At 42.2% G+C, this 72,089-nt stretch overlaps 2 protein-coding genes and 2 pseudogenes across 2 annotated transcripts; all 4 read right to left on the bottom strand.

Moving 5' to 3' along the window:
- Positions 1–30,695: 30,695 nt before the first annotated feature.
- Positions 30,696–31,576, bottom strand: LOC119921639 (annotated as a pseudogene).
- A 9,944-nt stretch (positions 31,577–41,520) lies between these two features.
- On the bottom strand, positions 41,521–45,721 carry LOC119921634 (annotated as a pseudogene).
- Positions 45,722–48,187: 2,466 nt separating this feature from the next.
- Positions 48,188–54,587, bottom strand: LOC119921638 (olfactory receptor 5AS1-like). Its single transcript, XM_038741735.1, is given in 8 exon segments — positions 48,188–48,226; positions 48,394–48,480; positions 48,942–49,088; positions 49,530–49,699; positions 51,236–51,462; positions 53,130–53,511; positions 53,514–53,909; positions 54,458–54,587. Coding segments are annotated over 8 exon segments (1,578 nt in total).
- Positions 54,588–58,218: 3,631 nt separating this feature from the next.
- LOC119921637 (olfactory receptor 1030-like) lies at positions 58,219–69,956 on the bottom strand. The gene is given in 10 exon segments (XM_038741733.1): positions 58,219–58,541; positions 64,757–64,846; positions 65,804–65,881; positions 67,706–67,844; positions 68,175–68,211; positions 68,389–68,491; positions 68,588–68,667; positions 69,070–69,267; positions 69,269–69,422; positions 69,425–69,956. Coding segments are annotated over 10 exon segments (1,734 nt in total).
- Between the last annotated feature and the right edge of the window lie 2,133 nt (positions 69,957–72,089).

Here is a 72,089-nt window from a genome sequence, read left to right as displayed (position 1 = left end):
AGACAGGCATCAATAGCATCAAAATAGATAAATAGAATTATAGATCTATGCACATCATTAATAAAATAAATAGAATGATAAGTATGTACAAATATACACACGTGCTGTCGGATGGGGATGGGGGTAGAGCAGAGAGAGGAAATCGGTGCGATGGAGAGGGGAGGAGGAGCAGAGGAAAAAGCGGGACTCAGTCTGGGAAGGCCTCCTGGAGGAGGTGAGCTCTCAGTAGGGATTTGAAGAGGGGAAGAGAGCTAGTTTGGCAGATGTGAGGAGGGAGAGCATTCCAGGAATGCCATGCCAGGCCGGTAATAATAATTATGGTATTTATTAAGCACTTACTATGTGCGTATGAGAAGCAGTATGGTCTAGTGGATAGAGAATGCGCCTGGGAGTCAGAATAATCCCAGTTCCTCCACTTGTCTGCTGTATGACCTTGGGCTTTGTGCTTTGGCAGAAGGAATCCTTAGGAGGGTGGAGAGAATACACACATAGGAGCTGATTACCATCCGAAAGGTGATCACTGTAATGGACCCAGAGAAAGTCAAAGAGCAAGACCTTATTGCTGTAGGCTTTGGAACAGGAGAATTTGAACAATAATGGTATGTCACAGAAGTAATGATTAAGGACATTAGATCCGCGGAAACACAAACTCAGTAAACCACTTTAGGATCCAGTCACCAGATATATACAGGCCTTTAGGGTCATAATGCCTCTCTAGTGAAGTTTTTTAAATAGTTCCCCATATGTTTGCTAGAAGTTCTCAGTTCAGATGTACCTAGGCATTTCTAAGCCAAGACGGGGCTGTCTTTTTTTTACTTCACCACTCCCATTTCTATTAAAAGTCTCCTACTTAACTGTAATCACTGGACCTTAATTCTGTTGCACATAAAATCAGACTCCCGCTTGGAACAGCCCTATTCTCTCTGCACGAAAATACTTTTATTAATGTCAACAATCCACTCAGTGCTAACAATATACATCTCTTTGGAGAATAAGCATTTGCTTTATCTTGTAATTTAATTTCAAGGAAATGCATTTTTCCTACCTAATTCTGCCAGAAAGATCATGTTCTGCGATTGTGAAAGAAATTTGATATATTTCTGCAGTTCATACCTAGATGAACCTCATTTGAGGTTTTATGGGCCCCAAATGAACAGTGCCTACCTGGTGCTGTCCAAGATTTCATTCTCGCTTCCTTATGTACAGAGAAGCAGCATGGCTTGGTGGAAAGAGCACGGGCTTGGGAGTCAGAGGTCGTGGGTTCTATTCCCAGCTCCTCCAGTTGTCAGCTGTGTGACTTTGGGCAAGTCACTTCAGTTCTCTGTGCCCCAGTTACCTCATCTGTAAAATGGGGATTAAGACTGTGAGCCCCAAGTGGGACAACCTGATTACCTTGTAACCACCCCAGCACTTAGAACAGAGCTTGACACATAGTAAGTGTTCAACAAATACCATTATTATTATTTTGGCTCCGCATTTATATGTAGTTTAGGGACTATTGGGGTTTGATTCTCTAGTGATTTCTCACACTTTGATTTTACACTAAACATGTTCCTAAATATAAACAGTTAGAGCTAAGTCTGAGAATAAGAAGTCACAAATACACTGCCACTTCCAGATGTGGTGCTTATTTGCGTGTTTTATTCTTTCCTCAGCTTTCAAGAAAATTGCTCCATATTTTCTTGGCATAGAAATCAAAGAGAAGAGACCTAGGTTTTAGTTCAGATGAAAGCCAAGTTGTCCCTGAAATTTTGCCAGTCATTCTACTGGTAGTGATAACAGATTAATGGGAGTAAGATTGTTGGTGCTATTATTTATTGGATAGTAGAAATTTCAGGGGAAGGAGAACAATTAAAAAGAGAGACCTCCTCTAGCTTAAATCCTGACAGGTTGGTATATGCATATATATACGCAATCAATCAATGTTACTATTTATTAAGTGCTTATTATCTGCAAAGCACTCTACTAAGTGCAAAAACACATACTCTCTCTCACACACACACCTTTTGGAATAAAGGATGGTTTTACTGACTTTGATTTTTTTTGTTAAAGTACACTAGTGTGCCTGGTAAGAGACATATGATGGACAATCCCTGTTTATCCCATCATGTATCTACCCCAGGATTTAGCACAGTATTGGCACAGAGTAAATTCCTAACAATTATATCACAGCTTTATTATTATTTGCAAATAATAACAATAATATTAATGATAATGATCCCTTCCACCTCATATGCACGTAAATATTGTAAACGGTTTGGGGGAGAATATTTTTCCTGGAAGAGATCATGCTGAACACTGCTGTCCCCTTAGGGCAGAGTTAAGCAGAAATGCTTCCCTCATTGTTCTCCCCTGAATCTAATATAGGTAACCTGTCCTTTTGAATTTGAGTCTTCTTCCAAAATCCTACCATTTAGCACCTCATTATCACCAGGGCTGGTACAGAAGCGTTCCAGTTTAGTAATCATTTCGCAAATGAAGTAGATTCTGCTAGATTTATTTTATGTTATTAAACAAAATCTCCAGAGACTTATTAAAATTGTCCGGATCCTATACCCTTTCTCCTGGTTTATTGCAAGCTCACTCACCCAGTGATGTGAGATTATTAGACTTGAAGCTTAGGCTTTAGGAGATTGGCATTGCTTAAGTCAATCAATCAATCCAGCAATAGAATTTACTGAGCACTTACCATATGCAGAAAACTGAACTACAATACAACAGAATTACCAGACATTTTCACTTTCTATAACGAGTTTATAATCTACAGGAACTGAACGATGAACTAGGGATAAAATAAATACTAAAAATAGGGTCCATACTATATTCAGAGAAATCCATGGAAAAAGAGTGGTTAGAAATCAATCAATTGTATTCACTGAGCACTTATTGCATGTAGGCCATTGGGGGACAAGTTCTGTGTTCAACCTGATTTTCATGTATATATCCCAGGTCTTAGTGCAGTGAGGAAGGCGAATGTGAGGACAGGGGATGGAAGAGGACAGGAAGAGGACAGGCAGAGGACAGAGGACAGGCAGATGGAAGCAGGGGAATTGATAGGTCATGGTGAGGTCAGCGAGGTAAATGACAGCACAGAGAGCGGTTAACAATTAGCATGCAATAGCAACAATAAAAGAAGCGGGTTATGCCCAGAGGAGAAGGTTGAATTGTCCAAGGTTCAATTAAATCAAAATGACTAGCAGGAAGGAGTGTCCAGGGGCTCTTGGCTGAAGCGTCTCTGAGGCAGTGGAGGAGGGAGTCCTGCAGATGGCAGTTCTGGAGAAGGGTGAAACTATTATGGGGACAAGGGAGAGGAAACGCCTAGGGAGAAGAGTAAACAACCAAATAATATGGGTGGGCTGAGTAGGTGCAAATGCAGTTAATTGCTAAAGGTAACACAATGAGAACAAGGGCCTTGTTACCTGGGGAGGGGGTCGGGGGAAATCAGTCACATCCGGTCCTAACATAGGGAAGGAGCAAGTGGAGGTTATGGTGGTTGTAAAATGTCAGGAGATGTCACGATTAGATTAAAGAGGTTTCGAATTACGGTTTTCCTGGATTATGATCTTTTCTTTTACTGGTATAAGGATTGGCATATGACCAAGAATCTGACCATCTGACCATACCTTTATCCACGAATGTGAAAAGGTATGGCTTGTCAAATCTTTAAAAATAATATTAAAAGGATGCCATGGGTCAAAGGGTCTAATATGGTCACTATCCACAGGGAGAGGTCAAAGGATTAGGTGACCTACCACATTTATTGAGATAGAATCCTGTAAGAAATGTGTTAACTTCCAACATAGTCAGAATGAAAGCCTCCCAGGGGGGTGATTCAGTTTCCTCATCTGTAAAATGAGGATTCGATACCTTTTCTCCCTCATACTTATACTGTAAACCCTAGTTTGGGCAGGGGTTGTGTCTGACACAAATACCTTTTTTTACCCCAACTGTTAGTGCAGTGTTTGGCACCTAATCAGAGCTTACCAAATACCATTGTTATTATCATTGTTGTATTATTATTACTATTACGGCTGTTATTATTATTGATTTTGAAGTGAAAGAGGGGAATGATGAGGGAAAAGCTAAAGCAAAACCAAATTCCAGTTACAATGGTCCAAATACTCAAGTGCCTCTCATATTAAAATTCCTTTGGCAAACAAACAAGGGAATTCTGATCAACAGGTTTCTGAAGATGTGTATTCCCAGCTCATAGTCTTGCCCAAGACAGTGACTCAGTGGAAGCAACCAGGCCCCGCCTTCAGTGGCAGGAGTAAAAAGAGCAAATGTCTTCTCCTGTTAACATTTAAAGGTCTCCACCTCAGGATTTCTGGGATGGCAGGACTTTTGCTTTCTGAAAAATATAGCTTCCTAAGGGAGGAGGTTCCCAGTTTCTTTTCCTGTTTCCCCTCAGTCTGTTAATTCCACCTTCACCGTTTCAACAACCAGCCTTGCTAATAATTGGTATTACCTTTAATTTTATCCGCAGCACCAGGAAAAAGAAACCTCCAACATAATGTCCCCGATTGGCCACAGTTCCTCAATCATGGGCTTAGAGGGACACATTACCTCTTTCTGGACCAGTAGGGGATCGTGTGGAACTCTTCCCACCTCACCATAGTTGTATTCAGGAAATAATTCTGTCTTTATTCAAACAGTGATTACTTTGCTTCTGGAGCATTGAACTCGGTTTATGGTTAGGGTAACGGTTCACTCTAACATCGAATCCTAAAGCTAGGGCTCAGTCTTCCTGTAGATTATGAAGAGCAGGTTCAGTCTGGCCAGAAAATAGGCAAAGGGTTTAAGTCCCTAAGAGAGTGAAGAGATGGTGTCCAAATTCAACTCCCTGACCCAGGCCGTCAGCATCTCAGCTGTGAAACCTATTAATTCATTAAGTTGTAGTATTAACTGAGAACTTCTTATGGGCAGAGCAATGTATTAAGGAGGATGGGAGAATAGAAAAGAAGAATTAAAAGACATTATAACACTTTTTAAATATTTCTTTCCTCCTATACATTAAGCCTCATTTAAGGATAGTACTACTAGTTGTAGAAGTAGTAGTGACAGTGGTAGTAGTAGTAGTAGTAGTAGTAGTAGTAATGAGAGTAGTAGTAGTAGTAATGAGAGTAGTAATAGTATTTAGTAAGTGCTTACTGTGTTTAAAACACTGTACTTAGCTCTGGTAAAGAGTACACACTAGGAATTAGGCACAGAGAACAGTGGGAGAAGAGCATTTCCTTGAAAATAAGCATGAACGGGGAGAGAAATCCACTCATTCTAAATGTTTATTTTGAGTTTAAATATGCCTTAGGACGTGAATCCTTGGAGAGCAACTGGATTAAGAACCTATTACATCAAGACTCTGCTGCGGGCTTCATGGCTTTCCGTCACCTTGCCCCCTCCTACCTCACTTCCCTTCTCTCCTTCTACAGCCCACCCCGCACCCTCTGCTCCTCTGCCGCTAATCTCATCACCGTGCCTCATTCTCACCTGTCCCGCCATCGACCCCCGGCCCACGTCATCCCCCGGGCCTGGAATGCCCTCCCTCTGCCCATCCGACAAGCTAGCTCTCTTCCTCCCTTCAAGGCCCTACTGAGAGTCACCTCCTCCAGGAGGCCTTCCCAGACTGAGCCCCTTCCTTCCTCTCTCCCACGTCCCCCCTCCGTCCCCCCATCTTACCTCCTTCCCTTCCCCACAGCACCTGTATATTTGTATATATTTTTGTACATATTTATGACTCTATTTATTTATTTATTTATTTATTTTACTTGTACATACTTATTCTATTTATTTTATTTTGTTAGTATGTTTGGTTTTGTTCTCTGTCTCCCCCTTTTAGACTGTGAGACCACTGTTGGGTAGGGACTGTCTCTATATGTTGCCAACTTGTACTTCCCAAGCGCTTAGTACAGGGCTCTGCACACAGTAAGTGCTCAATAAATATGATTGATTGATTGATTGATTGATTCTCACCCACACTCACTTAAGCAACAAACTAATATTCCATTGTTCTTCCCGCCTCCCTAGATACCGACGACAGCATTGATGTCAGAAGGAAATCTCACCATATGGAATGAGTTTATCCTTTCAGAACTGAGCAACCGAGTGGATCTGCAAATGGCCCTCTTTCTGTTTTTTTCTCATGGCCTATATTGCCACCGTGGTAGGCAACCATGGGATGACGATGCTAATCAAGACCGAGCCCCAACTTCATACTTTTTCCTTAGCAATTTATCTTTTGTCGATTTCTGTTACTCATCATGTGTCACTCCCGGGATGCTAATGACTTTCTTGTCATTCATTCATTCATTCAATCGTATTTATTGAGTGCTTACTGTGTGCAGAGCACTGTACTAAGCGCTTGGGAAGTACAAGTTGGCAACATATAGAGACGGCCCCTACCCAACAGTGGGCTCCCAGTTTAGACGGGGGTTTCTTGTCAGAAACCAAAGCCATTAATTTCACTGGGTGTGCATCCCGATCTTATTTCTTTGGGGCATTTGGAACCACTTAGATATTCCTTCTGGCTGTGATGGTATATGATCGATATGTGGTCATCTGTCCCACCACTGCTCTCTCTAAACAGTCATGGTATCCCCCAGAGTCGGTGTTGCTCTGGCCTCAATTACTTACTTTGGTGGGTTTGCAAATTCACTTATTCATATGTATCTTACATTTAGATTGTCATTCTGCCAATCCAATGTGATCAATCATTTCCTCTGTGAAATTCCACTAGTGTTACAACTCTCTTATTCAGATACAAGCATCAATTTCCTAGTGATGTTTATCAGTGTTAGCTGTAATATCTTGAAGCACACTCTGGACTATCCTAATCTCTTATATGTGCATTCTTGCTGCCATCCTGAGTACCCACTCTAAAGAGGGGAAACGGAAAGCCTTCTCCACTTGTACTTCCCCCCTGACTGCTGTTTTCATTTTCTATGGGACCCTCATCATCATGATCCCTGATTCAAAATGGATTGGTCTTGGTGTTTTATATTTATACTGTGTTTATCCGCACGCTGAATCCTCTGAGAAACAAAGTGAAAAGTGCCTTTAGGAAAGTAATGGAGGCAAAGATGCTTTCTCTGTTTTTTTGATGATTAAAAGAAGTATTCAGAGTGAATCCCTTTTCCTTTTAGAATGTTTCATAAATATTGACACTTCTTCTTTTAACCCACAGATATCTCTATGCCTTGGGAATGATTTCTTACTCTTCCAAAATGCATGATAGTTAAAATTGTATGATCAGTTTCTTCCTACCTCTATACCTCTCTTATGCTCTCTCTCTCTCTCTCTCTCTCTCTCTCTCTCTCTCTCTCTCTCTCTCTCCCTAATAGGCTATGCCTCCCTTCTTGAGGGAAGAGAAACAAAAATCACTATTGTCTGAGTCTGCATATGTCATATCCAATGCGATTTTAAATTTCTGAGTGCCCTTAATGAAACCTGTTTTATTAACCAGTTATCAATGGGTTCTACTCAGAAGTTGACTTAAAAAGTGAAAGGTTGAGGGAACATAGAGTATTTTTCTCTCTCTCAATTAATTGAACCTACTTTTATCTACCTCCTGGTGTATCTAGAAGGATTTGCTGTTCATGACATGTGGTGAAATGTTATTTAGTTCTACTCAGAAGTTAACTTAAAAGGTGAAAGATTAAGGGAACATAGAATATTTTTTCTCTCTCAATTAATAGAACCTACTTTTATCTACCTCCTGATGTATCTAGAAGGATGTACTGTTCATGCCATGTGGTGAAATGTTATTTAGTTGTCCTTTGGGTTCAAAGATGGAATTTGTATGGATATAAAATTTGTATGGATTGGCTAGATTGTCCAGTATCACAGTGACTCCTCTGAGGTTATGCTTCACTATGGTTTAAAACAGTTATTCTGTTTCCTCTTCTTGCAGTTGCCCTATTTTAGCATCCAAGAAAACAGCCACTTAGGTATCTTCCTGATAATCATTCTTCTTTCATATTCTCCCTAGAAAAGTTGAAATTCAATAAATGTCTTCAATACTGAAACACCAACTGTATTCCACGAACTTGTGTTTTGTAATCTTGGAAGGCTATTTGTTATGAAGTAGAACCGCTTGATAAGAAAAGTGATGTATACGTGAATTTGATTAAACTGCTTGAGGAGCTGGATATGTTCTCCTTGGGAATCCCGGGTTTGCCGTCCCCCTGGTCTCATGAGCAAATTCAGGCCTGGATGTTCACAGTTCTAAGTATCATCTATTGCTTTACAGTGTAAGCCCCTTGTGGGCTCGAAACATATCACTTCCTTACTTTGTACTTTCCAAGGATTTAGAAAATTGGTCAGCATCCAGTGGACTCAATAAATGCTATTACCACTACTAAAAGAAATAATATTGATTATTGTCTTTGTTCCCTTACAAAGAGCAAAAGAATGTTTTGGGTTCAGTCTTCTTTCAATTCTCCTGTGCAGGTGCGTTTTTGCACACAGTATGTTCTCAGTAAGTACCATTGATTGATTAAGTGGGGATTGGATGAAGAGCCATGTATTTCACAGGAAGAATGGTTCATGGATTGAAATTTTCTCATGGTAAGAGTAGGTACTCAATGACTAATACTGATTCATTCATTCATTCAATCATATGTATTGAGCGCTTACTGTGTTCAGAGCACTGTACTAAGCACTTGGGAAATACAAGTTGGCAACATATAGAGACGGTCCCTGCCCAAAAACGGGCTCAAAGTCTAAAAGGGGGAGACAGATAACAAAACAAAACACGTGGACAGGTATCAAGTCGTCAGAACAAATAGAAATAAAGCTAGATCGACATCATTAACAAAATAAATAGAATAGTAAATATGTACAAGAATAATGAATAGAGTAATAAATCTATACAAATATATATACAGGTGCTGTGGAGAGGGAAAGGAGGTAGGGCGGAGGGGATGGGGAGGAGGAGAGGGAAGAGAACATGAGGTGGTTCTCCATCGAGCAAATGTCTCCTTCTTCTGCTCCTACATCTTCTCTGCAGGCCCTGAAGACTTTTGTCAGAAAATGAGCAGCACAGTGTTTGCCATGAATCCACTGCGTCCATTTTTAACCACATATATCCTCTCGTCAGGCCTTGAAGACCTTATACATAGAAACAATAGTGGGAAACAGCATCCAGAAAACTCCTTTTTCAACATAAATGGTTCTCTTATCAGGCCTAGAAGACCTTAGGTAGAGAAACCAAGGGAGAAGATTGTTTGCATGATGCCAATTTCTCCTTTTTTCACCTCAAATATTCTCTATGACAAGGCCTTGAGTTCCTCAGGTGGAGTAATGAACAGGAGATGTTTCTGAAGGAGGCAAACCCCTCCTTCCTCTCCTCAAATATACTCTTTTTCAGGCCCTGAAGATCTTAGGGAGGAGAAATGAAAGCAGATTTGAGGGCATGAAACACATGTCTCCTTCCCACCCCCAGTATACTCTATTCAGTCTCATTTAAGAAGCCTTGTAAGCCTCATACACAGGAGGTGTTTCGGCATCAAGCCAATTTCTCCTGTTCCAGCTCTTGTATTTTCCCCTCGGGTCTTGAAGACCTTAGGTAGAAAAAGGATGAGGTGAGCTTTTCTATGAAGCAAAATTTGCCTTTTTCACCTCATATATTCTCTTTTCAGGCCTTGAAGACCTTAGGTAGAGAAATAAGAGTGGGAGGTTGTTTGCATGAAACAAATATCTCCTTTTTCACCTCCGATTTTTCACCTCCTTTTTCTGGCCTTGAAGACCTTAGGTAGAGAAATAATAATAGGAGACTGCACCCAGAAAACTCCTTTCTCAACATAAACGGTTCTCTTGTCAGGCTTGAAGACCTTAGGTAGAGATACCAAGGGACAGGATTGTTTGCGTGAAGCCAATTTCTCCTTTATTCACCTCCAATATTCTCTATTTCAAGGCTTTGAATTCCTCAAGTGGACTAACCAACAGGAGATGTTTCTGCAGGAAGCAAACTTCTCCTTTCTCCCCTAAAATGTTTAAATACTCTCAGTTTGGGCCCTGAAGACCTTAGGTGGGAGAAATGAAAGCATGAAACACATTTCTCCTTTTCATCACTAGTATAATCTGTTCATTCTCATTTAAGAAGCCATGTAGGCCTGAGGGGAACTCATACACGAGAGGTGTTTCTGCATGAAGCCAATTTCTCGTTTCCCAGTTCCTATATTTTCCCCTCAGATCTTGAAGACCTTAGGTAGAAAAAGGATGAGGTGAGCTTTTCTATGAAGAAAAATTCTCCTTTTTCACCTCCAATATTCTCTTTTGTGGCCTTGAAGACCTTAGTCAGGAGAAGTAAGAGCTGGAGATGGTTTTCATAAAGCAAAGGTCTCCTTTTTCACCTCCAATATTCCCTTTTATGGCCTTGAAGGCCATCAGTAGAGAAATGAAAGCTGGATATGGTTTGCATGAAGCAAATTCCTCCTTTTCCACCTCCAATATTTTCCTTTCTGGACTTGAAGACCCTAGTTAAAGAAATAAAAGCTGGGGCTTGGTTGCATGAAGCACATTTCTCCTGTTTCCCCTCAAACATTCTCTTTCATGGCCTTGAAGACCAAAGACAGAGAAGTCAAAGCTAGAGATTCTTTGCAAGAAGCAAATATCTCCTTTTTCAGCTCAACTATTCTCTTTTCTAGCTGTGAAGACCTTAGACAGAGAAGGAAAAGCTTGAGGTTGTTTGCATGAAGCGGGTGTCTCCTTTATTACCTCAAACATTTTATTTCCTGGCCTTGAAGACCTTAGGTCAAGAAATAAAACCTGGAGGATGTTTACATGAAGCAAATTTCTCCTTTTTCTTTTCTGGCCTTGAAGACCCTAGGTAGAGCAATAGAAGCCTGTTTGACAGAGAGTCAATAATATAAATGAATAAATACAATACGGATATTTACATTACTGGCATGGGGATGAAGGTGGGGTGAATAAAGGTTAAAAATCCATTTGCAGTAGCCTCAGAGAAGGGAGGAAATGAGGGCTTAGTCTGGAAAGTCCTCTGGGAGGAGATGTGATTTTAATAAAGCTAAGAGGATGGGGAGAATAATGATCCATCAATTATGAATGGGGAGGGAATTCCAGGCAAGAGGCAGGATGTGGGTGAAGTGTTGGTGGTGAGATAGATGAGAACGAGGTACAATAAGTAGCTAAGGGACTGAAGGAGCAAAGTGAGCATGCAGAGTTATAACAGGAATTCGGTGAGGTGAGATAGGAGGGGGCAAGGTGATTGATTCATTCAATTGTATTTATTGAGCGTTTACTATGTGCAGAACACTTGGAAAGTACAATACGGCAACAGATAGAGACAGTCCTGCTTTAAAGTTAATGGTAAGGAGTAAGATCATTCGCGTTGACAAAGTGCTCATTCTAAATCATAAAGTAGAAAGGTAGTTGAAAGAAAGGTGAGTGAGGGGAAAGTTGCGTCACTCATGGCAGTTCTCAAAATGCTGGTGCACAGTGGTATCATTCCAGGCAAGTGATGGAGTAAGCTAGATGGGTGCATAAATTTTATGGGCAGTTCATTCATTCATTCAATCATATTTATTGAGAGCTTACTGTGTGCAGAGTACTGTACTAAGCGCTTGGGAAGTACAAGTTGTCAGGATATAGAGACGGTCTTTACCCAACAATGGGCTCACAGTCTAGAAGGATAATAATGGCATTTATTAAGAGAGTTCTATTGGTAAAGCACTGTTCTAAGTGCTGGGGAGGTTACAAGATGATCAGGTTGTCCCTCGGGGGCTTACAGTATTAATCCCCATTTTACAGATGAGGTAACTGAGGCACGGAGAACTTAAGTGACTTGCCCAAAGTCACACAGCTGACAAGTGGCAGAGTGGGATTTGAACCGATGACCTCTGACTCTAAAGCCCATGCTCTTTCCACTGAGTCACGTGAGAGTACTTTTGGGTTTATATGGTGAGGAAGTTTTTAAGTAGGAAGCAGTGAGGCATAGTGGAAAAAGCCCAGGCCTGGGAATCAGAGGACCTGGATTCTAATCCTGATTCTGCCAATTGTCTGGTGTATTACCTTGGACAAGAAACGCAATGGTAATTGTGGCATTTCTGAAGTGCTTAGTGTATGTCAAGCACTGTTCTAAGCACCAGGGTAGATACGAGTTAATCAGGTTGGACACAATCTGTATTCAACAAGGGACTCCACAGTTTAAGTAGGATGGAAAACAGGTATTGAATACCCTCTAGACTGTAAGCTTCTTGTTAGAAAGGAATGTGTCTACCGCCTCTGTTATATTGAACTCTCCCAAGAACTTTCTACGTTTTGGCACACAGTAAGCTTTCAATAAATACAAGTTGAATGATTGATTTTACAGACGAGGTAACTGAGGCACAGATAAGTCAAGTGACTCGCTCAAAGTCATATATTGGGCACATAGCAGAGCCAAGATTCATTCATTCATTCATTCATTCATTCAGTAGTATTTATTGAGCGCTTACTGTACTAAGCGCTTGGGAAGTACAAGTTGGCAACATATAGAGATGGTCCCTACCCAACAACGGGCTCACAGTCTAGAAGGGGGAGACAAACAACAAAATAAAACAAGTAGACAGGTGTCAATACCATCAGAATAAATATATTAATAGCTATATACACATCATTAATAAAATAAATAGAATAGTAAATATGTACAAGTAAAATTAATAGAGCAATAAAACTGTACAAACCTATATACAGATGCTATGGGGAGGGGAAGGAGGTAGGGTGGGGGGGATGGGAGGAGGAGAGGAAAAAGGGGGCTCAGTTTGGGAAGGCGTCTTGGAAGAGGTGAGCTCTCAGTAAGGCTTTGAAGGGAGGAAGAGCTTGGTGGATGTGTGGAGGGAGGTCATTCCAGGCCAGGGGGAGAATATGAGCTGGGGGTCGATAGTGGGACAGGCGAGAACGAGGTACAGTTGGGAGGTTAGCGGCAGAGGAGCGGAGGGTGTGGGCAGGGCTGTAGAAGGAGAGAAGGGAGGTGAGGTAGGAGGGGGCGAGGGGTTGGAGAGCCTTGAAGCCGAGAGTGAGGAGTTTTTCCTTGATGCATAGGTTGACTGGTAGCCACTCGAGATTTTTGAGGAGGGGAATAACATGCACAGAACGGTTCTGCACAAAGATGATCCGGGCAGCAGCATGAAGTATAGACTGAAATGGGGAGAGACAGGAGGATGGGAGATCAGAGTTGAGGCTGATGCAATAATCCAGTCGGGATAGGAAGAGACATTGAACCAGCAAGGTAGCGGTTTGGATGGAGAGGAAAGGGCTGATCTTGACGATGTTGTGGAGGAGAGAGCGGCAGATTTTGGTGATGTATTGGATGTGAGGGGTGAACGAGAGAGGAGAGTCGAGGATGACACCAATGTTGCGGGCTTGTGAGACGGGAAGGATGGTAGTGCTGTCAACAGTGATGGGAAAGTCAGGGAGAGGGCAGGGTTTAGGAGGGAAGATAAGGAGTTCAGTCCTGGACATATTGAGTTTTAGATGGGGGACAGACATCCAGATGGAGATGTCCTGAAGGCAGGAGGAGACACGAGCCTGAAGGGAGGGAGAGAGGGCAGGGGCAGAGATGTAGATTTGGGTGTCATCAGCTTAGAGATGATAGCTGAAGTCGCGGGAGCGAATGAGGTCACCAAGGGAGTGCGCGTAGATAGAGAACAGAAGGGGACCAAGAAAAGACCATTGAGGAACAATTACAGTGCGGGGATGGGACGGGATGGGAGTAGGAGCCCGCAAAGGAGACTGAGAATGAATGGCCGGAGAGATGAGAGGAGAACCAGGAGAGGATGGAGTCTGTGAAGCCAAGGTTGGATAGCGTGTTGAGGAGAAGGGGGTGGTCCCCATTGTGGAAGGCAGCAGAGTGGTCGAGAAGGATTAGGATAGAGTCGGAGCAATTGGATTTGGCAAGATAAGAACTCAGGTCCTCAGACTTCCAGGCCCATGCTCTTTCCATTAGGCCATGCAGTTCTTCTCTTCACCTAAGTTACCTCCTCTATAACATGGGTATTGAATCCTCCTCTCTCCAATTTAAACTGTGAGCCTCGTGTGGGACAGGAACTACAATGCTTGACGTAGAGTAACCTTTCAACAAATACCATTTAAAAAGTGATAATAGAGGGGATATTCCAGTTTTGATGTTAATTAGTACCCCAGCAAACACATCCACATGCTTTTTGGCTCAGAAAAACGAAGACTTAGTCAACTATAGAAATTCCCTAGGTATTTGAAAAGCAACCATCCCCTCTGCCTTACCTCCTTCCTCTCCCCACAACACCTGTATATATGTATACATGTTTGTACGTATTTATCACTCTATTTATTTGATTTGTACGTATTTATTCTATTAATTTTATTATGTTAATATGTTTTGTTTTGTTGTCTGTCTCCCCCTTCTAGACTGTGAGCCCACTGTTGGGTTGGGACCATCTCTATATGTTGCCAACTTTTACTTCCCAAGCGCTTAGTACAGTGCTCTACACACAGTAAGCGCTCAATAAATACGATTGAATTAATGAATTGAATTAAGGAAAGTCGTGAAGAAACCAAACTGAATATAAATTCAGTTTGAAATTCCATAAAAATTGCAACTGTTGAAGGGAAAGGTTTAAGAGGAGCCGCATTACCATTCTTTCCCAAAGGGAGTGCCTCTTTGTTCTTTGTACATGGGCAATTGGGGGATTAGGAGGAGAATTTGAAATCCAAGGAACTTCAGAGTAACCATAAACACAGCCACCAAAGTTGGAATTACAGATAATCAGAAAGCAAATGGTATAAATGTTTATTCAGTCACTTGAAAGAACTAGGAAATTTGGTTTCTAGTCATAAGGCTATACAGAATTTAATAAAGAATATGAATTTTAGACCATCATAGAGAGACCCAGGACCCAGGAATGGTATGTTCCTTGTGAGTAGGGAATGTGTCAGTTATATTGGTGTATTGTATACTCTTCCAAGAGTTTAGTAGAGTGCTTTAAACACAGCAAACTCTTCATAAATGTTGACTGATTGACTGACTATAGAATGTTGTCCCTGAGCCATTTAGGATCAGTACTGATAAAACATTAATAATTGAGGTAAAACAATCAAAATAATCCAAAGCTTCTGCAGAGACTTTTCTTAAGGTTTATTCAGGGAAAGCAATTAAAATTAATACATTAGGTACAATGGTAATAGAAGGGATTTCTATGAGGGCTGAGAAAGTAGATTAAGATTTGGGAAAAAGGAAAGAGAAAGCAGAGAAAGGGCGAGGGACACAGGCATCATGGCAGGCAGAAGGGAGATACACAGAGACAAAAAAAGGAAGAGAAAATAGAGCGCAAAGGCGAAGAGAACACATACTTTCATAATTACACATAAACTTTCAACTCCTTTTCTAGACACACACACACACATACACGCGTGCACGCACGCACACACACACACACACACACACATACAGAAGAATCTTCCAGAATGCCTTCTCCTTGGGCAGCCTGCAGGACACAGGAGTAGTAGAGGTGAGCTGAGAATGTCCCACCTCTGTCTGTCACGATGTTTCCTGCCGTGGGTTCATGAGGTTACTGTTAGTGCTCCTGAAGCAAAGCTTCCTCCAGCTGGGGGAACTGCATGCATGGTTCCTAAGAAACTCTGGAGAACAGCAGGGAACCTCTCTGTCCTCCTCTGAGATAGTGAAATGAGCCTGGGGCTGGAAGAAGGGCAACATGAGAAGCACTGAGGCCTAGTGGGTAAAGCACGGAACTGTTCTCTTTAAACTAAAAGATAGTTGAAGAAAATGGTAGATGAATAGAAAAACGATCTACTCAACTCTGTCCTCTTAATAATGATCCACAATGGCATCATTCCATGCAAGCAATGGGGTAAGTAAGAAGAGCACATCAATTTTATGGGAGGTTGAGAGTACTTCAGGGCTTATATGGTGCATAAAGCTTTAATTCTATTTGTTCCGACGATTTTGACACCTGTCTACATATTCTGTTTTGTTGTCTCTCTCCCCCTTCTAGTCTATAAGCCCGTTGTTGGTTAGGGACCGACTCTATATGATGATGACTTGTACTTCCCAGGCACTTACTACAGTGTTCTGCACACAGTAAGCACTCAAAAAATATGATTGAATGAATGAATGAATGAATGGTGAGGTAGTGTTGAAGTGGGAAGCAGCACAGCCTAATGGAAAGAGCATGGACCTGGAAGTCAGAGGATTGGGGTTCTAATCCTGACTCTGCCATGCGTCTGCTCTGTGACCTTGGGCCTCTCTGCCACATTTCCTCAACTCCAAATAGGGATTCAATAGCTGTTATCCATATTACTTTGACTGTGAGATTCATGTGGGACAACAACTGTATCTGACCTGATTAACTTGTATCTACCCTAGTGCTTAGATCAGTACTTAGCATATAGTAAGAACTCAACAGATACCATTAAAAAATGGAGGGATAGCCTAGCCCCAAGAATGGAGGTAGAGAAGATGGAAGGGCCATGGAGGGAATGGTGATGTGACCACTCTGACTCCAGCAGACCCCCAGAAATGAACCTCTAACCATATTCTAGAAACTCCGATTTCCTTTCTGCAGGAAACATAAGCAGGATGGAAACTGGCACCACCTACTCTAGAGCGTGCTCTAAACACTGACCTAGAAGCAGAGGGGCAGGTGCCAGAATTCTCTTTGCCCCGCAGGCACCCAGATATAAGGGAAATTAAGAAAACTAGCATTCCCAACCCCGGCATCCCGATGCTGAGTCAGAATTTGGAGAAGTGGGAGCTTAGGGTGAAAAAGCTAAGTGCAGTTCAGAAATCAATTATGTTATTTATGGAGCTTTTACTGTGCACAGGGCACTGTAGTAAGCGCTTGGGGAAGTACAGTACCGTAGGGTTGGTAACCTTGTCCCTGCCCTCAAGGAGTTTGCAGTCTAGTAGATTGCCCACGGCACACAGTGTCACCTGTGTTCCAGTGCCCACAAGGGCTGAGTGACCACCTGCAAACCAGCTTTGGACCAAAGGAAATAGACCCTTGGTGTAACGCTACACACTCAAGAAAGGCAACATTTCCTTTTGATTTTAGTGTTTTTCTCTTAAGAAAATTTCTCTCTAAAATTCAGAGCAAAAACTATCCATTAGCCGTTTAGTTCCTGATGCTCTAAATCAGTCCTCAGTTCTTCTTCTACTGTGGGAATATGGGAGACACAGGCTTTATGCTTCCTCATCTGATATTGATTCAGAAAACTTTCAGTGCCTGTAGGTTTAATACTGAGTTAACCTAGAAATATTTCCAAGACAGGATTCAAATACAGGACATCATTACACAGTTAGTAACATCAATTTCTGAGGACCCGAGAGAGACTCAGTGAGTGAATGATAGATCTTCCTCCAGGAGGGTAAAAAGGAATCTGCTCGTTGTTTACACCAGCTATTCAATTGAGTGATTTTCAGGGGGCAAATTATCAGAGAACCTCATATTATTGCTTTTATTTCTTTGACCAGAGTCTACCACACCCCAGTAGAGGAAAGACACATATTTTGGAGATCTGACTGCAGCAAACACCACAGTGACCGAATTTATTCTTGTTGGTCTGATTTACAATCCAGATATGAAGGTCGTTGGCTTCCTAACGTTCTTCATGATTTATTTGGTCACCTTGATTGGAAATCTTGGGTTGGTCACAGTTATTAAGGCCGATGCTCACCTGCACACCCTCATGTACTATTTTATCGGTCATTTGGCTTTCTTAGATGACTTTTATTCCTCCACCATTCTTTCCAAGATCTTGTACAATCTCTTAGCGCCGAATGAAACCATTTTCTTTAACAGATGTGCTGTCCAAATATATTTTCAATCGTTCCAGCCAGCAGCGAGTGTTATCTCCTGGCTGCAATGGCCTGCGATCATTGCGTGGCAATCTGTAACCCCCTGCTTTATTCATTCATTGTGTTCCAGAGAGTCTGTTACCCTTAGTGGCCGGCTCCTATCTGGTTGGCTTTATAAATGCCACCACGCAGACCTTTATCACCTTCAGATTATCCTTCTGTAGCTCTGTTTTCAATAATCATTTTGTCTGTGACGTTCCATCAATTGATTGATTGATTGATTGATTGATTGATTCCCCCACAGTTATCTCTGTCTTGTTTGGCAACCTAAGTCAATGAGTTTGTGCTATTTGTCTTTGCCATTCATTCATTCAATCGTATTTATTGAGCACTTACTGTGTGCAGAGCACTGTACTAAGCGCTTGGGAAGTGCGAGTTGGTAACATATAGAGACGGTCCCTACCCAACAATGGGCTCACAGTCTAGAATCTTTCTTGGAGTATTCATCTCCGCAGAAATCTTGCTCTCTTATATATGCATATTAGGTGCCAACCTGAGAATGCAATCTGCAGAAGGAGGCAGAAAGCTTTCTCCACCTGTGCCACCCACCTGTGTTCGGTGGTACTTTTCTAGAGACATCAACATTTATTTACATGCGGTCAACATCTCAGTACTCTCTGGGGTGGGATAAAGTGATTTCGGTATTTTATACAGTGGTGAGCCCCATGTTGAAGCCCATGATCCTGAAGAACCAGGAGGTCAAGAGGGCTCTGAAAATAATAACTAGCATAAAAAGGCTTATTCATGCTGAATTTAAATGCAGCAAAATAATAGCATTGTAAATGGAGTGATTACTTCCTTGTCAATCAACCATATTTATTGAGTGCCTACTGTGTGCAGAACATTGTACAAACACTTAGGAAAGTACAGTATATCAACATAACAAACACATTCACTGTCCACAAGGAGTTCACTGTCTAGAGGTGGAAACAGACATTAATATAAATGAATAAATTATAGATATGTATATAAGAGCTGTGGGGTTCAAAGGGGAGGATGAAAAAAGGGAGCAAGTCAGGGTGATTGAGAAGGGAGTTGAAGAAAAGGAAAAGGGAGCTTAGTCAGGGCTTTGTCTACTTAGTTAATCTTTAAAATAAGGATGTTTACAAATGTTAACTAAATTCTGAAATTTGATATAAAAATGAAATTGAAAAATCCAAATATTTACTATGCATTTGTATGAACAGATGTGCCTCATGATTTGTTTTTCTGACTTTCAAGAATACCTGAAAAGAATGATTCATACTTTCTTAACTGTCCTATACCAGGTGTGTTTTAAAAATAATAACAACAATGATGGTATTTGTTAAGCACTTACTATGTGCCAAGCACTGTACTAAGTGCTGGGGGAGATACAATGTTATCAGGTTGTCCCAGGTGGGGCTCACATTCTTAATCCCCATTTTTACAGATGAGGTAACTGAGGCACAGAGAAGTTAAGTGACTTGCCCAAAGTCACACATCTGCCAAGGATCCAGGATTAGAACCCCAACTTCCAAGACGGTACTCTTTCCACTAAGCCATGCTGCAAGCCTGCCTCTTAAAATCTTAATCTTTGTGAAGACTTCACTCAAACAACAGCAACCCCTACCACTCTTACTGATGGGCCACGTCTACAGTGGTCTTCCAACATTCCACTATTATGTCCTATTGGTAGAGATTGTGCTTCACCAGGTCTTTTCAAGGTTCATTCTGCCCTTCTGAATTGGGTGCGTGTCCCCTCTCAGTTCACCAATCCACAATTAGTCAACTGTTTGCCAAAGATTTCCTACCCAAGAAAGCTGTGTTGCTGTGACCACCACCATTCGGTTATGCTGACTGAGTTTCAGTTTCCCATCGTTGGTAATCTCTTCCTGCCATTTGATATTGAATGTGGTTCATAGATCTTAGTGACTTTAGAAGCTGGATGCAGATCTTGAAAATTATCTTGCTCCTTTCAAGGCCCTACTGAGAGCTCACCTCCTCCAGGAGGCCTTCCTAGACTGAGCCCCCTCCTTCCTCTCCCCCTCCTCTCCCTCTCCATACCCCCGCCTTACCTTCTTCCCTTCCCCACAGCACCTGTATATATGTATATATGTTTGTATGTATTTATTACTCAATTTTTTTATTTTACTTGTACATATTTATTCTACTTATTTTATTTTGTTAATATGATTTCTTTTGTTCTCTGTCTCCCCCTTCTAGACTGTGAGCCCACTGTTGGGTAGGGACCGTCTCTATATGTTGCCAACATCTACTTCCCAAGTGCTTAGTACAGTGCTGTGCACACAGTAACCTATCAATAAATACAATTGAATGAATGAAATAGCAGCCTGGCCTAGTGGGTAGAGCACCAGCCTGAGAGTCAGAAGCACTTGATTTCTAATCCTGGCTATGACATTTCATTCATTCATTCATTCAATCGTATTTATTGAGTGCTTACTGTGTGCAGAGCACTGTACTAAGCGCTTGGGAAGTACAGGTTGGTGACATATAGAGACGGTCCCTACCCAAAAACGGACTCACAGTCTAGAAGAGGGAGACAGACAACAAAACAAAACATGTGGACAGGTGTCAAGTCGTCAGAACAAATAGAATTAAAGCTAAATGCACATCATTAACAAAATAAATCAAATAATAAATATGTACAAGTAAAATAAATAGAGCAATAAATCTGTATAAACATATATATATATAGGTGCTGTGAGGAGCGGAGGGAGGTAGTGTGGGGGTGATGGGGAGGAGGAGAGGAAAAAGGGGGCTCAGTCTAGGAAGGCCTCTTGGAGGAGGTGAGCTCTCAGTAGGGCTTTGAAGGAAGGAAGAGAGCTATCTTGGCAGATGTGTGGAGGGAGTTCATACCAGGTCAGTAGGAGGACGTGGGCTGGGGGTCGACGGCAGGACAGGCGAGAACGAGGTACCCTGAGGAGGTTAGCTGCAAAGGAGCAGAGGGTGCGGGATGGGCTGTAGAAAGAAAGAAGGGAGGTGAGGTAGGAGGGGGTGAGGGGATGGAGAGCTCTGAAGCTGAGTGAGGAGTTTTGGCTTGATGCATAGGTTGACAGGAGATTTTTGAGGAGGGGAGTAACATCCCCAGAACGTTTCTGTACAAAGATGATCCGGGCAGCAGTGTGAAGTATTGATTGAAGTGGGGAGAGACAGGATGATGGGAGATCAGAGAGGACGCTGAAGCAGTAATCCAGTCGGGTTAAGATGAGACATTGAACCAGCAACATAGCGGTTAGGATGAAGAAGAAAGGGCGGATCTTGGCGATGTTGTGGAGGTGAGACCGGCAGATTTTGGTGACGGATTGGATGTGAGGGGTGAACGAGAGAGCAGAATCGAGGATGACACCAGGGTTGTGGGCTTGTGAGATGGGAAGGATGGTAGTGCCGTCTACAGTGGCGGAAAAGTCAGGGAGAGGGCAGGATTTGGGAGGGAAGATAAGGAGTTCCGTCTTGGACATATTGAGTTTTAGATGGTGGGCACACATCCAGATGGAGTTGTCCTGAAGGTAGGAGGAGACCCGAGCCTGAAGGGAGGGAGAGAGAGCAGGGGCAGAGATGTAGATTTGGGTGTCATCATCCTAGAGATGATAGTTGAAGCTGTGGGAGCGAATGAGTTCACTAAGGGAGTGAGTGTAGATAGAGAACAGAAGGGGACCAAGAACTGACCCTTGAGGAACCCTTACAGTAAGGGGTTGGGACGGGGAAGAGTAGCCCGCAAAGGAGACTGAGAATGAACAGCCGGAGAGATAAGAGGAGAACCAGGATAGGATGGAGTCTGTGAAGCCAAGGTTGGATAGCGTGTTGAGGGGATGGGGATGGTCCACAGTGTCGAAGGCAGCTGAGTGGTCGAGGAGGATTAGGATAGAGTAGTAGCCGTTGCATTTGGCACGAAGGAGGTCATTGGTGACCTTTGAGAGGACAGTTTCAGTGGAGTGTAGGGGTTGGAGACCAGAGTGGAGGGGGTCGAGGAAAGAGTTGGCTTTGAGGAATTCGAGGCAGAGGCTGTAGTCGACTCATTCTAGGAGTTTGGAAAGGAATAGTAGGAGGGAGATAGTGTGATAACTAGAAGGGGAGGCGGGGTCAAGAGAGGGTTTTTTTAGGATGGGGAAGACGTGGGTTCAAATCCCGACTCTGCCACTTGTCAGCTGTGTGACTTTGGGCAAGTCACTTCACTTCTGTGGGCCTCAGTTCCCCCATCTGTAAATTGGGGATAAGGACTGTGAGCCCCACGAGGGACAATCTGATACCTTGTAACCTCCCCAGCGCTTAGAACAGTGCTTTGCACATAGTAAGCTCTTAATGAATGCCATCATTATTGTTATCATTACGTGGACATGTTTGAGGGCAGAGGGGAAGGAAACAGTGGAGAGTGAGCAGTTGAAGATGGAATTTAAGGAAGGGAGTAGGGAGGGGTGAGAGATCAATCAATCAATCAATCAATCGTATTTATTGAGCGCTTACTATGTGCAGAGCACTGTACAAAGCGCTTGGGAAGTACAAATTGGCAACATATAGAGACAGTCCCTACCCAACAGTGGGCTCACAGTCTAAAAGGGGGAGACAGAGAACAAAACCAAATATACTAACAAAATAAAATAAATAGAATAGATATGTACAAGTAAAATAAATAAATAAATAAATAAATAGAGTAATAAATATGTACAAACATATATACATATATACAGGTGCTGTGGGGAAGGGAAGGAGGTAAGATGGGGGGATGGAAAAGGGGACGAGGGGGAGAGGAAGGAAGGGGCTTAGTCTGGGAAGGCCTCTTGGAGGAGGTGAGCTCTCAGCAGGGCCTTGAAGGGAGGAAGAGAGCTAGCTTGGCGGAGGGGCAGAGGGAGGGCATTCCAGGCCCTGGGGATGACGTGGGCCGGGGGTCGATGGCGGGACAGGCGAGAACGAGGTACGGTGAGGAGATTAGCGGCGGAGGAGCGGAGGGTGCGGGGTGGGCTGTAGAAGGAGAGAAGGGAGGTGAGGTAGGAGGGGGCGAGGTGATGGAGAGCCTTGAAGCCCAGGGTGAGGAGTTTCTGCCTGATGGGCAGATTGATTGGTAGCCACTGGAGATTTTTGAGGAGGGAAGTAATATGCCCAGAGCGTTTCTGGACAAAGATAATCCGGGCAGCAGCATGAAGTATGGATTGAAATGGAGAGAGACACGAGGATGGGAGATCAGAGAGAAGGCTGGTGCAGTAGTCCAGACGGGATAGGATGAGAGCTTGAATGAGCAGGGTAGCGGTATGGATGGAGAGGAAAGGGCGGATCTTGGCAATGTTGCAGAGCTGAGACCGGCAGGTTTTGGTGACGGCTTGGATGTGAGGGGTGAATGAGAGAGCGGAGTCGAGGATGCCACCAAGGTTGCGGGCTTGTGAGACGGGAAGGATGGTAGTGCTGTCAACAGAGATGGGAAAATCAGGGAGAGGGCAAGGTTTGGGAAGGAAGACAAGGAGTTCAGTCTTCGACATGTTGAGCTTTAGGTGGCAGGCAGACATCCAGATGGAGATGTCCTGAAGGCAGGAGGAGATGCGAGCCTGGAGAGAGGGAGAGAGAGCAGGGGCAGAGACGTAGATCTGGGTGTCATCAGCATAGAGAGAGATATGATAAGATGGGAGGGAATGGGGTCTGAAGCACAGGTGGATGGAGTAGCACTTGAGAGGAAGGAGGAGATATCATTTGAAGATACTGTTGGGAAGGATGGGACAGTAGCAGAGAGGGTTGAGAGCAGGGAGGTTGGAGAAGGGGGAGACTTTGGGGAGCTCAGACTTGATGGAGTTAATTTTACTAATGAAGTAGGAGGCCAGATCGTTGGGGGTGAGGGATGGAGGAGGGGGAGGAACAGCGGGTCTGAGAAGGGAGTTAAATGTATGGAAGAGCTGATGGGGATGATGGGCATGGATGTAAATAAGGGAGGAGAAGTAGTTTTGCCTGGCAGAGGAGACAGCACACGTGTCTGCTGTGTGACCTTAGGCAAGTCACTTTACTTCTCTGGGCCTCAGTTACCTCATCTGTAAAATGGGAATTAAGACTGTAAGTCCTATGTGGGACAGAGATGGTTTCCAACCCGATTAACCCCATCGCTTAGTACAGTCTGGCATATAGTAAGTGCTTAACAAATACGATTTTTTAAAAAGTACAAACATCACAGTCATGTTCAAGTTTACACACCACAACAACCCCATCATGGACTCCAACTAGGTTTGGCATCAGTTAACTTGTCATCCCATATTATTAATCTGCCAAATATCTTTCTGGATGTCTGGATTCTGTGTTCTACTGAACTCTGTTGCACAGTCAACTCTTCACTATGGTCAATTTCATCACTGCACATTACCCCATGGCAGTGATTTCCTTTCTTGTTTCCAGGCCCTCCAGTATTCTTCACCTTACTATGATAGTCTTGGCAGTTCTCTGACTGTACCTCCCTGCTCAGCTCAGGTACTTCCTTGGCTTTTTGTATTATCAGCATCAACAGCATTTCGTGAGCATCTACTGTGTGTGATGTTCAGTATTTGATGCTTGAGAAATCAATCGATGGTATATACTGAGCACTTACTATATACAGACCACTGTCCTAAGCATTTAGGAGATATAAATATCACAGAATTAGCAGACATGTTACAAATTATTATACAAATTATTTTCCTTGAGGAGCTACACTATTCTCCTTTTCCTGGTTTTGATCAGGGGCGAAGGGAGAAATCAGAGCACATAGGAAAATTTGGTGTCTAATTCCAAGGTCAGGGATGGAGAAGTCTGGTGAATTTAGATGGGGAGGAAAGAAGGGAAAATCCAGGATAGGTGCTGTCACCCGTCATCCGGGGACAGGTTTTTTCAGTAATCGGCGAGGCAAGAGAGAGGCTGGCAATGGAGAACCTGAGTTTTATATAAAATTAATCCCACGAGGTGAATTGAATTTATGTAATTGTTTAGGCACAATGGATTGAACTTCCCTTTCGAGAGGAATATTATCAATTAGCAATTGATTATAATCAATTATTATTATAGTAACTGTGGCATTTAAGCTATTATTCATTCATTCATTCAATCATATTTATTGAGCGCTTACTGTGTGCACAGCACTGTATAAAGCGCTTGGGAAGTACAAGTCAGCAACAAACCTACGATTATGCCTATTATGCATCAAGCACTGTTATAAATGCTGGGGTAGACACATGATCATCAGGTCATACATGGGGATCACATTCTAATCAATCAGTGGCATATATTGAACACTGACTTCGTACAGAGCACTGTACTAAGTGTACAATACAACAGAGTAGATATATGGTCCCTGCCCACAGTGAGTTAGCAGGAAGTCTAAGTAGGAAGGAGAACAGGTAGTGAATCCATATTTTTCAGGAGAGGGAACCGAGGCCCATAGAAATTTAGTGGCTTGCCCAAGGTCACTGCAGACAAGTGGCAGGCCCGATATTAGAACCGATGCCCTCTCACGCCCAGGCCTGTGTTCTTTCCAGTAGGCCACACTGCATTTACGCAAAAGGATGAGACAGTCTTCAGAAGTACCAACTTTTAAGTTTGAATGGTGCTAAATTACCAGCACTATACTCAATTCTTTTCTAAAGTCTGAGGAATGAAGCTCTTTATCATTCCTGATGGAAGACCCCATCATCATCGCCTTAAAGAACAAAATTAGTAAAATGAAGTGTTCATCACATCTCAATATTTATGTGATTTCAAGGTCTTTAAAGAGACTCATGTCCTCTTTTACATTCATCTCCTATAACTCAATGACGAGCCCTCACCCGCAAACTGCCTACTCCTTCCCCCCAACTCCCTCCTTGCTTCAAATCTGACAGACCATCACTCTCCCCACCTTCAAAGCCTCATTAAGATCATATGTCCTCCAATAGGCCTCCCTAACTAAGGCTTCATTTTCCCTACTCCCTCTCCCTTCTGCATCACCCTTGCATTTTTATTTGAGCCCTTAGAGCACTTGAAATTCACCCCACCCCCAGCCCCACAGCACATATCCATATCCGTAATTTATTTTCATGTCTGTCTCCCTCTGTGGACCATAAGCTCCTTGTGGGAAGAGACTATGACTTACCAGCTCTGCGATATTAATGATAGCATTTATTAGGCGCTTACTATGTGCAAAGCACTGTTCTAAGCGCTGGGGAGGTTACAAGGTGATCAAGTTGTCCCACAGGGGGCTCACAGTCTTAATCCCCATTTTACAGATGAGGTAACTGAGGCCCAGGGAAGTGAAGTGACTTGCCCAAAGTCACACAGCTGGCAATTGGCGGAGCCGGGATTTGAACCCATGACCTCTGACTCCAAAGCCCGTGCTCTTTCCACTGAGCCACGCTGCTTCTCTACCAAGCAGAGGACAGGTAGATATTGGTAGATATTGTTCTCTACCAAGAGCTTAGTACGGTGCTGTGCAAACAGTAAGCACTCAATACATACCATTGATCATGGCCTAGTGAGTAGAGCATGGGCCTGAGAGTCAGAAGGACATGGGTTCTAATACCAACTCTACTACTTGTCTGCTGTGTGACCTTGGACGAGTCATTTAAATTTCCTGTGCTTTGGTCACCTCATCTGAAATATGGGGATTGAGACTGTGAGCCTCACATGGGATAGGGACTGTGTCCAACCAGTGCCTGGCACATAGTAAGAACTTTAAAAATATCATTATTATTATTATTATTATTATTGTTATTGTTTATGACATGGGTTTATTGCATTGTCCCAGATCAAGTTTAGAAATCACGAAGCTGCAAATACCATACACTGAGCATCAGTGAAACCTGTTGTAACAGGGCTGCAGGTGAAGCAACCAGAGTAAAATTCTAAGTACCTATGTACATTCATCACTCAGCCCTCACAGCACAGATGTTTGGTTTAATCCTCAGGAGAAGATAAAAGGGGAAAAGTTAAACTAAATCAGTATGCTTACACTGCACTCGATATATAAGATTCACTATTTATGTAGACTATCATTAATATGAAAATAAATTTGGCTATCCAGGCAGTGTGTGTACTTACAGGTCAGCACATGAAGTAGGTCACCTGGTGAATCTGCCAGAGTATGACCCAGGAGGCAGAAATTTAGAGAGCAAGAGTTCCCTTTCGCAAATTCTATAACTGCCTGACTTGCTGATTGGGTCTCATTACAAGACGATTCTGGGAAATGGAGGCTTCTGATGTGGAAAATGCAGTTTCAAGGCAGCAGATCTTGCAAGAATGTTACCTACATTACCTTGCCCTTAATTCCACCTCCAGTAGAGAGCAGAGCATTTTCAGACCTCTGTAGACCCTCATAGAAATATATCAGAATGCCTCAATTTTAAATGGTAATAAATGTTGAAATGCTTGCTATTTGGTGAACTAAAATATCGCAACTGTTTTCCCATTTAAGTTAAAGGCTAAAATAAGCACACATTCTGCATAGAGTTGAAAAAGAAATCTTAATCTTAACTTATTTTAAATTAAGCTATTCTGCTTTTGAATAGCAGAGCTGCATTTATATTTTCTTCAGTTTCACTTGTGGACAGTGTCCCAGGAGTGTCTTCAAAAAACTTAGCAATAATTTAAATAGGAAGATCAATAAATCTGCAAATTCTCTAGGTCTCTTGAGGATAGATTGTTATTATGTTGGTTTGGTTCACAAAGGTATACTATAATATTTTCCCAGGATACATACCTTTTGAAAATTTTTACAGATCTTTCCTCATTCCCATCTCCCTACTTTCCTCCTATTTAAATATTTAACTTTTATATTTCTTATCAGATAGTTAGTCTTTATCTCATATCATATTTCTTTCACTATTTCATCACCGAGAGGAGTCCCAGTTTCTGGGAAGGTGAACTGCACCCTCCAGACAAGTAATGGAGACTGTCTCTTGACTCTCTTCCCCACTTAATTTAGTCAGGTTGTAGTCTACCCCTTCTGGGCCTCTCTTTCTCTTAATATTTTTTTCTGATCTTACCCCCAATTTTTATCTAATTCACTCTCTGCCTTCCTTCCAGCCTCAGACTGGCTCCCCTAAAATCTGCCTTCCAATTCAACCCCATTCCCTCATAAAATTTTTCTTGCATACAATAAAAGTTTTAGAATTCTATTATTTCAAAACTTTTATTATTAGTATTTTTGTTATTATTATCATTATTATGTGCTGTCGAATCATTTCCAATTCAGAGTGACTCCATGGATACATTTTCTCCAGAACGTCCTGTCCTCTGCCATAACCCATATATCCATCTAGCTGCTGGTCTGCCTCTTCCACGTTTTCCCTGGACTCTTCCTAGCATTAGTGTATTCTCCTTAGTCCTCCTATGTGTCAAAACTATGCTAATCTAAATCAAGTCATTTGGCCTTCAAAACCTAGAAAGGCTAATAATGATTTTTTTCCTACATGACACCAGTAAGCACAGGCTAACTGCCTCTCACTTTCCCACTTTGGGCTTCTAATACTCCACTGACACTATTTCAGTTTCTCACCACCCTTATAACCACCACTACTACCATCACCACCCTGGTTCTATGCCACTGTAGCCCCAGGAACTACTGAAACAGCCATCCTACTGGTCTTCCTGGTTCCAGTAGTTATTTCTTTCAGTCCATACTCCAAATAGCATTTTGTATCATCATTTCAAAATGATAATTGGAAAACAATTTCCTTTCTCAAAAATCTTCCATAACCACCTGTTTGTTCTTGCAAAAAACAAAATCTTCTATTCAATGTTTCAAGGCTCTCACATACCTGACTCCTTCTAGCTTTCTGCTCCCTTCTCTTGCTACACTCCAGCTTACTTGCTTTATACCTACACAGTCCAAGTAATCTTCTAACTGCATGTCAGCCACTACTTTCCCAGCTCCAACCCATTGCTCGTGCCACTTCCTCCTGTTTGAAACACTGCTCCTAAAAGACTGCACCAAACCATGGCCTTCCCCTTCTCCATCGTCTTTCTAAAAAGCCAGTCCCTCCAAAAGACTACTGAATTCTTTCTCAGTTATTTCACGTTCTCCTAACTACCACCCTCAGTGCTTTTTCACTATTTCACAGCACTTATATATCCAGAACCACCCATAGCATGTCTGTTCCTATTAATTTAGTTTATTTAACCAAATTCTTTTCAAAATATATCTTTCCAGTTTCTTCTTCCTCATGTTTTTGAAGATATTTGTGTATTTCTACCCTCATTAGAGTGCAAGCTGCTAAACTATACCACTTAGTACAGTGTTCTGCACACAGTAAGCACTCGATAAATATGAATGAATGAATATAGGGAATGTGTGCTTGCTTCTGTTGAACTCTTTAGTAAAATGAATTACACACAGTAGGCATTCAATTAATTCTATTGGTGGATTGGAATCATTTTATCGACCACTTCAGCACCTAACTATTGTTTATTGATTTGTTCATATCTAAGTGAGGAAACTGTAAAATAAAAAATGCAATCCCATTTCTTGAGTTGCTTCCAAACTAGAGGGACGTAGTAAATGTACATTGATGACTATACCATAGATGGTAGTTAAATAATAGAAATCAAGAATGACACAAGTGAATTAGTGAATTTTGTTAAGGATGTTTTGGGATAATAGGAGGCAGGTTGTTCTTTGAAGATCAATATGACTTCATTATCCCAAATTTAAAGACTTTGGTGAATAACTTTGGCTATTAACAAATACAAAATAACAAGGTACTTAGTGTAATAATATTTAATAGCATTATAACCTTTGTGCCCATTTTTCTGAGTTTTCCTTCTACTTCTTAATGTATTCAATTTATAGTCCCTGCACACATTGATGTCTCAGTACAAATGGATGATATGATGATGATAATAACAATCATGGCATTTATTAAGCGCTTACTATGTGCAAAGCACTGTTCTAAGCACTGATGGCACAGTAGCTGTGATTCTAATTCTATTAAGAACATTCACCATCTAGTTCAATATTCTGCTGTCTTCCAATCTCCTCACATGGGGAAAGCTAAACTTTGAAAAGGCAACTGTTTCTTCCCTACCTCTCAGTAAAAAAACTTGTCATCTAGCAAATGTGTTTATAATGCAATGAGATAAAATAAATCTTTAATCCCCAAAATCTTTATTTATTCATTTATTGTCAAGCCATAAAAAACATTTGGAACATCATTATTATTATTATTATTATAAATCATATTTATTGAAAACTTACTGTGTGCAAAGCACTGTATTAGCACTTGGGAGAGTACAGTATAGCATCAAACAATTCTCTGTCCCCAACTAACTAACAATCTAGACTGGATGTAGCTTAGTGGAAGAGCATGCTCTTGGGAGTCAGAGTACAGGGATTCTAATACCAGCTCTGCCACTTGTCTGCTGTATGACCCTTGGCAAGTCACTTAACCTCTATGTGCCTCAGTTACTTCATCTGTAAACTGGGTTTTAAAAGTGTGAGCCCCACATGGGACAACCTGATGAAACTGTATCTATCCCAGCACTTAGAACAGTGATTGGCACATAGTAAGAGCTTAATAAACACAATAATTATAGATTATTATTTATTATTATTATTTTATATAGTATCCCATGATAAAGGACTCATGTCTTATGTTTTTATATTAGTCATTAGTCACCAATTAGTCATTGCCACAGCAATATATTGAATATCTAATAGCTGTAAAGGTTATATTTATATATACCTATACCATATATACATATTCTTTTTGCTGCCCGTTTTCACCCCATTTAAGTACTGGGTGTGAGCATTACTACGCAGAAACCTATAAAAATTTTAAAGAAAGCACTTTGCCAAACATTACACCATTGTGCCATGTTTCATTTTTAGTCCTATCATAAGAAGTTATTTTCTCCCTCTCACTTGTCAAAATCACCCATAGAAATAATTTTTTTAAGTCATGGCTGTCTTCAAGGCCTCCTTCACATATTTGTTCCTCAAGCTGCATATCAGCGGATTCAACATGGGAATTTCCAAGATATAAAAGGTGGACACAACTTTCTCCTGATCCAGAGAATGCAGAGATGCTGGCTGGACATAGCTAAAGCTAACTGAGCTATAAAACAAGGTCACGGCTGTCAGATGGGAGGAACAAGTGGAAAAAGCTTTCTGTCTCCCCTCATTAGAGGGGACCTTAATATGGCAGCCATGATGAAGATGTGGGAGATGAAGATGAACAGGAAGATGATAATAGCTAGAATCCCAGAGAGGGTGAAAAGGAGGAGCTCATTAATACGGGTATCAGTACATGGGAGCTTCAGCAGCAGAGGAACATCACAAAAGTAATGGTTCACAACACTGGGGCCACAGAAACGCAAGCTCAGCGAGCTCCCTGTGTGTGACAGTGAGTTTATAATTCCTCCGAGATAGGACTCAACCACAAGATTGACACAGAGCTTCTTGGTCACAGTGATGTTGTAAAGCAGTGGGCTGCAGATTGCCACGTATTGATCAAGCGCCATGACAGCCAGGGGGATGCCTTCAGAGGTTACATACATGATGAAGAGGAAACACTGAGAAACGCATCCAGTAAAAGAAATGGCTTTAGTCTCTGACAAGTAGTTTGCCAACATTTTTGGAGCAACGACTGAGGTATAACAAATCTAATCTAAGAAGGACAAGTTACTGAGGAAAAGGTACATAGGGGTTTGAAGTCAGAAATCAACCTGGATTAAAATAATCATTCCAATATTCCCTACCAATGTAACAAAATAGATTCCTAGAAAAAGCACAAAAAGAAGTTCTTGAAGCTCTGGACGATCTGTCAATCCCACAAGAATGGATTCAGTAACTGTAGTGTGATTTCCTACAGCCATTTAATGAATTAATCAATTAGAAAATCCCTTATCAAGTCTATACAATAGAGAGATGTACCATTAACATTTATAGGCAGTGACAAACAAATTTATTGTGAAATACATACCTATTATATATATGTATATATATATATATATATATATATATATATATATATATATATATATATATATATATATATATATACATAATGTATACCATTGAGGGAGTCTTTTAAAGATATTCACATTAAAAAATCCTTCGTTTTATTTTCCTTTCATCCATCTCTTGATCTTTATTCATTCGATCTCACTATTCTTTCATGCAGTTATACTAGATTTTAACTATTCTTATCCAACAATTTGGAGAAGTCTACTACTTCATTCTTCCAACGCTTAGAACATAGTAAAAAGATTCTAAGTGTTGATCGGTTTGTCTCAGACTACTCCAATTTTGAAACTTATACATCTTTCTAACAAAATATGGGGGACTCTACCACTTAAAACAAAAGTTTGTTCAAAAGCTTATAGAAGATTTCAAAGTGTCCTAGTAAAGCCAAAAAATTCATGGGCAAAATTGGATCACACGAGTAGAGGATTAAAAAAAACTCAGATGAGTTTTACTACATCAAAAACTGGTAAATGAAAGGTGATAATGATCAGGACTCTTGTGATTTCTCTTGTCCACTGACCCATAATGATCAGGACTCTAGTGATTTGTCTTGTCCACTGAATCATGGTAATAAGTTTATTTCTAAAGCTTATTTAAGGCTGCTTTTAAGTAAGAAAATATGACGGCTTAAAACAAAATTGGCAACAACTATTGTTCTGAGAAAAACTGGAAATCTGTTCTTGAGGAAATTTCCCAGAAACATTTGCTTAGAAAGAAATCTGAGTCAGTGACCCTTTCCCCACTTCAGATGTCTGAAAAGATGGAAGTTCTACATCTGTTGTAACCAATCCCGGGCACACATTCACCTTACTAGAAAACAAATATTTCAAAATATTTTTAAAAATATTCACCTGACTTTATAGATATAAAACAGATGTTTCTTAGTAAGAACAGAGAACTAGAACAGGAATTTACCTTTAATATCCATGGCTTTCATAATAATAATAGTATTGTTAAGGAATTTGTATGTCACAAGCATTATACTAAGTAATCAAGTTGGTACAGTATCTATCCCAAGTGGGGCTCACAGTCTAAGGAGAGACATCCACTAAAATTAAGTTCAGGTAGGACTGAGTAATAGTAACAATAATGGTGGTATTTGTTAAACACTTACTATGTGCCAAGCACTGTTCTAAGTACTGGGGTAGATACACAAGGTAATCCAGTTGACCCACATTGGGTTTACAATCTTAATCCTCATTTTACAGATGAGGTAACTGAGGCACAGAGAAGTGAAGTGACTTGCCTAAAGTCACACAGCTGACAAGTGGGGGAGACAGGATTAGAACCCATGACTCACATGACTCCCAAGGTCATGTTCTTTCCACTAAGCCATGTATATGAAATATGGTATATAAATACTGTGATGAGTACTTAAGGGCCTGGATGGCAGAAGGACTGACGTGACAGAGAAGTATAAAATGGGGTGATTAGCAATTAGCTGGTGAAGGCCTCTAAAACAATGAGTGAATTAACCATACAGATCAGATGATCTTTTCATTTTCTAAAGATCTCCGGGGATGGAAAATACATAATTTTCTGGGTTTGCCTGCTTTGGAGGTATATCCTGACAATCAAAAAGCCTTAGAGGTTAGGATACTTTTCTCAACATTGACTCAACGGTGCCAAGCATTGGGTTATTCCATTTTGGAGCATCATAAGCAAATGGCTCTGATTAATTGTGACCTTTACACATTTATTTCTTGCACCTTTGTTCTAAAATGCTAATCCCTAATGATTGCTAATTTTTGCTCAAATTCATATCTCCATCTCTAAATTATAAAATAAATTTTATTTCTAAAATTGTTTGTGTTTCTTCCTTCTCCATTTAGAATCAGACATACACCATTTCTCAAGTTTCTGATCTGAGCACTCTAAAGCTTAAATGAAATACGATTTTTTTAGCAGCTTCACAAGCAAGTGAAAGAGTATTGTTGATAAATTGACAGGGGTCTTCAAAGCTTTAGAACTTGATGGAACTATGGAGGTCTAGAATCAATCAGTCAACAGTATTTTTTAAGCATTTACTATGTGCAAAGTACTGTACTAAGCACAATACAAGAGTTGGGAGACACACTGGCCACAAGAAGCTTACAGTCTAGAGGGAGAGACGGACATTAAAATACATTATGAATATGAAATCAATATGAACATGTGATAAGGGCCTGAGGATGAAGTGGATATCAAGAGCTCAAAAACTATGACCTGTAGGCCTCTAAGAAAATTTCTGTTCAATAAGACTGTATTTCTAGAAAAATGAAGGCAATTGATTTTAAAGCAACCCCCACAATCTTCCGTTCCCCGTTAGCAAAAAGATATTTGGCTTGAAGGAAAATTGAACCCCCCCCCCAAAAAAAATGATGAGTGTTGACGTAGCAAATCACAGAGCTCTCATAAAGGCCCAAAGTAAGTGAAGTTTTAGCATAGAGCCATGTTTTTTTCCAAATAGCATTTAAAATAGCCATTAATGGCCATTTTAATAGCCATTAAAATATTAAAATAATTTTTGAAAAATGCCATCTTTTGATGTAACAACTGGCAAGATAAAATCAGAAATCTCTCAGTTGAGCTTATCTTCAATCAGTAGTTATTGTCCTGTGGTCAACTACAGTAAAGCAATAATGATTATGAAAAATGTAAGTGGTTCTTTTGTATGCATAGGGCTAAATATTTTTCTTGCTCTATGGTTATAATTTTTTTGAAAGAACCTACAAATATATAAACTCATTAAGCATATAGTTGGTTTCTTACAATGTCTCAGGCACTTGCTGCTAAAGATTGCTGAATATCAATAATAGCACAAATTTCAGTAACTTGTAGAATAACAGCAAATTTGTCTAACTCATTTTTTTTAAAGTTGCATAAGTGTCTGAATATTAGAATAACTCATATAATAAAATCACTTTCTTATGTAAAGTAACTATAGGGCATATCTGTAAGATGGTCCTTGAGTACCCATGCCTGTATTGAGTGTTATAGCCAGTGAGCATTACAACGTCTTTCACTGCACTTTAGTCTGTTATTTAGACTGGAGAAAAGTTGGAAAATTAAATTCCAAACAGTTCATTTCACACTTAAATAGCCCAAATAGGGCGGTAAATATGAAATTGTATGAATACCACCAAAAGTAGACAGTAATTTCCAAAATGCATAAATCCTTATATTCTGAGCCTTGCATGGATAACCCCTTCATGGGGCAGACAGTTCTGCCATGAGTTGACTCCGTGGGTTCTGTTAGTATTGGATGTAGTGGCATTTGGGGACACAGTCCCTAAATCTCTTCGGCGCTCTGAATCCTAGCTCAGAACCTGAATCTGGTTGATTAAAATATCCTGTGGGTCTTCTGATGGCATGTATCCTCTCTGAAGTGTGGAAATGTTCTGGTGGTTTGTCATTTTCCTTTTAGTATATTTAGTATATTTAGTATTTTAGTGCATTTTAGTATATTTAGTATTTCAGTGATTCGTTTCCTCTTCCCGAAAAGAGCTTTTTCATCAGTCCCAGTCTAGCACACCTTCAAGAGGCCTATTCCATCAATGATAAACTCTGACATAAATCTTAACATGGAGAGCCAATTAAAATGGATTTTATCTCAAACGGAGCTGAAAGCTATAGCTAATTCTGTTAGCAACCCTGATTGTACTCTGTTCATCAGTCAGTGGCATTTATTGAGCTCTTGGGGGAGTAGAATATGATAGAGTTGGTAGACATGATTCCTGCCCTCCAGGAGCTTACAGTATAGGGGTAGAGGCAGACATTAAAATAAATTATAGAAAGGTGTAGTAGCAGAATATAAGGATATGGACGTGCATGTTGCGGGGCTGAAGATAGGGTGCATATAAAAATGTTTAAGGTGTACAGACCCAAGTGCATAGCCAGGTAAGATGTTTGGGTGACGAGGATGGGGAAATGAGGGGTTAGTCAGGGAAGGCTTCTTGGAGGAGATAAGATTATAAGAGGGTTTTGAATGTGGGGAGAGTGGTGATCTGTCAAATAGCAAGAGGAAGGGAATTCCAAGCCAGTGGGAGGAGAAGGGCAAGGGGTCTGTGGTGAAAGAGATGAGATCAGGAACAGCAAGTAGGTTGACATTAGAGGAGTGGAGTGTCCGAATTGGGTTGCAACAGGAATTGAGTTAGGTTAGATAGGGAAGGGTAGAGCTGATTGAGTACTAAGGAGATTCTGTTTAATAAGGAAACGAAAGGGCAACCACAGGAAGTTTTCAAAGAGTGGCAAGAACATGATTCTGGGAGCCAGAACACACAGGAATTAGTCCCACCTCTGTCACTAGCCTGTTGGGTGACCTTGGGAAAGTCACTACCTCTCTATGCCTCCGTTTCTTCATCTCTAAAATGTTGTTAATGATAATAGCTTCCTCTCCCTACCTCAGTGATCTTTCATAGGCAAAATGAAATGCTTGTTGTGAAAGCACTTTGGAAAAATGAAAGAACTATGCAAGTACAAGATGATATTCTTTTAATAATTATTACAATAAAATGCTCAGCCTTTCCTGCCTGTTGTGGGCAGGGGTTGTCTCTTTTCATTGTTGTATTGTACTTTCCAAGTTCTTAGTACAGTGCTCTGTACACGGTAAGCACTCAGTAAATATGATTGAATGAATGAATGAACCCTGTCTGATCCATCTGACCCTGTGCTTCAGGAGAGCTGAGTGTCGTCCAAACCTGCCAGAACCACCCCGAGCCATCCTTGGAAAGCTTCAGGAGACTCCCCTGGAAGTTTGCCATGGTAACTTTGTGGGAAGTCGCACATGACCTTTTGATCTAATAATAATGATTATGGTATTTGTTAAGCAATTACTATGTGCCAGACACCGTACTAAGTGCTGGGGTGGTATACAAAGAAAATTGGTTTGGACATTGTCCTTATCCCATATGGGGCTCATTGTCTCAATTACCATTTTACAGTTGAGGTAACTAAGACCCAGAGAAGTGAAGTGTCTTACCCAAAGACACACAGCAGACAAGTGGCAAAACCAGGATTAGAACCCATGACATTCTGACTCCCAGGCCTATGTTCTATCCACTATGCCATGCTTTTCCGTTGTCCCTGGTTGGGTCAGGAAGTGGGTTTCTGTAACTTTGAGGTTCACCTTGCCCCTTCCTTCCTCAGGTCCCTTCTCTCCTTCTACAGACGAGCCCAAACACTCTGCTCCACTGGTGTTAACCTTCTAATTGTGCCTTGTTCTTGCCTGTCCCGCTGTTGACCCCTGGCCCACATCCTACCACTGGCCCAGAATAACCTCCCGTCTCAAATCCACCAAAGTAGCACAATTTCCCTCTTCAAAGTCTTACTGACAGCTCACCTCCTCCAGGAGGCCTTTCCAGACTAAGTCCCTTTGCCTCTGCTCCTGCTCCCCTCCCCATCGTCACGACTCCCTCCCTTTACTCTACCCCACTTCTCTTCCCACAACACTTGTGTATATATGTACTACGATCCTTCTACCATTCTTCCCGTCTCACAAGCTCGCAACCTTGGTGTCATCCTCGACTCTGCTCTCTTGTTCACCCCTCATATCCAATCTATCACCGAAACCTGCCGGCCTCACCTCTGCAACATTGCCAAGATCCTCCCTTTCCTCTCCGTCCAAACCGCTACCTTGCTGGTTCAATCTCTCATCCTATCCCGATTGGATTACTGCATCAGCCTCTTCTCTGATCTCCCATCCTCCTTTCTCTCCCCACTTCAGTCTATACTTCACACTGCTGCCCGGATCATCTTTGTGCAGAAACGCTCTGGGCATGTTACTCGCCTCCTCAAAAATCTCAAGTGGCTACCAGTCAACCTACCATCAAGCAGAAACTTCTCACTACCGGCTTCAAGGCTCTCCATCACCTCGCCTACCTCACCTCCCTTCTCTCCTTCTACAGCCCAGCCCACACCCTCCGCTCCTCTGCCGTTAACCTCCTCACTGTACCTCGTTCTCGCCTGTCCTGCCATAGACCCCCGGCCCACGTCCTCCACCTGTCCTGGAATTCCCTCCCTCCACACATCCACCAAACCTGCTCTCTTCCTCCCTTCAGAGCCCTACTGAGAGCTCACCTCCTCCAAGAGGGCTTCCCAGACTGAGCCCCTTTTTTCCTCTCCCCCTCCCCATTCACCCCATCCTACCTCCTTCCCCTCCCCACAGCACCTGTATATATGTTTGTATAGATTTATTACTATATTTATTTTACTTGTACATATTTACTATTCTATTTATTTTGTTAATGATGTGCATCTAGCTTTACTTCTATTTATTCTGATGACTTGTCACCTGTCCACATGTTTGATTTGTTGTCTGTCTCCCCCTTCTAGACTGTGAGCCTGTTGTTGGGTAGGGACCCTCTCTATATGTTGCCAACTTGTACTTTCCAAGCGCTTAGTACAGTGCTCTGCACACAGTAAGCGCTCAATAAATACGATTAAATGAGTGAATGAATGTACATATTCATCATTCTATTTATTTTATTAATGATGCACATATATCTATAATTCTATTTATTTCTGTTCATGCTATTGATGCCTGTTTACTTGTTCTGATGTCTGTCTCCCCCCTTCTAGACTGTGAGCCCATTGTTGTGTAAGGATTGTTTCTATTTGTTGATGAATTGTACTTTCCAAGAGCTTAGTATAATGCTCTGCACACAGTAAGCACTCAATAAATGCGATTGAATGAATGAATGAATTTGGTTGTCTCCCTCCTCCACTCTTACTCCTATTCCTGCTCCCCTTCTGCCTTCTGCTTCACTCTCCCAGGGGTGGGAACAGTGTGGAAGCAGTAGGTTGGACCAGAAGGAAGAGAAGCCTGCCTATTCCATGCCCAGAACAGACTCCTTCCCTCCCTTCTTTCCCTGCTCTGACCATGCCCCTTCCTTCTACGAATGTGCTCCCTCATTTGACTCTAAGAACCCTGAGGGTAGGGATCTTGTCTTCAAATTCCTCTGTTCTATTCCACATGCTTAATGTAGCACTTGACACATAGCGGACTCTCAATAAATACTATTACTTGATTGTCTATTGCTGCCTTTACCTCCTTGGTTGTGGCCCTTTCTTTCCCTCTTCAATCACATCCTTGACAAAAAAAATTTTAAATTGGTTTTGGTTCCATTTTGAGGGTGGCAAAAGACGTTGGGACGCTTCCACCTCCAGAATTACCCATAGCCTGAATAGAATTCCTTCTCCGAATCTCACTTTGGTTTCTCCTATGTGTTCGTGTGCTGCACAGAGACTAAGTCAACATGGAGTCACACAGAGCCTTGGGCCACTGGGGCCTGTGCTGGGATCCAGAGTTTAACAAAGAGCTCACCACGGATTAAGTCTTGGGGTGAATCAGAGTTCGAGTGTTATCTCCCCAAAGAGCAAATCTAGCTTCTCTAGGACCCTTTAAATTTACATATGTGTCCTCTTTCTTGTCAAGCTACAGCACGTTAGCCCAGCCCACTTGGAAGTGTGTAACTACACTCAGGCTTCCGGGGTTTGGGGTTATCTGGATCCCCGCTCATCATCCCAAAATCATCCTCTCCATCCGACCCCCTACATTCACCACCACCCTGGACACCTTTTTCTAAGAAAAATAATAATAGTAATAATAATACTAATAATTGGGACATTTGTTAAGTACTTACTCTGTGTCATGCACTGTACTAAGCTCTGGAATGGATGTGATACAATCAGCTCTTAATTCCTGTGTCTCCTAGGGCGTACAGTTTAAGTAGAAGAAGGAACAGATAATTAATCTCCATTTTATAGATGAGGAAACTGAGTTCCAGAGAAGGTAAGTGACTTGCCTAACATTGCACAGCAGGTAAGTGAGGAGCCAAGGTTAGAACTCAGGTTCCCTGACTCCCAGGCCTGGGCCTTTCAGCTCCAAAGGTGTTGGACCCCAATATGGATCTCCCTACTCTTTGTGTTCCTGCTGTTTCAAAAATAAATTCAAACAGCCTAAACCTACATTCCATTCTATTCCCTAAAACAGGAGTGCAAATAAAGTCTGGCATCAGTCTGAAAAGTATCAAAAGGAATTTATTAAGCATTCAACTACACAAAGGAAATTAAACACATTATCTCTGTTCTCTGTCAACTTCCAATCTAAGGAAGAAGTTTTCTCACACCTGTATGATTCTGTACCTTCCCTATCACTTTCTGTCATTGCTTCTGGCCTATAATTTCAAGAAACCTGAAGCTTCTCCCAGAGCTGGCTACACCAGGTTCCAAGCAGATCTGGAGCAAGAAGGAGGAACAGAGCTGAAGGAATGAATGGGAAGGAAAGATAAATGGAGAGACAGAGAAGTGGAATGAGGAAAAAAAGAGTGGGAAGGACAAATTAGTGGAGAGGGAAGTTATGAAAGTTACACCAAACATTTCATTTGGTGTAAGGTTTAAATATGTTCATTGGCAGTTTGGAGCCACTTCCCAACAGATTCATCCATCATGAAGCCCTCCAACTCCTGAGCTCCATCAGTGGCCTTGTAAAGTGCAAATTCCCCTGGCCTGCTCTGAGAAGGGCCATCAGGACTGACATAAATTCTGCCTTTAGTGTAGTGAGGTACTTTGGGTAGTTAGGGTTACACCATGTAGAGGGTGGCCACCGAATCCCTTTTTGGCACAAAGCTGGACAAGTGTTCTCAGCACAATTCAAGATACAGTGACAGAAAGAGCCATAGCTAACAAGAAGTTGCAGGACTTTGGTTCTAGAGCACTAACCCTATTCCAAAATCCCAAATATGTAATAGAGAGTAAAGCAATCATAAAGCAGAAACGTTGTGAGAATATTTTGTTATGGAGATCAATCAATCAATGCTACGTATTGAGCACTTACTGTGTGCAAAGCATTCTATGAAGTGCTTGGATAAGTACAGTGCAACAGAGTTAGTAGACATATTTCCTGCGAACAAGGAGTTTACAATCTGGAGGAGGACCTTACAGTTTAGAGTTTTCACAGGAAATTATCTGAAAATCTAGGCCTTCCCAGACTGAGCCCCCACCTTCCTCTCACCCTCCTCACCCTCCCCGTATCCTCCGCCCTACCTCCTTCCCCTCCCCACAGCACCTGTATATATGTATATATGTTTGTACATATTTATTACTCTATTCATTTATTTTACTTGTACATATTTATTCTATTTATTTTATTTTGTTAATATGTTTTGTTTTGTTGTCTGTCTCCCCCTTCTAGAGTGTGAGCCCGCTGTTGGGTACGGACCGTCTCTATATATTGACAACTTGTACTTCCCAAGCACTTAGTACAGTGCTCTGCGCACAGTAAGCGCTCAATAAATACGATTGAATGAATGAATGAATGAATGAATAAATACGATTGAATGAATGAATGAAAAGCGTTGGATTTAATATCTTGGAGATGCTCACCCATTAATTTGTAGTTTATGTAGCCTTATTCTCAAAGAAAATAATTAACCCTAGAGCTCTTCTATCATTTATTTTTGCTTTCATACCGTGAATATCTGTGTTACTATTCTTATTCATTTATTATTCACTGTCGTCCACTTATTGTTCACTAGAGAAGCAGGGTGGTCTAGTAAAAAGAACACAGGAAAGGGAGTCAGAGGACAAAGCTCTAATCCCAGCTCTGTCACTTGCCTGCTGTGTAAATTGGGGGAATACACTGAACTAATCTGTGTCTCACTTTCCTCATCTATATAATGGCGATCCAATAGCTGTTCTCCCTCCTATTTAGACTTTGAGTTCTGGGTGGGATAGAGACTATTGGCGTTGCTTAAAGTAGGTTTTGATGAAATTAGTAGTGATAAGTTTTCCCCTCTATTGACCTTTTCAAGCTTTCTTCACATCCTTATTCCTCAGGCTGCAAATCCGGGGGTTTAACATTCATTCATTCAATCATATTTATTAAGTGTTTACTGTGTGCAGAGCACTGTACTAAGCGCTTGGAAAGACAAGTCGGAAACATATAGAGACAGACCCTACCCAACAACGGGCTCACAGTCTAGAAGGGGGAGACAGACCAACAAAACAAAACATGTAAACAGGTGTCAAAATCATCAGAACAAATAGAATTAGAGCTATAGGCACATCATTAACAAAATAAATAGAATAGTAAGTATGTACAAATATATACAAGTGTTGTGGGGAGGTGAAGGAGGTAGGGTGGGTGGGATTGGGGGAGGAGAGGAAAAAGGGGGCTCAGTCTGGAGGAGGTGAGCTCTCAGTAGGGCTTTGAAGGGAGGAAGAGAGCTAGCTTGGTGGGTGTGTAGAGGGAGGGCATTCAAGGCCAGGGAAGGACGTGGGCCAGGGGTCGACGGTGGGACAGTCGAGAACGAGGCACAGTGAGGAGTTTAGCGGAGGAGCAGAGGGTACAGGCTGGGCTGTAGAAGGAGAGAAGGGAGGTGAGGTAGGAGGGGATGTGGAGAGCCTTGAAGGGAGGTGGTGGAGAGCCTTGAAGCCGGTAGTGAGGAGTTTTTGCTTGATTCGTAGGTTGACAGGCAGCCACTGGAGATTTTTTGAGGAGGGGGATGGTAACATGCCCAGAGAGTTTCTGCACAAAGTTAATCCTGACAGCAGAGTGAAGTATAGACTGAAGTCGAGAGAGACAGGAGGATGGGAGATCAGAGAGGAGGCTGATGCAGTAATCCAGTCGAGATAGTATGAGAGATTGAACCAGCAAGGTAGCAGTTTGGATGGAGAGGAAAGGGTGGATCTTGGCGATGTTGTGGAGGTGAGACCGGCAGGTTTTGGTGACAGATTGGATGTGAGGGGTGAACGAGAGAGCGGAGTCGAGGATGACACCAAGGTTGTGGGCTTGTGAGATGGGAAGATGGCAGTGCCATCTACAGTGATGGGAAAGTAAAGTAGAGGGCAGGGTTTGGGAGGGAAGGTAAGGAGTTCAGTCTTGGACATATTGAGTTTTAGATTGCGGACAGATATCCAGATGGAGATGTTCTAAGGCAGGAGAAGATACGAGTCTGGAGGGAGGGAGAGAAAGCAGGGGCAGAGATGTAGATTTGGGTGTCATCAGCGTAGCGATGCTAGTTGAAGCTGTGGGAGCAAATGAGTTCACCAAGGGAGCAAATGTAGATAGAGAACAAGGGGGCCAAGAACTGACCCTTGAGGAACCCCTACAGTAAAGGGATGGGAGGGGGAGGAGGAGCCCGCAAAGGAGACTGAGAATGATCGGCCAGAGAGATAAGAGGAGAACCAGGAGAGGATGGAGTCTGTGAAGCCAAGGTTGGATATCGTGTTGAGGAGAAGGGGGTGATCCACACTGTTGAAGGCAGCTGAGAGGTCACAAAGGATTAGGATAGAAGGATAGAGTAGGAGCCGTTGGATTTGGCAAGAAGGAGGTCATTGGTGACCTATGAGGGGGCAGTTTCAGTGGAGTGTAGGGGATGGAAGACAGATTGGAGGGGGTCAAGGAGAGATTTGGCGTTGAGGAATTCGAGGCAGCGAGTGTTGATGACTCGTTCTCGGATTTTTGAAAGGAAGGGTAGGAGGGAGGTAGGGCAATAGTTAGAAGGGGAGGTGGGGTCAAGAGAGGGTTTTTTTAGGATGGGGGAGACCTGGGCATGTTTGAAGGCAGAGGGGAAAGAATCAGTGGAGAGTAAGTGGTTGAAGATGGAAGTTAAGGAGGGGAGGAGGGAAGGGGTGAGAGATTTCATAGGGAAGGCCAGGGTGCAAACCACTGTGGATACTTTCCCTTGCTCCTGGGAATACTGGGAACTGGGCAGAATGTAGCTGAATGACAGTGAGCCATAGAAGAAGATCACAGCTGTCAGGTGGGAGGCACAAGTGGAGAAAGTTTCTTATCTCCCCTTAACAGACCCGAACCTGAGAATGGCAGTGACAATTCAGATGTAAGAGATTACTATGATAATTAAGGTGATTGCTACAATCACTCCAGAGTAGGTCCAAAGCAGCAGCTCCTTGGTGTTGTAATCAGAACAGGAGAATTTCAGGAGAGGGGGATATCACAGAAGAAATGATTGACGACATTAGGTCTGCAAAAAGTCAATCTCAATAATCCAACTGTATGTGTCAGTGAATTGGCAAGACCTCCCAGATAGGACGCAAGCACTAGCTGAAGGCAGATCTTTGGGGTCATGATAGTTGTGTACAATAGAGGGTTGACAATCACTGTGTAGTGTTCATATGGCATGACGGCTAGGAGGAAGTCCTCAGTAGTAATATAAATGGCAAAAAATAAACTCAGAAAGACACAGCCAATGAATGAACTGGACTTACATTCCAAAAGGAAATTTATCAGCATTTTAGGGGCCAGGTCAATCAATCAATCAATCGTATCTATTGAGTGCGTACTGTGTGCAGAGCACTGTACTAAGCGCTTGGGAAGTACAAGTTGGCAGCATATAGAGAGTCCCTACCCAACAGTGGGCTCACAGTCTAGAAGGGGGAGACAGAGAACAAAACCAAACATATTAACAAAATAAAATAAATAGAATAGATTTGTACAAGTAAAATAAATAAATAAATAAATAAAGTAATAAATATGTACAAACATATATACATATATACAGGTGCTGTGGGGAAGGGAAGGAGGTAAGATGGGGGGATGGAGAGTGGGACGAGGGGGAGAGGATGGAAGGGGCTCAGTCTGGGAAGGCCTCCTGGAGTAGGTGAGCTCTCAGTAGGGTCTTGAAGGGAGGAAGAGAGCTAGCTTGGCGGATGGGCAGAGGGAGGGCATTCCAGGCCAGGGGGATCACGTGGGCCGGGGGTCGATGGCGGGACAGGCAAGAATGAGGCACGGTAAGGAGATTAGTGGCAGAGGAGCGGAGGGTGCAGCCTGGGCTGTAGAAGGAGAGAAGGGAGGTGAGATAGGAGGGGGCGAGGTGATGGAGAGCCTTGAAGCCGAGGGTGAGGACTTTCTGCCTGATGGGCAGATTGATTGGTAGCCACTGGAGATTTTTGAGGAGGGGAGTAACATGCCCAGAGCGTTTCTGGACAAAGACAATCCGGGAAGCAGCATGAAGTATGGATTGAAGTGGGGAGAGACACGAGGATGGGAGATCAGAGAGAAGGCTGATGCAGTAGTCCAGACGGGGTAGGATGAGAGCTTGAACGAGCAGGGTAGCGGTTTGGATGGAGAGGAGAGGGCGGATCTTGGCAATGTTGCGGAGCTGAGACCGGCAGGTTTTGGTGACGGCTTGGATGTGAGGGGTGAACGAGAGAGCAGAGTCGAGGATGCCACCAAGGTTGCGGGCTTGTGAGACGGGAAGGATGGTATTGCTGTCAACAGGGATGGGAAAGTCAGGGAGAGGGCAGGGTTTGGGAGGGAAGACAAGGAGTTCAGTCTTGGACATGTTGAGTTTTAGGTGGCAGGCACACATCCAGATGGAGGTGTCCTGAAGGCAGGAGGAGATGCGAGCCTGGAGAGAGGGGGAGAGAGCAGGGGCAGAGATGTAGATCATCATCATCATCATCATCATCAATCATATTTATTGAGCGCTTACTGTGTGCAGAGCACTGTACTACGCGCTTGGGAAGTACAAATTGGCAAAATATAGAGACATTCCCTGCCCAACAGTGGGCTCACAGTCTAAAAGGGGGAGACAGAGAACAAAACCAAACATGCTAACAAAATAAAATAAATAGAATAGATATGTACAAGTAAAATAAATAAATAAATAAATAGAGTAATAAATATGTACAAACATATATACATATATACAGGTGCTGTGGGGAAGGGAAGGAGGTAAGATGGGGGGATGGAGGGGGGAGGAGGAGTTAAATATGGATAGTTGAAAGTCAGTCGAGTAGCAGATATCACAGAGTGCAAGGTTACACAGAAATTAGTACATGGGAGTGTGAAAGGTGGCATCGATCTGGATTAATAGGATCATACACACATTTCCTACTGACCAAAGAAATGATCAAGAACAGGACAAAGAGAGGCACCTGCAATCTGGACGATCTGTCAGACTCACAAGCAGGAACTCAATCACTGATGTGTGGTTGCTTCCAGCCATGTATTCAGATTTTCAAGTGGATTTTCCTTTAAAATAGAAAGCAAAATGATATCAACAATAATTGATCATATAATTTATTAATTTATTAAACTATGAAAGAGAGCAATAATTGGCGTATGTGTGAAACACGCATTGTGTGCTAAGCACTGTGTATGTGTCAAGGTAGACACAAAATAATAAGATGGGACATAGAGGCTGCCCCAACTGGGATTCAGCCTAATTTCCATTTTACATATGAGAAAACTGAGGCCCAGAGATGATGTGACTAGGTCACAGCAAAGGTAAAAGAGCTGAGTTTTAAACCCAGGTCTCCTGTGCTCCAGTGATAGGGATTGTAGTATTAATGGCATTTATGGAGTGTCTCCTGACTGCCATATACTGAACTAGGAACTTTGGAGAGTACGATAGTAGCAAAAGACACTTTTCTGGTCCATCAGTGAATCAATTAATCAGTGGTAAACACTGTACAGTTGTACCTGCGGGATAGTTGGTAGACATGAAAGAGGAGACGTACAGGGTAGTGGATAGAGCATTGGCCTGGGAGCCTGAAGGTCATGGATGCTAATCCTGCCTCCTCCCCTTCTCTGCTGTGTGGCCTTGGGTAAGGCACTTCGCTTCTCTGTGCCTCAGTTACCTCAACTGTAGAATGGGGTTGAAGACTGTGAGCCCCATAAATGGACTGTGTCCAACCCAGTTTGTGTATATCCACCTCAGCACTTAGTACAGTGCCTGGAACATAGTAAGTGCTTAACAGATACCATTGTTATTATTATTATTATTATTATTATTAATTAATAATAATAATCATGCCCACAAAGAGCTTACAATCTATACGGGGAAACAGACATTAGAGTAAATTTTGAATTAGGGAAGTGGTAAGGTATATAAGTGCATTCACTTCCATATCCAAATTAATCCTTCTTTGCCATTTGAAAGGCTGAATTAATAAAAGATATCAATCATCCTCTTTGTGACCTAATGCCTTTGTTCAATTACAACCCAGTGAAAGAGAGGAAGATATTCAATGAGAGAATGCTTAGCCCCAAGCCTCCACTGATACACTCAGCCCAAAGAACTTGCTTAAATTCCTTCCAGATCAATCAATCAATCAATCATATTTATTGAGCGCTTACTATGTGCAGAGCACTGTACTAAGCGCTTGGGAAGTACAAATTGGCAACACATAGAGACAGTCCCTACCCAACAGTGGGCTCACAGTCTAAAAGGGGGAGACAGAGAACAGAACCAAACATACCAACAAAATAAAATAAATAGGAAAGAAATGTACAAGTAAAATAAATAAATAAATAAATAAATAAATAGAGTAATAAATATGTACAACCATATATACATATATACAGGTGCTGTGGGGAAGGGAAGGAGGTAAGATGGGGGGATGGAGAGGGGGACGAGGGGGAGAGGAAGGAAGGGGCTCAGTCTGGGAAGGCCTCCTGGAGGAGGTGAGCTCTCAGCAGGGCCTTGAAGGGAGGAAGAGAGCTAGCTTGGCGGAGGGGCAGAGGGAGGGCATTCCAGGCCCGGGGGATGATGTGGGCCGGGGGTCGATGGCGGGACAGGCGAGAACGAGGTACAGTGAGGAGATTAGTGGTGGAGGAGCGGAGGTTGCGGGCTGGACAGTAGAAGGAGAGAAGGGAGGTGAGGTAGGAGGGGGCGAGGTGATGGAGAGCCTTGAAGCCCATGGTGAGGAGTTTCTGCCTGATGCGCAGATTGATTGGTAGCCACTGGAGATTTTTGAGGAGGGGAGTAATATGTCCAGAGCGTTTCTGGACAAAGATAATCCGGGCAGCAGCGTGAAGTATGGATTGAAGTGGAGAGAGACACGAGGATGGGAGATCAGAGAGAAGGCTGGTGCAGTAGTCCAGACGGGATAGGATGAGAGCTTGAATGAGCAGGGTAGCAGTTTGGATGGAGAGGAAAGGGCGGATCTTGGCAATGTTGCGGAGCTGAGACCGGCAGGTTTTGGTGACGGCTTGGATGTGAGGGGTGAATGAGAGAGCGGAGTCGAGGATGACACCAAGGTTGCGGGCTTGTGAGACGGGAAGGATGGTAGTGCCGTCAACAGAGATGGGAAAGTCAGGGAGAGGACAAGGTTTGGGAGGGAAGACAAGGAGCTCAGTCTTTGACATGTTGAGCTTTAGGTGGCGGGCGGACATCCAGATGGAGATGTCCTGAAGGCAGGAGGAGATGCGAGCCTGGAGGGAGGGGGAGAGAGGAGGGGCAGAGATGTAGATCTGGGTGTCATCAGCGTAGAGATGATAGTTGAAGCCGTGGGAGCGAATGAGGTCATTCCAGATGTAATTTGCTTTGTTTTGTCTTGATTTGTTTCTAGCTGCAACTACTGTGTTTTTGTGATGAACAATACTGAATCACAGGCTTACTCAAAACACCTCTTTCCTAGTTTGAAAACCAAAGGTAAAACTACTGAGACGACTAATAACCATACCCTATTCAGTTATGCAACCTCAGGATGTGGAGTTTGAAAGAAACCTGAATCAGAAACCAAAGTTATTTTGTGGCCATGAAAACCAATCCTATTTTTCTGTTATAGCCGAGTCCTATTCTCCATTGTGGAGTGGTTTAGGAACTATGGAGGAAAAAGAAACCACTCTTATGCCCAATCTCTTCCCAACTAATTCTCGATTAGTAAGAGGTACCCATTCCAAGGAAAGAAGCCACGTGTCCTGCTGCCTACTCTGCTCTTTGACAGCGTGGATCTCTCTGGTACACAGAAGAAAGATCAACTGGGGGACAGAGCAATAGGAATCAGCATTTGGGAGAATCTCCAGGAGTGTGTGTCTGCCCCTCTGGCTCAAACACAGGCCAGCCGTGGTGTTAAATCGTGTCCCTTGACTTTGAACACAAGGACAATAATATATTTACACTCACTATGTGACAAACACTGTTCTAAGTGCTGCAGTGGATGCAAGATAATCGGATCCAACATGAGGCTGAAAGAGGGAGAACTGATGTTGAATCCCCATGGAACTAAGGCACAGAGAAGTTAAGTGACCAATATCAGACAGCAGGTAAGGGGCAGAGCTAGGATTAGAACCCAAGTCTCCTGACTCCCAGGCCCACCCCTTGATTTCTTATGCTGAACATAAGAGGGAAGGATAATAATACCGTCCTTATGACATCCCTATTAGTCAGCCCAGTCATCTCACGTACAGAGGGCAGAAATTATTACTCTCATCATTATTACCATTTTTATTGTTACTATTTTCGTTAAATCAGCTTCAGGCCTCATTAATATAGATAGCTGTGTATCCATGGCAGAAAGCAAAAGGAACCAGAGTTTTACCACTTTAGTGGTAAGGGACCCACAAGAAGCTGAGTTGTAATATAAAGCCTTGAGGAGAAAATTTGGCAATTTGAGTAGACTAAAATGAATAAACTGTAGTTGAAGAATTTGGAGTTCTTCCCCCTGGGATGGCAGAGAAAGCACAGCATTTTCCACTGAGTATGTAGGGAAGCAGTATGGCCTAGTGGATTGAGCACGAGCCTGGGGGTCTAAAGGACCTGGCTTCTAATCCCTGCTCTGCCACTTGTCTGCTGTGTGCCCTTGAACAAGTCACTTCACCTCCTCAGTTTCCTCATTTGTAAAATGGGAATTAAGACTGTGAGGCCCATGTGGGCAGGGACTGATAGACTGCCCAACACTTAGTACAGTGCCTGATACACAGTAAGCACCTAATACCTCTATTGTTATTATTATTAACATGTTCTGTTAACTGGCTGGTAAAATGACTAACTTTATTCTTGAATAAATAGTGATCCCAACTATTTTTACTTGTAAATCAGACTCTTCCATCTTCTTCCATTCAAAAACCATCAGATGTGTTAGACCATGCTTCGGTGCATTGTGGAACTGGTGATGTTCAGAATGCCTCCAAGGAGCTGCAGAATCGAGGTAGAGAACTGTGTCCTGGGAACACCCGCTCACTAACTGGGCTTTCACTGCTGAGATTCAGCCAGGAATGGGTTGTAAGGAAAGGGACAAAATTTAGAAAAGCCTCTTTTTCACTATGCTAAAAGCTAGGAAGATTATGACATTGATTTCCCTTATTCACTGAGAAACTACCTGAAAATGTACATTGCTCTAACTTTTTAGATGGTATAACCTTTAATTTGAAAGTCCAAATAGCCAGATATATGTTAACGCAACCACATAGTAATTTCACTCAAAATGTCCTCACCTGTTCAGTAGCTTTGATTTTTGTCTTCCAATTCTACTTTACAAGTAAAAAATATAGCCACTTACTTTCATAATAGAGGAATTTTGCCTATCAATTCTAATCAGATTCGCTAGATAGCAGTTTGACTCTCCACTTCACTTGCCTGCAGAGACCTAGCCAGTAAGTGGAGAGCAGAATATTCTTCCCTCATGGTGATAGACTTCCTGTATCAGAAGAGGGTGTTAGAATGGCAATGAAATACTCGCTATCTTTAATCATGTGAAGTTCAGAATGATTAAACTCCTGTTTCTGGGAGGATTCAGCCTAAAAGGAGCTTATATGGATAATGAAGGTGCTTTTATATTGAACTGAGGATTACTTGGGGACAAACTCCTTGGCTCATAGCACAGTCCCAAAACTCAGGAAACCCACAGATTGGACCATTAACTTGCCTTTTGGGTCCCCTGGGCTCAGACTTCTGTTATGGCACAAGTGTAGATCCCTCTTCTTTTTAACTTTGAGACTGTCCAACCCCAACGTTTAGGGAAGAGCAACGGTAATGCTACATGTGTGTATGTCCTCGTTTGTATTAAAATTAATGTATAATTACTAATATATGATAGTAGACAGTGCTCTGCATAAAGACTGAAACACTTTTTCAGAGAAGTAGAAAAGAAGTAATGTGGCCTGTCGAGAAGCAATGTGGTTTCATAGAAAGAGCACAGACCTGAGAGTCGGAAGATGTAGATTCTAATCCTGGATCTGCCACTCATCTGTTGTGTGGCCTTGGGCAAGTTACTTAACTTCCCTGTTCCTCAGTTACCTCATATGTAAAATGGGGATTGAGACTGTGAGCTGTACGTGAGACAGGGACTGTGTCCAACCCAATTATCTTTAATCAACCCCAGGGATTAGTACAGTGCTTGACACAGAGTAAGAACTTAACAAATATCATACTTTTTTAATGTGATTAGTAGATTTTGTACATAAGAAATATCATACTTTTTAAATGTGATCTGTAGAGTTTGTACATGAGTTAGGAAATAGAGTGCTTCACTCAAAGATCTGTACATAAGTGCTCCTGGGCATTGTGAATTCAGAAGTGCTCAGGAAGTGCCGAACTGCTGAGATGGTAGATGTGGTGATTTAACCTGAGGAGAATAGCAATTAACAGAGAAGTTCTCTTTGGATGAGATGTGACTATACAAGGGTTTTGAACGTGAGAAGGATGAGGAAGATGATCATTCTGACATGAAGTGGGAGGGAGTTCCAGGAAGAGGGAAGGGCATGGGGAAAGCATTGGCAGTATGAGAGACAAGACCATCCTTGTTCCTCAGGCTGAAAATCAGGAGGGTCAAGCCGGGTATAAGCCACTGTGTATACTTCCTCTTGTGCCATGGAATACTGGGAGCTTGGCTGGATGTGAGTTGGTTAGCTTGAAAGAAGTGAAGAGTGCTAGTGGGCTGTAGTGGGAGAAGAGAGTGGATAAGTAGGAAGAAGATAATTAATTTAGCGGCATAAAACCAATGATTTAGGAGTCTCTGGGTGCTGCAGAGAGGAGTGGGTAATTACTAGAGGTTTAAACAGTGGAGATAAATGCAGAATGGCAGTTTTGAAGATTCTCTTTTGGGCAACAGAATGACATAGAATAGAGAAGGGTGAAATTAAGTAGGTCAATTGATCATCATCATCACTGAAATTTATTGACTGCTTACTATGTTCAATGCACCGTACTACACATATGAGGGAGTACAATATAACAGAGTTGGTAGACATGTACCCTGCCTACAATGAGTTTACAATCTAAAGGGAGAGATAGACTTGAGATAGACATAATATACAAGAGTGTTACCCATTTACAGTAAACCATGTTATCAACACTAATGCAGATCATAAAATCCATTCTAATTTAGACGGTGCATGAATAAATCAGGATTCAACACTGGGAAACAGACTTGGCCCTAACTTCCCATCCCAAGGTGTGTAATTTAGAATGTGCTGGTCTCTAAGGTCGTAGCTGAGTGTCAGTTCACTTATTTTTATGTTTTTGTCCGTGGGCATGGCTGCATTTGTGTAATAATAATAATTATGATATTTGCTAAATGCTTTCTATGTACCAAGCACTGTTCTAAGGGCTGGGGTAGTTACAAGGTAATAGGGTTCTCCTACTTGGGGCTCACAGTCTTAATCCCCATTTTACAGATGAGGTAACTAAGGCCCAGAGAAGTGAAGTGATTTGCCCAAGGTCACACAGCTGGGATTAGAACCCACATCCTCTGACTTCTAAGCCTGGGCTCTTTACTATGCCACGCTGCTTCACATTTGTGTATACGTGTGTGATCAGAGGTGCAAGTGGTCTCTAGATATACGAGTGGGTCTCTGTTTGAGAGTGGGAGGGTGACAGTGGGGAGAAGGGAAAGACACTGATGGAGAAGATGGCAGTAATAGTACAGAGTAGCCTTAAGTGGAAGGGATAAATACAGCTACTCAATTTGCTAGTAAAGCAAAATGTGATATGGAATATTTTATTTATATAGAGCCCGGGACGGAGAGGCAGAAGGTTCTGGATTCTAATCCCTTTTCTGCCACTCATCTGCTCTGTGACCTTGGACAAGTCATTTAAATTTTTTGTGCCTCAGTTACCTCATCTGTAAGATGGGGAGGAAGATTGTGAGTTCTATGTGGAACAAGGACTGTGTCCAACTTGATTATTGTACTCATCCAGGTGCTTAGTATAGTGCCTAGCCCATAGTAATTGCTTAACAAATACCGTTTAAAAAGTAATAATAATAGTAACAAGATTGGAAATTAGTTGGTATGTCTGGCTAGAATACTTTTTCCATCCTGAAGCATCAAAGTCAGGGTGTATCAACGTTTCAGTGAAATTCAATTCATTTTAAGGAACACATTCTTGCTCTCAGGCAGTGTGTTCCTCACCAAGTGAAGGGACGTGTTATGGCAGTTGCCCAGATAATTAAGACCAACAAACTACTCTTGAAGAAAAAAAATGATCTGGACCCTTGAATCACTTTGGATCAAATTTGATGGTTGCTCAACTTTTCATTTCACCTCATTAAATAAATCCCTCACCACATGTCACTCATCACAATAGAATGCATGGCACTTTGATTTGCTTTTCTGAAACTCCCTTTCTAAAGGCTTTTGAAGAAGAAGAAAACTATATTCATTTGGAAAAATATTTTTTTTCTGTTAACAGTTTCTTGACAGCATTTTTCACATCTCTATTCCTCAGGCTGTAGATAATCGGGTTAAACATGGGAAAGACTACAGTATAAAACAGAGCAACAACTTTGTCTGTGTCCAGGGAATAGGTAGCAATAGGGCGTAAGTACATGAACAGAAGGGTCCCATAGAATAAAATGACGGCTACCAGGTGGGAAACACAGGTGGACAAGGTTTTGCTTCTTGCTCCCGAAGACTTGATATTCAAGACAGTGATGAGAATAGATACATATGACAAGAAAATGATAATAAAAGTGCTTGTTTGGATAGAGCCACATAAAAGAAAAAGCAAGAGCTCATTTAAATGGATGTCAGCACAGGACAATGCTAACAACGGGGGGATATCACAAAAAAATGATTTATCAGATTGGAGCCGCAGAATGGCAACCTGAACATGAGCCAAACGTGCACAATTGAGGTGATGCTCCCACTTACGTATGCCCCAACTATAAAACCAACACAGACCCTCCGAGACACAAGTGGTGAGTAAAGTAATGGGTTGCTGATAGCCACATAGCGATCGTATGCCATTGCTGCCAGAATAAGGCATTCAGCATCTGCAAAGCAACCGAAGAAATACATCTGTAGTGCACAGCCATACATAGAAATGCTTCTCTTCGCTGCTAAGAGGTTCACCGGCATTTTGGGAGCAATGGCTGTTGAATAACTGATGTCCAGGAAAGACAAATTACTGAGAAAATAGTACATGGGTTTTTGTAGGCTTGAGCTGGTATTGACCAAAACCATTATTCTCCTTCTACAGCCCAGCCCGCGCCCTCCGCTCCTCCGCTGCTAATCTCCTCACTGTACCTCGTTCTCACCTGTCCCACCATCGACCCCCGGCCCACGTCATCCCCAGGGCCTGGAATGCCCTTCCTCTGCCCATCCGCCAAGCTAGCTCTCTTCCTCCCTTCAAGGCCCTACTGAGAGCTCACATCCTCCAGGAGGCCTTCCCAGACTGAGCCCCTTCCTTCCTCTCCCCCTTGTCCCCTTCTCCATCCCCCCATCTTACCTCCTTTCCTTCCCCACAGCACCTGTATATATGTATATATGTTTGTACATGTTTATTACTCTATTTGTTTATTTATTTATTTTACTTGTACATATCTATTCTATTTTTATTTTGTTAGTATGTTTGGTTTTGTTCTCTGTCTCCCCCTTTTAGACTGTGAGCCCACTGTTGGGTAGGAACTGTCTCTATATGTTGCCAATTTGTACTTTCCAAGCGCTTAGTACAGTGCTCTGCACATAGTAAGCGCTCAATAAATACGATTGATGATGATGATGATTATTATTATTACAATATTCCCCGCCAAAGTTAATACATAAACCCCAAGAAACACCAGAAAAAGGGTAAGTCTGAGAGGTCGAAAATCTGTGAATCCTACAAAAATGAACTCAGTCAGCAAGGTAAAATTTCTCTCAGCCATCATCTTGATTTGGATGTCCTTTATGCTGGGGTCCCACTGTTGATGGATTGTCGGAATTACCTTCCTCGTGGGAATGGATGTTGTTACAAAATCCTTGAAACTTCAATAAATGTCATTTGCCATTATTATTTCTTTTTGAGGGAGGATATTATTAGAAGATTCCAGGTTGGGGAACTAGGAGCCCTGAAGGATCAATGAAAGCAGGGGTTGAAGAATCCAAATTTCTTGCGGTGCATCACCATTCTGAAGGATATATGGAAAAACAATTCACAGACCAATAAAAACACACACATCTTTGCTTATGTAGAAAATGTTCCTCTATGTTACTCTGTTTGTTAACCTACTTCAGAGTAGAGGAGGGAAATTTCACCTATTGTTAGCCATCTCAAGAGGGTTTTGTTTGGAAACCTCTCAAAATACCACAGCAGCATGATTTGAAGCCAGCATCTTGTAAGTAATAACATGTCCTTGTATTAAGAAGCTAAAGTTCGTATACATATGTACCCGTTAATACCCTCCTAAATAAATGATTTGTTGTGATGCCAACTGTTCCACCCAGGCAAGGACTCGACCACCATGCATGTGACTTTCTGGACTTTTAGACGCTCGAGAAGGACACTGGCGTGGCTGCACCCGTGAAATCTGGGACTGCTATGTGGATGAGTGAAATTCTGGTGCTCCTTTCATCAAATAACTGTATTAATTGAGTGCTTACTATGTGCAGAACACTGTACTAAGTGCTTGGGAGTATACAACACAACAGACTTAGCAGGCACATTCCCTGCCCACAATAAATATGTTTGTTGTCATTTTGGTCTTTTGTAATTTTCTTTGCTCTTCTTCTATGTCTGTTGCCAATACCATTCTTCCCTCACTCCCCCGACTCCCCACCCCATGGTTCTTAGGTTGTGAGCCCCCTGGGGATCAGGAACCATGTCTAAAAGTCATCTATGTATTTCTTTCCCTGTGCTGAGTAACAGGCTTTGCACATAGCAAGCACTAAAAACTTTTACTACTAAATAAAATACTATTATTATTACCAGAGGTCATTAACTATCTTTCTTCCTAGTTATACACGGGGAACTTGGGAATTCTCATCTCTGGGCGTATTCCCTTGCCCAAGGTATATATCTTCTTCTTCCCTGAGGAATTTAGGAGCTCAAGGGCTGGTGACAGGATTTAATCATGAAAGCTTCCAGCTAGATTATCTCTATTTGAGGCTGGGCAGCCCCAAAAGGCACAGGGCTGGACTGAGCTATTTAGGCACCCTATGAAATCCTCTTCACCCCCCCCTAAACTATAATATCCTTGAGGGCAGAAATTACGTCTACCAATACTACCAGTACTCTCCAAAATGCTTAATTCAGTGCTTTGCACGCAGTAATAAATTGCAAACTCTTTGAGGACAGGGCTTGTTCCTATTTCTTTTGTACTCTCCCAAGCACTTTTTTCATGCTATTCTTTAAGTACTTACCATGTGCCAGGCACTGTACTAAGCACCGGGGTAGATACAAGAAGCAGCATGGTATAGTGGCAGGAGCACAGACTTGGGAGTCAGAGTTGTGCGTTCTAAACCTGGCTCTGCCACTTATCAGCTATGTAACTTCGGACAAGTCACTTAGCTTCTCTATACCTCCATTACCTCATCTGTAAAATGAGGATTAAAATTATGAACCCCACATGGGACAACCTGATTACATTTTCTCTACCCCAGCACTTTGAACAGTGCTTGGCACATAGTAAGCACTTACCAAGGAGCTAATTTTCTCTAGAAGAGAAGAATTCAGTTGGTGAGAATGTAAACACTCCCCCCACCCCGCCCACAATCCAAATCTTTCAGGGGATAAATTCTGTTATGTCTCCACTAAGATGAAAAACACTCAGTGAGATACTGCTCTGGACCAAAATTTCCCATCAGAAGAGTGAGTTCTGACAAAAAAACCTGTGGCCTAGTAGATAATGAGAAGCAGCATGGCATAGTGGATAGAGCACAGGCCTGGGACTCAGAAGATGATGGGTTCTAATTCTGGCTCTGACACTTGTCTGTTGTGTGACCTTGGGCAAGTCACTTCACTTATCTGGGCCTCAGTTACCTCCTCTGTAAAATGGGGATTGAGATTGTGAGACCCACAAGGGACAGAGATAGGGTCCAACCTGATCTGCTTGTATCCACCCCAGTGCTTAGCACAGGGCGGGCACACAGTTAAGCACTTAACAAACACCATTATTATTATTATTATTATAGAGCATGGGCCTGGTAGTCGGAAGGGTCTGCGTTCTAATCCTGGCTCCTCCACTTGTCTGCTGTGTGACCCCTTGGTCAAATCACTTCACTTCTCTGTGCCTCAGTTACATTATCTGTAAAATGGGGATTAAGACTGTGAACCCCATGTGGAACAAGGACTGTGTCTAGCCCAATTTGCTTATATCCACCCCAGTGCTTAGTACAATGGCACATAGTAAGCACTTAACAAATACCACAATTATTATTATTATTATTTAGGAATGGATTAAATCTTGAACTATTCAGAATTTACCATTGAACTAGATTGCAAACTCCTTTGGGCAGGGATCATATCTATCAACTTGATTGTAAAGTACTCTCTCAACTACTTAGTATAGTGCTGTGCACACAATAAATGCTTGGTAAATATCAATGATTATGACCACTCATTCCGTGTCTGAACAGTGAAGCTACCCCCGTGGGCTTGTTCGTGAAGTACAAGAGGCTGAGCGTATACTGTACAGTGCTGGGAAGGGAAATGAAGAGTGTGTGACCTCTCAAGAGCTCTCAAATCTTATAATTCCAATCTTATAATTCCACTTCGACCTGTACAACAGCTAAAAATGCAAATCTGGGTCCCAAAAACCTCTATTTCCAAAGGAATACTTAGTTTTCCCAAAATTAACAAAATATTTCTCTCAACTGTTCATTCCTTTTGTCCATTCAAACACAATCAAAGCTCAGTCTTGGTGAGGATCAGTTCAGAATCAAAGCTCAGTTTGCTTCTTGCAGAGAAACAAACTAGTTCATATGGATGCAGACAGTCTAGATTTCAATATATCATAGGGGAAAACTATTTGGAATTATTTTACTGATTCATTGAAAGGAGAGAACTCTAACAGATCTACTGGCCAATTCATTGGTTCTTGTCCTGTGAACAATGAAATCAGCCCAAGAAATCTGCCCTACCTAACTCAGAAGCCAATCCTGCTCTGTGGCTACAAAGCATGGCCAGGTCTAACAACTGACTTCCGTTGTCACTACCAGGTGACTGGCTTATAGACCCTAAGAGCAACATGAAAGAGCTCAAAATATATTGGGCTAATTGATGGTTTGGGATATATAACAATGTCAGTTCGCATGGACTCGTCTAAATTATTATCATCATCATCATCATCATTACGTTTGTTCAGCACTTACTATGTGTCAAGCATGTTCTAAGTGCTAGGGTAGATACAAGTTAATCCATCCCAAATGATTTAAAATAGAGATTACTTTGGATGAAACAGAAACATAATTACATTTTTACAGAAAAATCACTCTTGCTCATGGCCAAAAAGCATGTTATTCACTATTTCACCCTATTATATATGTCACCTTGCCGTTAAAGACAAAGGTACAGATAACTTAAAATGTATGAAGCATTGTTTTTAAGTCGCATTTCTTAAACCTCTCCAGCATAACCAATTTCCAAAAGAGTAGAAAATGTCCCAAACTCCATATGGCGTTTGGAGCCAGAAGAGAATGTCTGTGACCCTCCTCCTTTATATTAAGAGGGTCAGTCTCTGTTTCATTAAATATATTTATGTATAGGAGAGAGGATTTGTAGAAAAAGCTCTCTAGTCCTTTGAGGTTGCAAAGATTTTTGACCCCCAATAAGAACAGCCCTTCAGCCATTGTAAACCAGTATGATTTCAGAGAGAGCTTCCAGTCTAGTACACCAGTTATTTCTAAACAAGGAAGGCATCATAATTAAAATTAGAATCATGTATACCATGAAAAACAACAGAAGACAAGCATAACATATCTAGTCATAGCCTTGGGGATTCAATTTAATTGTTCTTAGTTCTTGAGTCTGCTAACGTATTGAAGAAAAAACAAAACAAAACTACCACCCACACTCTTCCCAAGTGCATTTTGACTATGTTCAATGATTTTCCTCTCGACATCTTAAATCCTAATACTTACATATAGCTGGAGGGGGGCATTTCTTCCTCAGTTTCCGAAGCTGCTATTGTGAAGCATGAAGAGGTTTTTATCTGGTGTTTGATGGCATATGGGACCTCATCTCTGAAGCATTTCATCCTCAGGAGAGCAGAGGAGTTGTAATTAATCCTACTGAATAATGGCTGATTTCTTATTTATGTGTGGAAATTTATATAGTTGGAGCAGGGTGGCTTGGTGGAAAGAGTACAGGTTTGGGAGCCAGAGGTCGTGGGTTCTAATACTGGCCCCACTACTTGTCTTCTGTGTGACTTTGGGCAAGTCACTTCACTTTTCTGTGCTTCAGTTACCTCATCTGTAAACTGGGGATTAAGACTTTGAGCCCCACATCGAACAGCCTGAATATATTGTATCTACCCCAGCGCTTAGAACAGAGCTTGGCACATAGTAAGCGCTTAACAAATGCCATTATTATTATTAGAAAGCAACTCAGTCAGTTCAGGGCTGTACGGGGGTTGAATGACCTTTTTCCCACTAACGTTTCCCTTTGGATAGTTATTAAAGTGGGTCTAACAGAAAGCACTGGAGCAGGAGTTTGGGAAAGAAAGTCTGAGGTGAAATATCATTTTTCATTTTAGCATGCAAGTAATATCTTTGTCTATCATCTTGGGTTCTTTTCCTTCAAGAAGCACTACTACTACTACTACTACTACTACTACTACTACTAGTAGTAGTAGTAGTAGTAGTACTAGTAGTAGTAGTAGTAGTAGTAGTTAAGTGCTGTGGTAAGTGTAACAAGTGTAGTAGTGCTATTAAAACAAAAGAAAGCAGCCAGGTGCCCCTAAATAGCTCATTGTAATCAAGATAAAGGGAGATCAGCTGGAAGTAGTGGGTGGTTGTTTCATCTGGAAGAGCTGGAAAAAAATGTCCTCTTCCCCAGCCTTCAATTTTGACCCCTAGACTGTTATCTCATTGTGGACAAGGAATGTGTCCACCAACTCTATTATATTGTACTCTCCCAAGTCCTTAGTAGAGTGTTCTGCACATGGTAAGTCTGTGATAAATACCAGTGATAGATATTAGTAATAGCGTATCACTGCCTGCCCTGCATTGTATTAAGTACTTGGGAAGTAAGAAACAACAGACACATTGCCTCCCCATAAAGACTGTAAGCTCATCATGGGTAGGAAATGTGTCTGTTATTATATAGAACTCTCCCAGGTGCTTGGTACAGTGCTGAATTCAAGAAGACTGCTACGCATGCACTAATGATCATTTTAGGGCAGATTGCCCTGGAAATGATACCAGTATAGGGCAGTGGGTTGCAGATTCATTCAGTCGTATTTACTGAGCGCTTACTGTGTGCACAGCATTGTACTAAGCGCTTGGGAAGTACAAGTTGGTAAAATATAGAGGCAGTCCCTACCCAACAGTGGGCTCAGAATCTAGAAGGGGGAGACAGACAACAAAACAAAAAGTTAAACCAAATAAAATAAATAGAATAAATATGTACAAGTAAAATAAATGAATAAATAGAGTAATAAATACGTACAAACATATATACATATATACAGGTGCGGTGGGGAGGGGAAGGAAGTAAGGCAGGTGGGATGGGGAGGGGGAGGAGGGGGAGAGGAAGAAGGGGGCTCAGTCTGGGAAGGCCTCCTGGAGGAGGTGAGCTCTCAGTAGTGTTTTGAAGGGAGGAAGAGAGCTAGCTTGGCGGATGTGTGGAGGGAGGGCATTCCAGGCCAGGGGGATGACGTGGGCCAGGGGGTCGACGGTGGGACAGGTGAGAACGAGGCACATTGAGGAGAACAGCAGCAGAGGAGTGGAGGGTGCGGGCTGGGCTGTAGAAGGAGAGAAGGGAGGTGAGGTTGGAGGGGGCGAGGTGATGGAGAGCCTTGAAGCCGGGGGTGAGGAGTTTTTGTCTGATGTGTAGGTTGATTGGTAGCCACTGGAGATTTTTGAGGAAGGGAGTAACATGCCCAGAACGTTTCTGCACAAAGACGATCTGGGCAGCGGCGTAAAGTATGGATTGAATTGTGGAGAGACAGGAGGATGGGAGATCGGAGACGAGTCTGATGCAGTAATCCAGTCGGGATAGGATGAGAGATTGAACGAGTAGGGTAGCAGTTTGGATGGAGAGGAAAGGGCAGATCTTGGCGATGTTGAAGAGGTGAGACCGGCAGGATTTGATGACTGACTGGATGTGAGGGGTGAACGAGAGAACAGAGTCGAGGATCATCATCATCAATCGTATTTATTGAGCGCTTACTGTGTGCAGAGCACTGTACTAAGCGCTTGGGAAGTACAAGTTGGCAACATATAGAGACAGTCTCTACCCAACAGTGGGCTCACAGTCAGAGGATGACACCAAGGTTGCGGGCTTGTGAGACGGGAAGGATGGTAGTGCTGTCAACAGTGATGGGAAAGTCAGGGAGAGGGCAGGGTTTGGGAGGGAAGATAAGGAGTTCAGTCTTGGACATATTGAGTTTTAGATGGCGGACAGACATCCAGATGGAGATGTCCTGAAGGCAGGAGGAGATGCAAGCCTGGAGGAAGGGAGAGAGAGGAGGGGCAGAGATGTATATTTGGGTGTCATCAGCGTAGAGATGATAGTTGAAGCCGTGGCTGCGAATGAGTTCACCAAGGGAGTGAGTGTAGATAGAGAACAGAAGGGGAGAAAGAACTGACCCTTGAGAAATCCCTACAGTAAGGGGATGGTAGGGGGAGGAGTAGCCCGCAAAAGAGACTGAGAATGAATGGCCGGAGAGATAAGAGGATAACCAGGAGAGGACAGAGTCTGTGAAGCCAAGGTTGGATAGCATGTTGAGGAGAAGGGGGTGGTCCACAGTGTCAAAGACAGCTGAGAGGTCGAGGAGGATGAGGATAGAGTACGAGCCGTTGGATTTGGCAAGTAGGAGGTCATTGCTGACCTTTGAGAGGGCATTTTCCGTGGAACATAGGGGATGGAAGCCAGATTGGAGGGGGTCGAGGAGAGAGATGGTGTTGAGGAATTCGAGGCAGTGTGTGTAGATGACTCATTCAAGGAGTTTGGAAAGGAATGGTAGAAGGGAAATAGGGTGATAAATAGAAGGTGGGTGGGGTCAAGAGAGGGTTTTTTTAGGATAGGAGAGACGTGGGCATGTTTGAAGGCAGAGGGGAAGGAACCAGTGGAGACTGAGCGGTTGAAGATGGAAGTTATGGAGGGGAGAAGGGACGGAGCAAGAGATTTCAAAAGATGAGAGGGAATGGGGTCAGAAGTACAGGTGGCTGGAGTAGCACTTGAGAGGAGGGAGGAGATCTCATCTGAGGGTACTGCTGGGAAGGATTCATTCATTCATTCATTAAATCGTATTTTTGAGCGCTTACTGTGTGCAGAGCACTGCACCAAGCGCTTGAGAAGTACAAGTTTGCAACATATAGAGATGGTCCCTACCCAACAGCAGGCTCACAGTCTAGAAGGGGGAGACAGACAACAAAACAAAACATATTAACAAAATAAAATGAATACAATAGTAAATATGTACAAGTAAAATAAATAGAGTAATAAATCTGTACAAACATATATACAGGTGCTGTGGGGAGGGGAAGGAGGTAAGGGGGGATAGGGAGGGGTAGGAGGGGGAGAGGAAAGAGGGGGCTCAGTCTGGGAAGGCCTTCTGGAGGACGTGAGCTCTCTGTAGGGCTTTGAAGGGAGGAAGAGAGCTAGCTTGGCAGATGTGTGGAGGGAGGGCATTCCATGCCAAGTGGTGATGGATGGGAGAGTAGCAGAGAGAGTTGAGAGCCGGGAGGTTGGAGAAGGGCGCAGCGAGTGACCTTGGGTAGCTCAGACCTGATGGATTTAATTTTATTAATGAAGTAAGGAGGGAAGGAGGAGGGGGAAGAACGGAGGCCTGAGAAGGGAGTTAAATGTACGGAAGAGCTGATGGGGATGATGGGCATCGGTGTCAATAGGGGAGGAGAAATAGCTTTGTCTGGCAGAGGAGAGGGCAGTGTTAAGGCAGGAAAGGATAAACGTGAAGTGAACGAGGTTGGCATGGTGTTTAGACTTTCGTCATTGGCGTTCAGCAGCTCGAGCATAAGAGCGAAGGAGGCAGACAGTGGCAGTGATCCAGGGCTGTGGGTTAGTGGTACTAGAGCAGCGAAGGGAAAGAGGAGCGAGGGAGTCGAGCTGAGTAGAGAGGGTAGAGTTGAGAGCAGTAATCTAATCATTAAGATTGGGTAGAGAGGAAAGGGAGGCGAGATGGTGTGTGAGGCGCTCAGAAAGATGGATGGGGTCGAGAGAACGGAGGTCTCTTTGAGGAAGTAAGATAGATTTACAGGGGAGAGGAGTGTGAGTGAGGAGGCAGGTGAGAAGGTTATGATCAGAGAGAGGGATTTCAGATTTGGTGAGGGTGGAGATAGTGCAGCGGTAGGAGATGATGTTGAGGGTGTGACCAAGTTGGTGAGTGGGTGAGGTGGGGTGGAGCAGGAGGTTGGCAGCGTCAAGTAGAGATAGAAGGTGGGTGGCAGTGGAGTCACCAGGGATATCCATGTGGATGTTTGCCTAACCCACTGTTTCTACTTTATGGATCATGCCATGACTTGGGACACCCAGCTCCTGGTTCCATGTTTTCTAGATTTACTAGAAGTCTAGGTTCTGCCCCACAGCAACTAAGTGTGCAGGGGACGGGGGTGATTTTTTAAAGTCTGAAACAGCAGGTAAGGAGGAGGTCAGAATAAGAATCCGGGGCTTCTGGAGACAGAGTTTAATGAAGGAGTCAGCAGGGAGCCATGGAAATTCCAAGTTAGGAGGGATGAGAAGGATATCAGTGCAACAGCCTAGGCTGGTTCCTCCAGCAGGCCAGGTCAAGGGAGGATGTGGAAGTGGGATGTTTTGAAGTCTTGTTATCCTGGTTATAGTTTGTTAGCCATGCCCATGTTGCTAATTTTGCTTCAGATGCTCAAACCAAAATGCCATTTTACCTCTGCCTTCAAAAGACCCATCAAAGGGGAAGTTGGAGGGATTGTATGAGAATGCTGTGTGTGTTGTGGGGGGAGTGCTGGGGGAGCCGGGCATGGGAGTATGAGGAGCAGATGTTGCTATCTTCTGAATGTCTGAGGGGTTGTCAGGGATAATAAGAAAAATGGAGGGAGCAGTGTAAAATGGAGGAAAGATGGAAGAAAATGTAGGATGATGAAAGAAATAGGACAGGAAAGTAATCAAGATATGAGAATAAAAAAGGGAGAACCAAAAGAGAGATCGAAGAAATACCATATAATTTTGGGGACAAGAAAAGGGACAAGCAGGAGAAGCAGTATTCCCTTTCACACTGAGCTCGTGTCTGGGAATCAGAAGAAACTGGGTTCTAATCCTGGCTCAGCCACTTGTCTGCTATATGACCTTGGGCAGGTCACAACTTCTCTGTGCCTCAGTTACCTCATTTGTAAAATGGGGAGTTAGACTTTGAGACCCATGTGAGTCAGGGACTGTATCCAAAATGATTTTCTTGTATCTACTCCAGTGCTTAGTACAGTGCCTGGTGCATAGTAAGTGCTCAAATATCATTAAAAAATCAGAGAGACAGAAGAAGACAAAGAAGGGGAAACACACAAGAATCCTTTGAATTTTTCAGATGGTGCAAATAGGCTGTCAATATAGCTAAGATTTCCTTCTTCTAACTATATATTGTACCTAACCTTGACAGTTATCATCAATTGTCATAAGAAATATCTTCACTAATATTAAAAGATAATTTCATATGAAATCATCATATGCTTTTGCAGAATTCATGTATACTTCTTGTCTCTAAACTGAAAACTTAGCCTAGTAGGTAGGGTGCATCCTTTGTGAATTGAAATGTTAATAGGAGATTTTAGGTGTGATTCTCGAATTGTTGATATTCTAAATCTTGATTCACATTCCAGGCTGATAAATAACTGATAATTGACAGCCAGTCATTTTTTTTCATTCCAGATTCCAGTTATATAAAAGCACTGCCACATTTTAGACCTATACCACCCACCCTCTCTTCAAACTCCGTGCACTCAAATACTACATAAATTTCTAAATTAGGTAATCTGGAAATGAAGGACTTACTGCCAACTCCTAAGAATTTCAGAACATTCTTGTAAAAGAAGGTATTTTCACAATGACTTCCCAGTTTGAACAGTACAGAAGCATTTTAGATCTGTTTCTGAACTGATCCCTGGAGTTTGCTCTTAATGTTGAAAGAGTGGAAATTAACAATGCTGATTATGAAAAGTCCCTACTGTGAAATCTGAATGAGCAAAATTATGACTCATGAGTGAAAAGAGGTGCTAACTACTATTTCATTCAATTGTATTTATTGAGCACTTACTGTGTGCAGAGCACTGTACTAAGTGCTTGGAAAGTACAATTTGGCAACAGTACAATTTCCATCTCTAAAAGGGAGAGAAAGCCTAGTGGACACTTTGATACTTTTAAAATGATATTAGTTACAAACTTACTATGTGCCAATCACTGTACTAAGCGCTGGAGTATAAGTAAGTTGATCAGGTTGGTCACAGTCCATGTCCCACATGAGGCTCAGTCTTAATTCCCATTTTACAGTTAAAGTAATGGACGCAAAGAGAAGTGAAGTGACTTGCCCAAGGTCACAAAGCAGAGAAGTGGCTGAACCATGATTAAAACCCAGGTCCTCTGACTCCCAGGCCTGTGCTCTATTCACTAGGCCATGCTACCTCTCCAATGATATCAGAAACAACAAGCAAAAAATAATATGGGAGAATCAATCAATAACATTTATTGAGCATTTATTGTGTGCAGAGCACTGTACTAAGCATGTGGGAGAGTACAATTTAACAACATAACAGACACATTCCCTGCCCACAACGAGCTTATAGTTTAGAGGGGAAGACAGACATAAATAAATAAATTAGGAACACATCCATAAGTGCTGTGGGCCTGAGGATGGGGATGAATAAAGGGAACCAAAAGGGCTTGAGGACACTGAAATTGTACTAGGATCTCTGGGAAGGGATAGGCCTAGGAGAGTCTGAAGGGGGAGAATCCAGAATGAACCAGATTCCCAGCCCATGGAATCGAAAGCCAGGCTTTCATATGGAGACAGGTTCACATGAACAAGGATGTTACAAAATTCTGAGGAATCAGCAGTAAGTCCTTCATTTTCATTTTAGGAATTTAAGTAGCATTTGAGTGTACAGAATTTGAGAAGAGGGTGTGTGGTATAGGTTTAAAATGTGGCAGTGCTTTTATATGATTGGAGCCCAGTGACAGAATACTGGGGGATGGTACCCTTCACCCTGCTCAATCTCTTTCCAATGAACCTTGAAGAGGCAATGTAGAATTACAGCAGAGCATTCTGAAATGTGTAATTCACTATCCTGGTAAGCATTTAATAAATAATGTTGAATAATTGATTGATTGATTGATGTCCCTGTAGGCTTGAAGTGAAAGGAAACAATTAATTTGTTTGGATTTTTACTTTTTGTAATATGTCCCTCATCTTTTTTTGGCTATTTTTCTATTACTGTGAGATCCAGATGTCCTTCACTAGAAAGAAAAGAGTGATATCCTTTTCTTATAGCACTGTGGATATTTGAATTAAACAAGACTTTTTTCTCTCTCATAGATGAAGGAATCCTGTAGATTAAGAGCTGTGGTCTCAGATGAGGCAGATCTCATAGAGTCTTTCCTCCAGATAGAAAAAGTCTTTGAGCTTGTATGGAATGATCGATCAACTACCCCAGTTATTTATTAATCCCACTAGACTCTGAGCCTCGTGTGTGATAGGGACAGAGCCTGACCTGATTATTTTGTATCTACACTGGTGCTTGGCCTATTATTATTATTATTATTATTATTATTATTATTATTGTTATTGTTATTGTTATTACAATGCATTAAGCACTGTGCTAGGCACTGGGTAAAGTAGGGTGAAGATGGTATTTATTGAGCACTTATGTGAGCAGAACACTGTATTAAAGGCTTGGGAAAGTACAATACAATAAACCTGGTTAAACACAATCTCTGGTCACAAGGGGCTTAGAGTCTACAGGGTGAGACATATAATAAAATTAATTAACAAATGTAGTTCCTACTCTAATCAACTCAACGTTTAGGTAGGGGGAGGGGAAGTTGTCACAATATTCATAGAAAAGACCACCTCTCAAATACTACTGAAGTCTTTGATTGCATTTAGTTTTTTCATGGTATTTGGGAGTGTTCACTACATGCCAGACACTGTATTAAGCAGTGGGGTAGATACAGGTTAATCAGGTTACACACAGTCTATGTCCCACATGGAGCTCACAGTCTCAATTCACATGTTTTAGATCATGGAACTGAGGCACAGAGAAGTTATGTGATTTGCCCAAGGTCACATAGCAGAGAAATGGTGGAGCCAGGACTAGAACCCAGGTCTTTCTGACTCCCAAGCTCATGTTATATCCACAAGATTATTCTGCTTCTCAGTTTGCTACCTTTATTCACATCTCCCTCAGCCCCACAGCACTTATTTACATAGGCATAATGTAGTTACTTGTATTAATGTCTGTCTCCCCCTCTAGAGTGTAAGCTAATTGTGGGTAGGGAACTTGTCAACAAGCTCTGTTACACTGTACTCTCCCAAGTGCTCAGGATTCTGCACCAAGAGTTCAATTAATGTAATTTGTTAATTGACAGAAGACTACAATAACCCAGGAACTGTTCAAACAGTTAATCGCCTTTCCAGGACCAACTGCCTGATCAGCCTGTCAGCTGTTTCCCTGAACAGCCTCATTGGAATTGCAATAGACACAAAGGAAATTAAAATGAAATTCAGCATGCTTGTTTACTTAAATTAATTTGACTCTTTTACACTTTGACCTGCATGCCCATGTTAGAGTGTCTGTGTCATCACTAGCAGTTTTTCAGTGGTTGCTTCTTCAACTGTCTCAAACCATTTATTTAACAAAGACTCACCTAGAGGCAAGGGAATGAACAAATGAAAGATGTGTTTCCTCCAGTGCAGATGGTCCAAGGGTCTTTGATTTGAAGTCTTCTCTGTGAAGACCAGATCTTTGGTCGGCTGGATATTACCTCGAGTAACCCACTGTGGGAGCTGGAAAGTTCATGATACCTTTTTTATCATACAGTTTATGATAGTATCAAAAAATAATTTCAGGACCAAGGTTTCTGAAGAATATTTTGAAGTTGTTGAAAGAAGCAACTTGGTCAGGTTATAGTCATATTTATTGAACGTTATTGTGCTCTTGGGAGGCTATATTACAACAATAAACAGATACATGCAATACCCACAATGAGATTACATTCTAGATGGATATTTATTTAACACTTATTGAACACTTATTGTGCTCTTGAGAAACTACAATACAACAATAAACAGACATATTCCATGCCCACAATGAGTTTACATTCTAGATGGATATACCCAGTTTTTTTTGCATAGAAGGGGGAGGTTAAAAGATCTAAGAAATGGATTTGAGAGATTTAAAACCAATATGAAATACAGTAAAGAAGGAAAGTAAAGGAATCAGAGAGATGAAATAAATGTCTGGGTTTGATTGTGAAGGACTGCAGGATGATGGGCAGAGGAAGACGTGTTACTTCAGTTGATTCAACTGCACCAGGGAGCACATCTTTACTTGAGTTTGCCCAGGTGAACCATGGCATCCAACTCTGTTCTGGGAAGAATGTATTGGTAATGAATACCAATATATGCACAAAGACGGATGGCAGGGAGGGCACCTGTGGAGCAAGAGAGTGAGTACACACCAAGTCAGGATGGGGGAGTATCGGTAGACTGGCTGACTGTATCATGGGTTCAGAAGAGCATGGGGCTACCCAAAGGGGCTAAAGATGCTGAGAGGCGCAGGTCCAGCGCCTCAAGAGGCTCCTGAGTACCATTAAGTCCTCTAGAGGTACTGAGGAAGGTCGTACAACACAGGACTGGGAATCAGGAGACTTGAGCTTTAATTTCAGCTCTGTCATTTATCTGCAGTGTGACCTTGGGCAAGTCACTTAGGTTCTCTGTGCCTCAGTTTTCTTACCTGTAAAATGAGGATTAAATGCCCTTTTTTCACTCTCTCTACAACTGTGAGCCCCAAGTGGCAGGGGGACCAAGTCTGATCTAATTGAACTGTATCTACCATAGTGCTTGGCACATAGTGAGTGCTTAACAAATACCACGAACATCATCAACACTGATTTGGAATACTAAAAAATGTTATTAATGTGAAACAGAATTCAACTCAAATGCTTGTGCCAGATAGCTGATTCGAGAAAGTGGGAGGGAAAGGAAAGATAAATTTTATTTGGTCAACAACCGAAATTTGAGAACTCTGTTCATAGCATCCTTCACATCATTATTCCTCATGATGTATATGAAAGTGTTCAACATGGGGCAAACAAAGGTATAAAAGAGAGCAATTATTTTCCCCTGTGCAACTGAGTGCTCAGTGGGAGGTGTTATATGAATGCAGAGAAGAGTCCCATAAAATATGGTGACAGCAGTCAGGTGGGACTGAACGGATCCTCAGAATGGCAGCAAAGATAAAGTCATAGGAGATGAGAATGATCAAGAGAGAGCAGATGAGGTTGAAACCAGCTACCACAAACATGGCAGTTTCTTTGACGAAGGTGTCAGAGCAAGACAGGAGTAAGAGAGGAGGATCGGTAAGTAGAAGTGATTGACTTCATTAGAACTGCAAAATGACAAATGAAGCATCAGCACCATCTGTATCAAGCCATTAAGGAAGCCATGGACATAGGGAGCCATCACCAGACCAATGCAGACTCCCCTAGATGTTTTGCTGCCGTAAAGCAGTAGGCTGAAAACTGTCACGTAGCAGTTGTAAGCCATGACTGTAAGCAGATAGTATTCGGTGATGGCCAGTGAGACAAAAATATTAAATTGAATGAAACAACCAATAAAGGAAATAGTCTTCTTCTCTGGTAAGAAATGCACCAGCATCTGAGGGTAGATATTGGTGGCATAGCATAGATCCACGAAGGAGAGGTGGCTAAGGAAAAAGTACATGGGATTGTGCAGTCTGGGAGTGATTCGAATGAGAACAATCATGCCGACATTCTCCACCACGGTGATGAGGTAGATGGCAAGAAACATCACAAAGAGGATAGGATGCAGCTCTGCTTGAACCTTCAGCCCCAGGAGAATAAATTCAGTCACTTCTGTATAATTCCTATTAAACATTTTGCTCATTTAAATTTAATCAACTAAAATACAAAAAAGGGCTATTAGTAGACGTGAGTGGCACTCTTTCTTTCCTTCTCCTGTCTCTCACTTCTTGGAGTTTTCTCAATCAATCAGTAGCATTTAATGTGCAGTTACTGTGTGCCAATCACTTTACTAAATGCTTGGGAGAGTACAATATACAATACACAGTACAATCCTGCCCACAAAGAGCTTACCGACGAGAGGGGGAGATAGACCTTAAAAAGTATTACAGATGGGGATGTACCTAACTAGTTGGGGGCTGGGAGAGAGATGAATACCAAAGTGTTCAAGGGGAATAGACCCAAGTGCATAGGTGATATAGAAGGGAGGGCTAAGATGTAAAAATGAGGGGCTTGCACAAAGTGTGCCTTGAACACAGCAAGTGCTCACTAAATACAATTGATTGATTGATTGATTGGGTTAGTTGGGGAAGGCCTCTTGGAGGTAATATGGCACGACCTCAATTCGAAGATGACTCAGGATAGCAACTGCTGGTTTTTCCAGGCATCTGAATCAACTGAAATAAAATAAAATCCTGGCAGGAAAGCAAGATGATGATCATCTTAAAAGCTGTGGTGGATTATATTTCCCAGTGACTTCTAAGGGGAAATCTAAGGGGCAATGGAATCACAAAGGAGTAAATACATGCAATAGCAGTTTAACCTCAAAGCAGTCCTTCACCACTGTACAATATACATTTTTGAAACAGGTCCATAAGGTTTACAGCAATGTCACATACAGATGAATTGATTTCAAATAGGCATAGTGAGCCTGTTTAGGCTCATCCCTGTTTAGGAGGAGAAAGAATGACCTAATTGTATTGAGAAGCAAGTCCACAGACCAGAATATGAAAAGGGAGAATACATTCCCCAATCTATGTGGAGTAGAAGGATGCTGTTTTACAAATTATGATGTGTGGAATATCTGGGGAAGAATTACCAGGGAAAATCTACAAAATCCATGCTCTCCACATGGTACATTTAAGGTTCTAGTCGGTGGTTTGCATTTCTTCCCACAGCAAATGCTTCTGGGAAATGTCAAAAACAAACTCCAAGCATCCTCAATCAATCAGTGGTATTTACAGAGGACTTACTGTGTACAGGGCACTGTACACAGCACTTGATGCTTATATGTAATCTTGTTTCCCCATAAGTGATAAGTTAACTGAAGTTGTCTTTCTCCTCATCCCCACTGCTCTCTCATTGCAGAGTCAGAGACACAGTCAGGACCGGTATCCCAGTTAGGTTGACAATTTTGTGGTCAGCTCAATTTTGAAGGTATCGCGGGTATGGCTGGAGGCATATGATGGAGGTATAATTGTGACAAGTAGCTGAGATTAAGTGACACTTCAGATCCTGCAGAAACGCAATGGTAGAGTATGACAATTGTGTGCAGAGCACTGTATTAAGCGCTTGGGAGAATACAATATAACAGAATTGGTAAACACGTTCTGAAGCGTATTCATGTTCTGGAAATGCCAAACAGAGCTACAGGATTATATAGAAATACTTATTGATTAATAGCAATATTTAGATGTTTCCCCACCTGAAATCATTCCATTTACCAGAATTTATTTGAGATTGCTATGAATAGAATATTCCTCTAAATGTAATCCATGCTTCTTTGTAAAGAGCTTAACAAACAGCTAAAATAAATAGATTTGCTTTAAGCCAACTTCAGTCACTTCCTTGGGAAGCTGATTAAGTAGATGAAAGCATGTTTCCATCCACACCCAATTGACAGTTTTGTCAGGTCACCAAGTGTACCATTTCTGCCTTATTCCAAATCAGCACCAAAAAAGAAAATGGAAAAATGTATCTAGATGTACAAGTGTTTAGGATTGCTAGACCGACCTGTGGAAGACGAAAAGTGTCTCAGAGCTGTCTCAATAACAGGGGTTGGTAGAGACAGCTTATAGTTGCTTCTGTGCTTTGGGGACTCAAATCCTTAAGGCTTTTCTTGACTTGGCTCAGAGGAAGCAGTTAAAGTGATACTTTTTGATTCAGCTCTGGAGATGCAATATTAATGATGTGATTCATAGTTAATTTTTCCAAGAAAGGTGTTCACATAAGCCCCATGCTTTCTCTTCATTTCCCAGTTTCCCATGAA

The sequence above is a fragment of the Tachyglossus aculeatus genome, assembly GCF_015852505.1.
Source record: "Tachyglossus aculeatus isolate mTacAcu1 chromosome 12 unlocalized genomic scaffold, mTacAcu1.pri SUPER_6_unloc_4, whole genome shotgun sequence".
NCBI classification, from domain to species: Eukaryota; Metazoa; Chordata; class Mammalia; order Monotremata; family Tachyglossidae; genus Tachyglossus; species Tachyglossus aculeatus.
Note: the sequence above shows the minus strand (reverse complement) of the source record. Positions and strands in the feature narration are given on the sequence as shown.